This window comes from Anabrus simplex, chromosome 4 (assembly GCF_040414725.1).
Source record: "Anabrus simplex isolate iqAnaSimp1 chromosome 4, ASM4041472v1, whole genome shotgun sequence".
Lineage (NCBI taxonomy): Eukaryota > Metazoa > Arthropoda > Insecta > Orthoptera > Tettigoniidae > Anabrus > Anabrus simplex.
In genome coordinates this window covers 376192002-376264090 of record NC_090268.1, presented here as the reverse complement: position 1 = coordinate 376264090, position 72089 = coordinate 376192002, and the positions used below count along the sequence as shown (strand labels likewise).

General features: G+C 39.3%; 1 protein-coding gene across 1 annotated transcript; it reads left to right on the top strand.

The window, feature by feature from the left end:
* The first annotated feature begins 25051 nt into the window (after positions 1-25051).
* LOC136872019 (tax1-binding protein 3 homolog) lies at positions 25052-66661 on the top strand. Its single transcript, XM_067145834.2, has 4 exons — positions 25052-25316; positions 25508-25639; positions 44154-44231; positions 63988-66661. Exons 1-4 carry the CDS (start codon positions 25260-25262, stop codon positions 64096-64098), a joined length of 378 nt encoding a protein of 125 aa, XP_067001935.1. The 5' UTR covers positions 25052-25259; the 3' UTR covers positions 64099-66661.
* Positions 66662-72089: the final 5428 nt, after the last annotated feature.

The window sequence follows — 72089 nt, the reverse complement described above, 5'->3', positions numbered from 1 at the left end:
CCTAACCTCATTTGTTTATTTCCGTACAAGTAGCACAAAAAGTACACGTAAGTATTTGTTTAGCATAGGCCTAAATCAAATCATAAATCTTCCAGGATACGGTAGTATTGAGCATTTAATAAACACGATGGAAATTATACAACCGTAATTGCGAAGCTGCTATCAGTTCACAAATACCAAAAGCAGACACAACCGCAAGCAAAAAAAAAAATAACTCTCTACCGACAAAGGAACGAGACACTACCTACAGTATTTTGTACAGTTCCAATACAGCTCCTTCAAGATGACAACGAGAAGCTGTCTATCTTATCCCTGATATCCAATGCCAATCGTGGCAATGAGACAGCAATTTCATAACTTCCGTATGATTAGTTATAGTTCCATCCAAGGAGAATCGAACTTACAAAAATTTACCAGCCAACGTTGTTCCACGTCATACGACATGTAAGCACCGTTGACTAGTGGTAGCAGAGCGCGGTTTAGACTGCCAATTTATGAAACCAAATTTAAAATAAACAGTGTGTCGTACTACTACGAGTATAGTAGTTGTATGGGTCAATGTATAAAACATAAGAGTGAAATCCAACGTGAACATTTTTTGACTCAGTAGTAAGATTAGTAAGTATAGTTCAATATATATGATCATAGCCTATTACAGCCGTATAAGGCCCCATTCACAATGCAAACGTAACTGTAAACTTAACGACGTAACGTAACCGTAAAATTAACGTAAAATTTGTGGTATTCACAATGGAGGAACGTAACATTAACGTAAAGAGTACACAGCAGCCAATCAAAACACTGCCATGTTATTTAGCACGGAAGTCGGGTTTTGGACTGTCTCGCAGCTTTATATTTCAATACCTCGATGGAATCAAATAACATGGTAGCGGAATTCATATTACTTCAAACATCTATTGCTTTGCTCCTGGGAAAAGGCGATCTGAACAACGGTGCAGAAAATGGGTTCATCCCTTGAATCAAAGGAGGTAACCTCAGTGCGATTTCGGTAATCTAATGTAAGAAATGATCCTCATAAGTTCGTTTTGGACATGTGGATGAAACCTGAACTGTTTGCCTTTCTTACGATTTACTTCCTCTTTTCTAATAAAAAAAAATGTAAGGTCACCTTTACCGACATCTATACCCCTATCTATCACACCCCGATGAGATGTTTGGATCTATTTGTTTGGATGATATCGTTTTCGTAAACTAGTAGTCCGTATAATGTTAAGAAATATACAGGGACACTGTTTTATTTATGACAGGGATTGTCTCTCGTCCGTTCTCCAGCGCTGCGAGCTTGTCTCCCGCCATTTACCGTCAGATTTCTTTGCTACAGGATATTTATTTCCATCTATAATTTTTCGGTACAGCGTCTTTGTAATTCTTTCTCCAAAGATTGTTTTGAAAGAGAATTACAAGTGTTTCGTCGAAAGAAGTAATTATAACGTGCACAAAATACAATGTTTACCTCTGCTCTGATTGGCTGGTTCTTAAAGTTAACGTAAAATTAACCTCAAGAGCTTGGAGTTTGCAATCCTTTAATTTTACGGACTCGCAGTTAAGTTTACGTCGGCGCATTGTGAATGGTTCCATTAGATAAGATGGCCGCTAACTTCTGAGTTAACGTTAATTTTAAGTTTACGTTACGTTACGTTTGCATTGTGAATGAGGCTTAACACTCTCATAGACACTTCGCTTCCACCGGACCCGCGGCTCGGACTGACCGCCACACGCACTGGGGCACTGCTGTTGGCACCCCGGGGAAAGTTTAATGGGGCTTCAGGTAGTTTCCGTCTCCGATTTTAGATGGCGTTGGAGGTCATTCATGATTCATAACATGTACTGTAGATAGTTGTATGACCTAACCTGTCACATAACCTAGCAATACATCCTAACATCAGGCTGCTCAAATTAGAATGCTGTAGTATTTAACATACACTATTGCTGAAAATACGTCCTTTACTGATGCGTTTTCATACAGTTATAACTTTTAAACACAACAAACACTCCTAATAACGTTGAAATAACAACAACGTGCTACGAAACCACCATGTAAACAAGACTCATGCCTTCGTATCGCTGCACTAAAAGACTGACGTCATCACTATGGAACTGTCATGTGTAGCAGGCCGGAACTTCGAGTTGGCCGTGGTACGACCTGTGTATCACCCGTTGCCTACGTTATAATACAAGGCCTGGAAATAGAGCCCGTAAAACGCTATCGAAGTGGTCACACTGAAATTCAATGCAGGACCGCTAGGATCGCTTTCTTGCCCCCTGTCTACCAGGTTCGCGCCTTTAAACGTGTTTATTAACTGGGTTGGTTGTGAATGTATTATGTATTCGTCTGATGTTGAGCATTCGCAGTTTCAGTCATGGTTTATTCACGAGAAATTAAAGGTAGTGGAATTTCGTTTCACAAGTTTCCAGTGAATGTTCAATGTTCGAAACTTTATACAGAGGACGTATTACGCATGAGATACGACTTCAAGCTGATGAAATTAGGCCTCTGTTCCTAAGTTTTGATCCGAGTTACGTCATAAGAATCGGGCGATCCCAAAATTTGTCACTGGACTTATTTGTAAACAATGCTACCGTGACCGGCGAACATTTGAGAGCCTCTTCAAACTCAGAAATCTTAAATTAGGAAACCCACCAGAAAAATAAATTGCCCGACAAATTTGGAGAAAATGAATGTAGCAAGTGCTATAAATATTGTATTTTCCCCTGTAACAATCTCTGGTTTGAAAACAATGGAGGTGGTTTGTCTCGAGAGCATTAAATACAGTTTAAAATAAACCATTTGTTTTATGGAGCATTTTATGACATTGTTCGATGCGCAAGACGTCTGCAAACACCAAACCAAACCCCACAGCACTTAACGCCCTTAAAAGGGCTTTGGCTTGCCTAGCGACCGCTGCTCAGCCCGAAGGGCTGCAGATTACGAGGGGCCGTGTGGTCAGCACGACGTATCCTCTCGGCCGTTATTCTGGACTTTCGAGACCGGGGCCGCCATCTCACCGTCAGATAGCTCCTCAATTCTAATCACGTAGGCTGAGTGGACCTCGAACCAGCCCTCAGGTCGACCTGACCTGACCGGGAATCGAACCCGGGGCCTCTAGGCGAGAAGGAAGAACGCTACCCCTATACCACGGGGCCGGCCTGCAAAACCTCACATGGGACATATTCCAGAAATTAGAATAAAAGAGGATCTTTTAGTACTGAAGATGAACGCCTCAGTTGGTTAATTAATGATTTCCTGTCATATATTAAGAAACTTAAAATGCATTCAGAGAAAATAAAAAGGATTCATGAGAGAAATGTATCAGGCATAGATCTTGACTACCCAATCCAGTGTGGCTTGCGTATAATACCTCATAAGTATACATTTGCATTATGCATTGACGAAGAACCTAACAAGCAATGAAATCGAGCTCTTCTTCAACTATCTAAGACGCCAAGCGGAATAAAATGACATGATTCGTGTGGCAAAAGAACAGACAGACAGTAAAGGCTGTTTAGAACATCTCTTCTCCAGCTACTCAAAGTCTAACATTGCGTCTTATTCGTTTTCAAGATCGAGGAGCCCTCAGGTACCAAAAATCATCGTCTGTGGCACATCTGCGGTGAACGACGGAATTTGTCACCTCTGCTACGCAGCACTTGCCTCGAAGAGAGTTACTAAAAGGTGTACATTTTTTTGAAAGACGTGTTCAACAGTGAAATTAAGTGTAGAAAGTGTAAAGACGACAAATCACCTCTTTTTCTATGAACATGTCTGAGACCTCTATTAGGCAACATTGCTTCGAGCCACTCAAGTAGAATAGAGAAAGTTTTAAACTTGATAAGAAGCCCCTCAAAAGGAAAGGTTTGAAACTTCGATGACATATCCAAGCCAATGAAGCACCGCTCTATAAATAAAGTACTGTCAATACTCGCAAAAACATTCAGTTCTTTTTATTTAGGATATAATTTTCTTATTGACATATACGTCCATGCGAATACAAGGGGCAAGAACGCGATCCTAGCGGCTGAATGGTGAACTAGGATGCTACCCGTTTTCATGAGTGCATTTCAATGCCTTGTATTAAAGCGTAGCGTATACAAGGCCGAGAAATGGACCGATAGAAATGCAGGTTGCAAGAAGCTTTACGAACGTTTGCTAGAGGTCTCGACATCGTGCTATGCTGCTCGCGCGAAATACATTCACTAAATAGTACATGTTGATTTTTAAAAACGTAAAAATCTACAAATAATGAAGTTAGGACCACCTCAATGTTATTTCGAGTGATTGGATGTAAAGTAAAGCACATTTAAGTGGTATTTGGGATTATTTAAGGTGAAGTCAAGTGCAATAAATAATAAAAGTAATACATTAAAAATGACTTACAATTATCACTGCTCCTATCACTCACATTTTTAAGATCTTCCAACTTAAAGGCTTTGTGCTGAAGTTCTTTTCCAAGTCATGAGCACCAGCAATTGTATGAGCTTCATTGTCGAGTACTGGTTTTACAAGTTTTGTAATGAGAGTTGCAGTCAGTGCTTTCTGATCACACTCGTCACATTTAAATGCCTCAATGAACTTTGGAACAACAAAACCGTTAAGTTTTAAAACTATATTCGTACTTCCCAGATAACGCAATGAGTGACACGTAAAATTCAACATATTTTGCAGGAAGTAAACACATTTTCTTGAGGGGTAGCGTAATGCTCCACGATCTTTCACCCTAATGAAGCACATCAATGGACTGTCAGTAGTGGCCGAGGATATCTGTCCCAAGCATGATTCACAGTTGGAGTTTTCTTCCGCAACTCGAACAAGATAACCACATATCATGACCAAGGAATACAACTCCAGAGTGACAGGTTTTTCTGAAAAGGCACGGTGTCATTCTTAATATCAATAGCATCTAAGATAATATAAAACTACCGCGCGAGTTGGCGGTGCGGTTAGGAACGCGCAGCTGTGGCCTTGCATCCGGGAGATAGTGGGTTCGAATCCCACTGTCGTCAGCCCTGAAGATGGTTTTCCGTGGTTTCCCATTTTCACACCAGGCAAATGCGGGGCTGAACCTTAATTAAGGCCACAGCCGCTTCCTTCCCACCTAGGCCTTTCCTATCCCATCTGTGTCGGTGCGACGTAAAGCCATTATAAAAAACTTTCAGATATTTTAGACCTATTAAAAAAAGTACATATGAAAGAAAATGCAATAATCGTGAATTGATTAGCTAGCTTACCTTCGAGCGTCTCATCAAGTAGGTAGGCCTATTTACAGAACTGTTGCTGATCAGGATTACGATTATAGTGTACTCTGGGCTTGATAGCCATTTCATCTATGATAAGGGATCCTAACGTTTCCTCCACGCATGTCAAATGCATGGCTTCGTAATGGAGGTTTTCTTTAATGAGGTCGTGGTGGTGGTGGTGATGGTGGTGGTGATTATTATTTTAAGAGGAAGTACAACTAAGCAACCATCCTCTGAAAAATGAAAACCTACAACCTGTTTTCCAGTCATTGACCGGGTCTGGGGTGTAATGAATGAATCATATATAGGCTATTAGTACGATGGGGTCGCCACTCCCAAAGTGATTTATTAACGATTGATATATGCTATGAAATGAGAATGGAGAGCGTTGCTGGAATGAATGATGACAGGGAAAACCGGAGTACCCGGAGAAAAACCTGTCCCGCCTCCGCTTTGTCCAGCACCAATTTCACATGGAGTGACCGGGATTTGAACCACGGTATCCAGCGGTGAGAGCCCGACGCGTTGCCTTCTGAGCCTTTATATAATACTAATCTGAGGGGAAAAAATGAACGGATCCGATACTTCGAAAAATGAAGATATCGGCGAAAGGAAGACAAGGGCCACGTGAAAATGAGACTCCCTAGGCCTGGGGAACCTAATACCGTCGAGGTCGGAAAAAACAAGAGTTGACCAAGAGAAGTCGGATAGGATAGATGAAAGTGAGGAGCCTAACACAAGTAAGTGGAAGCAATGCCAGGACTTAGCTAATGGCCCCGTGATCGCTAACCCACACTCCAAAGTTCAGAGCCCCTGAGGCCCCTTTTAGTCGCCTCTTAAAACAGGCTGGCGATACCGTGGGTGTTATTCTACCGCCCCCACCCACAGGTGGATCTTTAATGGAAATGTTATTCTAGTTTTCTTCCATTCGAAAAGCCAACATAGGCCTAATTCTAAAGTGTCTTTTGATGCGGTAGTCGGAGGCAGTGAAGTGTTCTAATGAATCTGTAACCCATAAACTGAAGTCTCAATATTTAAAATGTAAATTACAGACTCTGGATGACGTCCCAGGCGACCAAAGCGAACCTAATCCCCCCACCCTCCTGTCTGGATGTAGCAATTATCCACTTCTCCTTTAAAACTGGATCGGCTGGAAATGAATGAAATTTCAAATTGTTCTCCCTTTTTTGATGAATTTAACTTACAGTACGATATACTATATTTTATAGTGTATATGAAATTTACTTGGAGTTCACTTGAACACGAACAGTAAGTGAAATATATAAGTAAACGTATTAAAAACACTTTTCTCCATATGTTAATACACTACAGCAAATGCAATAGCAAGATGTCGAGACATCTGGCGGCGCTACTCCGAACCTGGTTGGGGACGGTTTTTATGCTCAGAACTAGCGCACACTTCCCGACCTTGTATATCTCGTAGGCAACGGTATCACAAAGGCAGTTGTATCAAGACCGTTGCCTACGCTATAATACAAGGCCTTGAAATGCACTCGTGGAAACGGGTTGCTTCCTAGTTCATCATTCAGCCGCTAGGATCGCGGTCTTGCCCCCTTGTATTCGCATGGCCGTATATGTCAATAAGTAAAGTATATCCAAAATAAAAAGAACTGAATGTTTTTGCGAGTATTGACAGTACTTTATTTATAGAGCGGTGCTGCATTGGCTTGGATATGTCATTGAAGTTTCAAAACTTTCCTTCTGAGGGGCTTCTTATCAAGTTTCAAAACTTTCTCTCTTCTCCTTGAGTGGCTCAAAGCAATGTTGTCTAACAGAGGTCTCAGAAATTTTCATAGAAAAAGAGGTGGTTTGTCGCCTTTACACTTTCCACACTTAATTTCACTGTTGAACATGTCTTTCGAAAAAATAAACGTACACCTTTTAGCAACTCTCTTCGGGACAAGTACTGCGTAGCGGAAGTGACAAATTCCGTCGTTCACTGCAGAAGTGCCACAGACTATTTTCGGTATCTGAGGGCTCCTCGATCTTGAAAACGAATAAGACACAATGTTGGACTTTGAGTAACTGGAGAAACAGATATGTTCTAAACAGCCTTTACAGTCTGTTTTTTTTTTTGCCACACGAACCATAATGTCATTGTATTCCGCTTGGCGTCGTAGGTAGCTGAAGAAGAGCTCGATGTCATATTTCGTTAGGTTCCTCATCAATGCATAATGCAAATGTATACTTATGAGGTATTTTACAGTGGACTGGGTAGTCAAGATCTATGCCTGATACATTTCTCTCATGATTCTTTTGTTACTTTCTCTGAATGCATTTTAAGTTTCTTAATATATGACAGGAAATCATTAATTAACCAACTGAGGAGTTCATCTTCAGTACTAAAAGATGCTTGTTTTTTTGGTAGTGACTTTGCATCGTACCGACACAGATAGGTATTATGGCGACGGTGGAATAGGAAAGGCCTAGGAGTTGGAAGGAAGGGGCCGTGGCCTTAATTAAGGTACAGCCCCAGCATTTGCCTGGTGTCAAAATGGGAAACCGCGGAAAACCACCTTCAGGGCTGCCAACAGTGGGATTCGAACCCACTATTTCCCGGATGCAAGGTCACAGCCGTGCGCCCCTAACCGTACGACCAACTCGCCCGGTTAAAAGATGCTCGTTTGTTCTCGTTCCTGAATATGTCCCATGTGAGGTGTTGCAGACGTTATGCGCATTGAACAATTTAATAAAATGCTCCATAAACAAATGGCTTATTTTAAACAGTATTTTATGCTCTCGGGACAAAACCACCTCCATACTTTACAAACCAGAGATTGTTTGCTACATTCATTTTCGTGAAATTTGGTGAGCAAATTATTTTCCTCGTTGGTTTCCTAATTTAAGATTTCTGAGTTTGAAGATGCCTCTCAAATGATTGCCGGTCACGGTAGCATAGTTTTAAAAAAGTCCAGTGACAAATTTTGGGATCGCCCGATTCTTATGACGTAACTCGGATCAAAACTTAGGAACAGAGGCCTACTTCGATCAGCTTGAAGTCGTGTCTCATGCGTAATACTTCCTCTGTATAATGTTTCGAACATTGAACATTCACTGGAAACTTGTGAAACGAAATTCCACTACCTTTAATTTCTCGTGAATAAACCATGACTGGAACTGCGAATGCTCAGCATCAAACGAATACATAATACATTCACAACCATCTCAGTTAATGCACACGTTTAAAGGCGCGAGCCTGGTAGACAGGGGGCAAGATAGCGATCCTAGCGGCCCGGCATTGAACTTCAGTGTAACCACTTCCATAGCGTTTTACGGGCTCTATTTCCAGGCCTTGTATTATAACGTAGGCAACGATCAAGACCAACTACAATTACATCAGACCACGGCCGACTGGATCCCTCGCTGCGCTCCTTATACCGGCCTTGACAATCGCTTGTGAAGCCCAGCATAAAGCTGTAATTGGAAAGTTTCACCATAATGCCGCTGGAGCGCTGGCCTACTACCCACTGACAGGAAGCTGTATATAGCAAATTGTCGCATTTCCAGTTTTATTTTCTGGTTTTTCTGTCGTAAATGTTGGCAATGTGTTCGCAATGAGGTACTTGTTGGCTTGATAATGAGATCTGATAGTTATGCGCTAGTGAGTTGATTTTGTATTGTGTAGTGTGGTGATTATATTTTTTAAATTGTGTTTACAAATCTCGGAATTTAAGACATTCTTGTGCACCTTTTCGTACTTCGAGCACAAATTTTATGGAAACAAGAACAAAGTGATTTCTCGCTGTAACCTCGTCCTGAACAAGGATTTTAATTTATGTGCTAATTCGTTTTTTAATGGTGTGTTGATTTGCTTTTCTTTAACTGTGTTAAGAAATATTCCAATACATATTGCTGTGTGCCTTTTTTTTGTATTCCGAACGGGAAAAAAAGCAAAGGGACACTATCATTTCACGAATTCTCTGTAGACCACGACAAGAGTACGGAGTGGCTAAAAGCAGGTAACACTCTCGTCTTATTTTTCCGTTTATATGTCGGGCATTTACCTTCGTACTTTCTTTTTTCTTACTCTGCTTACCCCTCCAGCGTTGGCTTTTCTCTTGGACTCAGTGAGGGATCCCACCTCTACCACCTCAAGGGTAGTATCCTGGAGCGTGAGACTGCGGGTCGGGGGATACAAGTGGGAAGGATGACCAGTACCACGCCCAGGCGGCCGCAACTTCTATGCTGAACAGGGGCCTTGTGTTGGGGATGGGAAGATTGGAAGGCATAGCCAAGGAAGAGGGAAGGATGCAGCCTTGGCCTTAAGTTAGTTACCATCCAGGCATTTGCTTGGAGGAGAAGTGGGAAGCTATGGAAAACCACTTCGAGGATGTCTGAGGTGGAAATCGATACCCCCTCTACACAATTGACCTCCCAAGGCTGAGTGGACCCCGTTCCAGCCTTCGTACCACTTTTGAAATTTCGTGGCAGGGCCAGGAATCGAACCCGGGCCTCCGTGAGTGGCCGCTAATCACGCTAATCAGGTATTTTTACCCATGAATTTTCTTTCATAGAATAATCCTTTAGGCGGTGTTGCATTTGCCATATGACAGCAACACAACACATTTTTTTTTTTCAATATAATCTGAACTTTAACATTTAAACATTGACAAGTAAGAATCACTACTTCTATGACGGTAAGGCCAACGTATGAAGTGTTGTTACCTGAGCAATGGGGCCGATGACCTAGATGTTAGACCCCTTTAGACAACAAGCATCATCATCATCATCATCGAGCAGAGAAGAGTTTACAATTTATTTACTCAAAATACTTTTCTCTCACTGAATTTTTATTTAAAAATCTTCTTCTTCTTTCGCTATTTGTTTTACGTCGCACCGACACAGATAGGTCTTATGGCGCCGGTGGAATAGGAAAGGGCTAGCAGGGGGAAGGAATCGGCCGTGGCCTTAATTGAGGTACAGCCTGATGTGAAAATGGGAAACCACGGAAAACCATCTCCAGAGCTGCCGACAGTGGGGTTCGAACCCACTATCTCCATGATGCAAACCCACAGCTGCACGCCGCGCGGCCAACTTGTTCCACCCTACTGTATGTCAAGTAAAATTTATTTTCTGAATTTAGCATGGCTAGCTTGCCCGGTATTTAATATGAATGAAATGTAATCTGAAACTATATACACTGACTGACAGAGCAAATGCAACACCAAGAAGGAGTGGTCAGAACTTTATGCCAATTGCAGGGTAGACTGACGTCACTGAGGTATGCTCATGATGTGAAATGCGCCGCTGTGCTGCGCACGGAGCGAACGATAAATGGGACACGGCGTTGGCGAATGGCCCACTTCGTACCGTGATTTCTCAGTCGACAGTCATTGTAGAACGTGTTGTCGTGTGCCACAGGACACGTGTATAGCTAAGAATGCCAGGCCGCCGTCAACGGAGGCATTTCCAGCAGACAGACGACTTTACGAGGGGTATGGTGATCGGGCTGAGAAGGGCAGGTCGGTCGCTTCATCAAATCGCAGCCGATACCCATAGGGTTGTGTCCACGGTGCAGCGCCTGTGGCGAAGATGGTTGGCGCAGGGACAAGTGGCACGTGCGAGGGGTCCAGGCGCAGCCCGAGTGACGTCAGCACGCGAGGATCGGCGCATCCGCCGCCAAGCGGTGGCAGCCCCGCACGCCACGTCAACCGCCATTCTTCAGCATGTGCAAGACACCCTGGCTGTTCCAATATCGACCAGAACAATTTCCCGTCGATTGGTTGAAGGAGGCCTGCACTCCCGGCGTCCGCTCAGAAGACTACCATTGACTCCACAGCATAGACGTGCACGCCTGGCATGGTGCCGGGCTAGAGCGACTTGGATGAGGGAATGGCGGAACGTCGTGTTCTCCGATGAGTCACGCTTCTGTTCTGTCAGTGATAGTCACCGCAGACGAGTGTGGCGTCGGCGTGGAGAAAGGTCAAATCCGGCAGTAAATGTGGAGCGCCCTACCGCTAGACAACGTGGCATCATGGTTTGGGGCGCTATTGCGTATGATTCCACGTCACCTCTAGTGCGTATTCAAGGCACGTTAAATGCCCACCGCTACGTGCAGCATGTGCTGCGGCCGGTAGCACTCCCGTACCTTCAGGGGCTGCCCAATGCTCTGTTTCAGCAGGATAATGCCCGCCCACACACTGCTCGCATCTCCCAACAGGCTCTACGAGGTGTACAGATGCTTCCGTGGCCAGCGTACTCTCCGGATCTCTCACCAATCGAACACGTGTGAGATCTCATTGGACGCCGTTTGCAAACTCTGCCCCAGCCTCGTACGGACGACCAACTGTGGCAAATGGTTGACAGAGAATGGAGAACCATCCCTCAGGACACCATCCGCACTCTTATTGACTCTGTACCTCGACGTGTTTCTGCGTGCATCGCCGCTCGCGGTGGTCCTACATCCTACTGAGTTGATGCCGTGCGCATTGTGTAACCTGCATATCGGTTTGAAATAAACATCAATTATTCGTCCGTGCCGTCTCTGTTTTTTTCCCAACTTTCATCCCTTTCGAACCACTCCTTCTTGGTGTTGCATTTGCTCTGTCAGTCAGTGTATATTGAAATTATCATTTAAACATGTTTGAGTCAAAATATGTATGTTCTGCATACAAGGAATACGGAAAAAGTAAGACTCTAATGTTTTGTCCAGTCCCCTTCCTGAGAGCAGCGCTTGAAGAATTTTAAAACTCTAATTGAACAGTGACTCCTAATCTCAATATTAACATCAGAAGACAAAAGTATTGTGGTAAGTTCTGCTATGTATCTAAATGCCATGATAATTAAAACGATTACTATTATTCCTCACAATTAAGGAACGTCAGTTGGACTACTCCATCCTCCGCAGTTTCATTTCACGACGTTGTTTTGGCACATATAAATGAAAGTAGCCTTTAGGATTAATAATTTTAACAATAGTAGTCAATGTAGCATACTATTCTATTCCCTAAATTAAGATACATCGGCAATCAGAGTCAATATCAGAACGTCAGCTGGACTAAGTCATCTCCCCGCAGTTTCATTTCAGGACATCATTTTGGCAAATATCAACGAAAATAACCTTTAGGATTAATCATTTTAACAGTATTAACCCATGTAACATTCTCCATAGCTCTAAATTACGATAAATCGGCAACCAAAGTCAATATATTTTCCATAAAATTGTATGCGTTTCTACCCCAAATAGGTCGGCCGCCAGCGCCATGTGTCGAGCTGTGCAACTACTCCGATTACAGTGCGTGGACCCGATTGTCAAGGCCGGTAAGGAGCTAGCTAGAGCGACGCATCAAGTCGGCCGTGATCAGACCCTAATGCAGAAAAAACATGGCGGACATCGGCGTGCGATTTGAGAGGTTGAGGGAAAGGTTATGCATGTTTATTCCGAGTCACCTAAAGAAAATATCACAAGTCGAACCTCATGAAATGCAACTCACTAACTCAAAATATGAATAATTAAACACCATAAGTAGCGTTATCACGTATTGTAAGTCTAAATGAAATTTCAGAGGGAAAAAACGAAGGGAGAATTATTGTATCAACGTCAGGTTGAAACACAGAGTATAAAAATATTTCACATATGAATCTCCGGTCAGCAAATACGATATATAGATGTCAACAAAGTACATTATTAACCTTACATGAAATACTATGTAACACCACCATTAACCACAGCCCATTATGTAAAACACGCAAACAAATTTCCCCAACAAAATTTCAACCCTCCCAAATCCACCTGTATTGTTGAGTAGGTACAAGCGATATTTGTATGATAAACTTGACCGTCTAAAGCACTCGTCACCTTAAAACTCAGCAGAATTGATGGCATAATTGTATTCTATATAAAAAAAGAACATAATCCTCACGTTAACTCACGGGAAATGGGGTTAGGTTTAGTTTACGCATGTTCACTGTAAAACGTTGAAAATTAATTGAGTTACATTATTCTTGCACCACCGTTTAAGATTAATTTAGTCTCTAAATCATAAATCTTGGTCATGATTTTCCGGATTTTTCTGGGACTGATTTAATTTTCTTTGTAGTAAGGTACGTTGGCTGATAGGGTAAATGCTAGGATAGGCATCATTAGTTTTAACTTCGGAAGTTTGCGCGGCACTGAAATTAGATCACCACCTTCTATAGGTATATGTCTTCCCTCAGAATACATTTGATTTCAAAAATGATAAAATCATTAATGCACACAACATTATTAGTCCTATGATTCGTTTCGAAGTTTTCCTTACGAATGCTCTTAACCCAATTTTGCCTTAATACTAGGTCTATTGGAAACGGGAACGCTGAGCTCTTACTTACATCCAGGCACACGCCATATTGAACTATAAACGTATTGCATAGGTAACTAAAAATAAAGTATCGGCACTTTCGGATAAGAGCGCGAGAATCAAAATTAACCTAATCACCACCGACATTGTTGGAATAAACAAGCTCTTTGAGAACAAACAGCTTCTTACGGCACTGAAAGAGGATCTATAATCTTCTTAAGACCATAAATAAATAACATGTATGATTAATAATATTTATAGTCTTAAGAAGGTTATAGATTCTCTTTCAGTGCCGTAAGAATCTATTTGTTCTCAAAGAGCTTATTTATTTCAACAATATCGGTGGTGATTAGGTTAATGTTGATTCTCGTGTTCTTCGCTGAAAGTATTTTCTTCATTTTTAGTTACCTATGCAATATGTTTATAGTTTAATGTGCTGTGTGCCTGGATGTAAGTAAGAGCTTCAGTGTTCCCGTTTCCAAAAGACCTAGTATTAAGTCAAAATTGGGTTAAGAGCATTCGTAAGGAAAACTTCGAACCGAATCATAGGCCTAATAATGTTGTGTGCATTAATCATTTTTGAAATAATATGTATTGTGAGGGAAGACATTATATACCCATAGAAGGTGGTGATCTAATTCGAGTGCCGCTCAAATTTCCGAAGTTAAAACTAATGATGCATATCCTAGCATTTGCCCTATCAGCCAAAGTAGGTACCTAACTACAAACAAAATTAAACCAGTCCCAGAGAGATCCGGAAATTCATGACTAAGATTTATGACTTAGAGACTAAATTAATCTTGAACGGTGGTGCAAGAATGTAATTAATTTTCAACGTTTTACAATGAACATGCGTAAATTAAACCTAACCCCATTTCCCGTGAGTGAACATGAGGATTATGTTCTTTTTATATAAAATACTATTATGGCATCAATTCTGAGTACTTTAGTTGGTCAAGTGTATCATACAAATATAGCTTGTAGGCTACTTACTCAACAATACAGGTGGATTTGGGAGGGTTGAAATTTTGTTGTAGAAATTTTACATGATTGGCTGTGGTTAATGGTTAATGGTGGTGTTACATAGTATTTCATGTAAGGTTAATAATGTTCTTTGTTGACATCTATATATCGTATTTGCTGACCGGAGATTTATATGTGAAATATTTTTATACTCTGTGTCTGTTTCAACCGGACATTGATACGGTACAATAATTCCCCCTTCGTTATTTTACCCTCTGAAATTTCATTTAGACTAACAATACGCGATAAAGCTACTTTTGGTGTTTAATTATTCATATTTTGAGTTAGTGAGTTGTATTTCATGACGTTCGACTTGTGATATTTTCTTTAGGTGACTCGGAATAAGCATGCATAACTTAACCTTTCCCACAATCTCTCATATCGCACAACGATGTCCGCCATGTTTTTTCTGGATTACGGTCTGGTGTAATTGTAGTTGGTCTTGAGTAGAGACAAATACAGTAGAGACAATACGCGACACTGAGCGAGATATCGAGGGGACAGCTATTGGAGCTCACTCTAGCGGATAGACCTGAACGGTACTGATTCTGTCATAAGGGCACGTGCATTTTTGTGTGAAGTTTTTGGTGTTATTTATGCGTTTTCAGTGAGTTGGCATAATTAAATAGTAGCGTGTGTCATTCCTTGATATCTCCTCTCAACATGAGGGGAAAGGTATGTGCTGTGTTTGGCTGCAGTAATTACGAAGTAGAGAAAAATGCGCGGTCGTTCTTCAGGTTCCCTCGTGACAAGAACATGTAAGTAATATTGGGTTTGCATATATATTCTTCCAGTGACAGAGATTTTTATAGTACTTCATAATTTTCTGACCTGCTCGACCCATGTTTTAACGGACTTAAAATATAATACGCATATTTTATTGTATAGTGCAGCAGTTGACCTTCAATACCGATGTGTTGTTGTAGGTGTGATCTGTGGGTTTTTCAAATCAAATCAAAATCTCTTTATTTGCAAATGAGGTGTCTACCTCGGTGGCAAATGGTACACTAAAATACATTATTGTCAAGCACTAAATTTTAAATTAACAGGAGACGAAGAAAATTTTCCTAGAATACAATATTATACAATTTACGCTAATAATTTTTTCTATTAAACACGCACATCATCCTTAATAAATTTATATTGTTTACAAAATTCTACTTATAATATCTTACAAACATAGTCAACTCATATACAGTACGGTATGTGAAATTACTTCTAATAATACTATACAACTGGTATAAGATTAAAATTAACATTGAATTTATTTACATATTTATATTTTACCCATTTTGGAACCTAAGTAGCATAACGACCTGCTGCGTCTTAACCAGAGCCCCTTTTGCCACCACTTTTCAGAGTTCCTGAAGGGCCTTCACAGCTACCGTAGCGGTCCCAGGGCCCTCGAAGTCCCCACTGTACTTCACCCCTACAGGCAGTCCCCTACTTGGGCTGTCCAAACTCCTTAGACCAGGGGATGGAATTAATTTAATCACACACATTTATTATTTACAATATCCTGCACTGGTCGAATGCCCTCTAACATTTAATTTATTATCTCTGTTGTTGTTTCTTTTCTTGAATATCTGTACAGATTTTGGAAAAGGATCAAACACTACCCCTGGTAAACTGTTCCACTCCTTCACGCCCTTCCCAATGAAAGAAAATTTACCCCAATCGCTTCTGCTAAAATTCCTTCTAATTTTGTACTTGTGGTCAGTTCTACCAATATAATTATTTTCCAACCGAAGCCTCTCACGGATATCTCCCCATGCTTCTTCTCCTGTATAGGCTCTATGTAATCCTATAAGTCTAGTTTTCTCCCTTCTCTTACTTAAAGTTTCCCACCCAAGTTCCTTTAACATTTCTGATACACTACTCTTTCTCCTGAAATCCCCTGTTACAAACCTTGCTGCTTTCCTCTGCACACCATCTAGTTCTTTTATTAGGTATTCTTGGTGAGGATCCCAAACACTGTTTGCATATTCCAATAATGGACGAACCATACTTAAGTAACATTTTTCTTTTAATTCTTTGTTGCATCCTTTAAGTAGCCTCATTATGACATGTAACGATCTGTATGCTTTCCCAACAACGTCATCAACATGACCCTTCCAGTGCAAATTACTTTCAAATCTCACACCTAAGTATTTGCACTTGCCATCTTTTGGCACAGAAGCGATTTGGATAAAGTGTACAAGAAAGAAGGGACGTTACGCTTGTATAAGAATTATAAGATCTGTTCAGATCATTTCCAGGCCAGCGACTTTAAAAATCCTCGACTATACAGCCAAGGGTATGTTACATTTTTACTCTAATTGTACGTAAATATTCCTCAAAGCATCACTATCGACAACGTTTTCAAACTTTTCTTTCTTTTATCCCTCTTCTCAGTTTGTAACATATTTGAAATTAAATGTAATATGATGGGGTTGGCAGTAGAGAGAGATGTCTGGGTTGGAGAGTGTGTGTGGGTGTTGAAAAAAAAATGTGAATGGCTGACATAGAGAAGTGCTTGTTTTTTCTTCTGAATAAAAAGTAAAAATATATGACTTCGGCGGGGTGTTTTCTGATTTTTAATTGGTGAACCTAACATTTATTGGCGACCGTGACAGGACATCATTAATAAAGGAAGACCCCCGTGAAAATAAAAAAGATGGAAAACCTCACGAAAGCAAGGACCGTAAAGCGGCGGTTATTTACACGAGTATACAACGAGGTTATGTCGTCGTTACAAGACGGTGAACCAGACACAGAAGAAATTCAGGTACAACTAGAAATCCTTCAAGAAAGGTATGATACTATCGCTAATTTAGATGGATTGGTATTTCAACAGATGATAGATGATAATTGTGAGGTTGATCAAATAGCAGATGAGGAAGAATCAGCTGATGAATATAGACGTAAATTCTTGAGCTGTAGGGCTAAAGCAACAAGATTTTTGAATACCACTGTGCCGGCTTCCTCTACCCAAAGTGTAGTAAATGAAAATATAGCTGAAAGAAAGAAATACAGACTTCCAAAAATAGAATTGAAGAAGTTTTCTGGGGAAATAATTGACTGGTTATATTTTTGGAGTCAGTTCCGTAAAATACACGAAGATGAGGACATGGGGGAGGAAGATAAATTCCAGTATCTCATTCAAGCTATGATAGAAGGTTCTAGAGCGTACGAGTTAGTCACAAGTTTCCCTCCGACTGCCGACAATTATCATAAAGCGATAGACAGTCTTCAAGCTCGATTTGGTAGGGAGGACTTACAGGTAGAAGTTTACGTTCGTGAACTACTGAAGCTAGTTTTAAACAATGCAGTAAATTCTACAGAAAAACCAACACTTAGTAGTTTATATGATAAATTAGAATCACATCTCAGGTCTCTGGAAAGTTTAGGAGTTACTACAGAAAAGTGCACTGCAATGCTATACCCCTTAATTGAATCATCCTTGCCAGAAGACTTACTAAGGGCCTGGCAAAGGAATACTTCTTTCAGATGTGATTCTGTCTCCAAAGATCGTTTGAAACAGCTCATGGCTTTTCTCCAAAGTGAAGTTGTTAGTGAGGAAAGAATTTCATTAGCAATGAAAGGGTTCAACATTAATACATCCCAAGGGCTCAAGATTAAGGGAGGCAAAAAACCAAGGGAAGCTGCTGAACCAAATATCCCCACTGCTTCTGCCTTGTTATCTACTGATATTTCTAAAAGACAGGAGTGTGTATTTTGTCTTAAACTTCATTCAAGTTCAGAATGCATTAAAGCTCAACAAATGACTGTGGAGGAAAGAAGGAAAATCTTGAGTAACAAGCACTGTTGTTTTAATTGTTTAAAGAGAGGTCATCAAAGTAAAGCTTGTAAATCCATTATTAGATGTATTGTTTGTGGTGGGAAGCATGTGGTACTAATGTGTTATAAACTTGGTAACAAAGACAAAGAAAGTGTTTCAAAAAATAATTTTGAGGGAGAAAGAAAGTCGATTAGTGAGGATGCCACTCATGTAGATAAGTCTATGGCTAACGTCTCTTGTTCTCCTGAGGTATATTTACAAACTCTGGCGGTTGTTGTTATGGGTAAGAGTAAACAAAAAACAGTGCGAGCGATCATTGATACCGGGTCTACTAAATCTTACATTGTGCGTGGCTTAGCTGAACAAATGGGGTACCAGTCAGTCGGAAAGGAAACTCTAATACACTCTTTGTTTGGGGGAGTACGTTCCCAAGAGGTAAAGCATGATTGTTACAACATAAGTTTAAGAAGATTAGAGGGAAACTATTCCAAGGAACTGCAAGTTTTGAGCCAAGAAATAATTTGTGAAGATGTCCCATATGTTAGGAATGGTACTTGGAGTAATGAGATAAAGGATCTGAAGATTTGTTTAACAGACGTACAAGACCGAGGACCCATACAGATTCTACTGGGGGCAGATGTCGCAGGTGAATTGCTTACTGGAAAGACACATCAACTAAAGTGTGGTCTAGTTCTAGTTGAGACTGTTCTAGGGTGGACACTAATGGGAAAAATTATAAGTAATAAACCTAGAAGGGATGCAGCGTCACTGTTGGTGACATCATTGTTTTCAAAACAAACAAAAATTTGTGATCTCTGGGACTTAGAAATTCTTGGAATTACTGATCCTGCAGAAAAGGAATCTACCGTCGAGAAGAATGAACGAGTTAGGAAGAATTTCCTTGAGACTGTGAGGCTGAATGAAGACAACAGATATGAAGTGTGTCTACCTTGGAGCGAGCAACATCCACCTCTTCCGGACAATAGCGAAATAGCTCAGCGCAGATTGGAGACAGTCACAATGAAACTACAAACTGAGCAACATTATGGAGGATACGATGGTGTCTTACGAGATTGGATGGGGCAAGGAATTATTGCAATGGTATCCGAAGAAGAGCTGGCGAATGGCGGACACTATTTACCACATCGACCTGTCTTGAAAGAGAACAGCACCACCAAGATAAGACCTGTATTTGACGCCTCTGCGAAACAGAGGAACGCTCCTTCTCTAAATGATTGTATTGAAAAAGGACCTAACCTTATAGAGTTGATTCCTAGTTCATTACTCAAGTTCAGAGAAAATGATATTGGAGTCATCGCAGACATAGAAAAGGCATTTCTCCAAATAAGCGTCCATCCTAGAGACCGTGACTTTCTAAGATTTTTTTGGTGGGATAAGGAAAGTACAGAAAAGATGAAAGTGTTTCGTCATAATAGAGTTGTTTTCGGTCTTGCATGTTCTCCTTTCTTGCTGTCGGCAACAATAGAATTCCATTTGAACAAGATGAAGAGAGAAGCAGTTGATAACAATCCCTACTTGGTTCCGACAATAGAAAGACTGAAAGAATGTTTCTACGTAGATAATTGTACTACAAGTGTTAACAATGAAGCTGAGCTCAATTCATTCATGAAAGAGGCAAAAATAATTATGGAGAAGGCATCTTTCAACCTGCGAGGGTGGGAGTATTCTCACGACAAAACAACTGAAAACCTATCACAAGTGTTGGGACTCGTTTGGAATAAAGAAAACGATACTATGGAGTTGAATCTGGCACATGTCATTGATATCATACCTGATGTAATAACAAAGAGGACAATACTAAGAGCTGCTCATAGATTATTTGATCCTATTGGTTTTTCATGTCCTGTATCTCTCTGCCCTAAATTAATTCTGCAGGAACTTTGGGCTTCTGAGCTGGACTGGGACACTGAGGTAAATGAATCGACAAAGAAAAGGTTTCTGAAATGGTTGGCAGAACTACCTCTCCTGGCTGAGATTAAGATTCACAGATGTCTGATTGGAAGGCTGCAATCGGTTGAAGATATCTCTATACATATATTCTGCGATGCTAGTCAAACCGCATATGCAGCAGTTATATTCTTGCGAGTACAGAGGATTGATAACGTGGATCTACGGCTTGTACAAGCAAAGGCACGAGTGGCACCCAAGAAGAAGATCACCATACCACGTCTGGAATTATTAGCAGCTACCATAGGTGTTAGACTTGCCACATCAGTGTTACCATCATTAAGGTCAAAGGAAATTATTGTTCATTATTGGAGTGACTCATCGACAGTGTTATCCTGGATAAAATTAGACGAACCTTGGGGAACATTCGTATGGAATAGAGTTCAAGAAATCCGAAGATTATCCAGAACTGAACAGTGGCGACATGTTCCTGGAACCATGAATCCAGCTGACCTGGCATCAAGAGGATGTGATCCAAAGCATTTACTGGAACAGAGATGGTGGGAGGGTCCGAAATGGCTGAAACAATCCCCTACTCAATGGCCCTGCTCCGAAGTTACAAGAAACGATGAAGAAGTGTTCGAAGAAAAAAGAAGAAAAGTCAACACTATGACCGCAATAGAAAATAAGTCAAATACGCAAGAGTGGCACCTCGACTATTTCTCGAGTTTTCGGAAAACAGTTCGCATGATGGGGTGGATCTTGAGATTTCTGCACAATTGTCGACAACAAAAATTAACTAGGATATACGCAGAACTATCAGTTGAGGAGACGACCAGAGCGGAGAAAATTGTGATGAAGTTCATACAAAAGGAGTGTTTTGTAGATGTAAAGGACGAGAGATTTAGCACACTCTGTGTTTTCACTGATGACGAGGGAGTGATGAGACTGAAAACAAAGATAATAGCACGTCGGGATGATTACGCTTTCCGCTGTCCTATTATCCTTCCTGCAAAACATGCTTTAGTTCGTGCTCTCATTAGGGAAAAACACAAAGAGTTATGTCATGCTGGTACACAGATTCTGCTCAGCGGGCTCCGACAGAAATACTGGATCCTCGGTGGAAGAAGAACTGTGAAGAGTGCAATTGCATCATGTGTTGTCTGCCGAAGATACCATGGAAAACATCTTGAAGCGGAACAGGCTCATCTACCCGTTGACAGAGTGAGAGAGGCTTCGGTTTTTGAGATATCAGGGGTAGACTTTGCAGGACCTTTGATTTTGAGAGGAGGAGAGAAAGCCTGGGTCTGTTTGTTCACGTGTGCTGTTTTTCGTGCGGTCCATCTGGAGCTTGTGACATCTTTGGCTACCTCAACATTCCTAGAAGCCTTTCGACGCTTTGTATCCAGACGTGGAAGGCCAGCGATAGTCTACAGTGATAATGGGACGAATTTTCATGGCGTCTGTAATGCCTTGGAGACGATTCAGTGGGATAAAATTATTGAATATAGTTCTGCAAATGAAATTGAATGGAAATTTAATCCACCCGCTGCACCATGGTGGGGAGGTTGGTGGGAGAGATTGATTGGTGTTCTCAAACAAATGCTCAGGAAAGTTCTGGGAAATTCGTGCTTGTCGTACCAAGAAATGATGACAGTCTTGTGTGACATCGAAGCTGTGATGAATTCTCGGCCGCTTACCTACCTGTCCAATGATGGAAGTGACCTGATGGCAATAACCCCTGCAATGTTTCTGCAAGAGGTCAAGGAGGTTGGAATGCCCGATATCGACATGATAGAAAATGTAAGATTCGACAAAAGATACAGATATAGACAGAAAATAAAAGAAACTTTAAGGTTGAGGTTTAGGAATGAGTATCTTGGACAACTAATTCAGAAGAACCACCATACAAAAAGTCAGTACAAACCCTTCGTGGATGAAGTAGTACTAGTAGACAATGACAACCCCAAGAGACTGAATTGGCCGTTGGCAAGAGTGATGGAAGTTATCCCTGGCAAAGGTGGTGTTGTGAGACTTGTTCGTCTGAAGACTGAAAGAGGGGTACTCGTGAGACCGGTGCAGAAGGTATACCCACTCGAAGTGACATCTGCAGAAGACCATGTCTTCAGACAATTTAAGCTGTGTGAAAAGAAAGAAAGTGACCGAAGGACAATTAAATCATCGACCGATAGCTCCAAACTGAAAACTAGTAGTGGGAGACTGGTGATTAAACCCAAAAGATTTGAGGATTGAGTGATATTTTTTCACAAGTGTTCATTTATTCTATGTGATATTTATCTCAAGTGTTTTTATTTATTTTGAGTTCCAAAAGAGACAAGAAAAGGGGAGAGGTGATCTTGCTGTTTTGTATTGTGTATAGTAAATTCAGTTTTGTATTGTTATGTGGATAAATGATGTGTTGAGTTGTTCCCACAACTCAAGGTGGGAGGATGTTGAGTTTGTAACATATTTGAAATTAAATGTAATATGATGGGGTTGGCAGTAGAGAGAGATGTCTGGGTTGGAGAGTGTGTGTGGGTGTTGAAAAAAAAATGTGAATGGCTGACATAGAGAAGTGCTTGTTTTTTCTTCTGAATAAAAAGTAAAAATATATGACTTCGGCGGGGTGTTTTCTGATTTTTAATTGGTGAACCTAACAACATTATTGTCAAGCACTAAATTTTAAATTAACAGGAGACGAAGAAAATTTTCCTAGAATACAATATTATACAATTTACGCTAATAATTTTTTCTATTAAACACGCACATCATCCTTAATAAATTTATATTGTTTACAAAATTCTACTTATAATATCTTACAAACATAGTCAACTCATATACAGTACGGTATGTGAAATTACTTCTAATAATACTATACAACTGGTATAAGATTAAAATTAACATTGAATTTATTTACATATTTATATTTTACCCATTTTGGAACCTAAGTAGCATAACGACCTGCTGCGTCTTAACCAGAGCCCCTTTTGCCACCACTTTTCAGAGTTCCTGAAGGGCCTTCACAGCTACCGTAGCGGTCCCAGGGCCCTCGAAGTCCCCACTGTACTTCACCCCTACAGGCAGTCCCCTACTTGGGCTGTCCAAACTCCTTAGACCAGGGGATGGAATTAATTTAATCACACACATTTATTATTTACAATATCCTGCACTGGTCGAATGCCCTCTAACATTTAATTTATTATCTCTGTTGTTGTTTCTTTTCTTGAATATCTGTACAGATTTTGGAAAAGGATCAAACACTACCCCTGGTAAACTGTTCCACTCCTTCACGCCCTTCCCAATGAAAGAAAATTTACCCCAATCGCTTCTGCTAAAATTCCTTCTAATTTTGTACTTGTGGTCAGTTCTACCAATATAATTATTTTCCAACCGAAGCCTCTCACGGATATCTCCCCATGCTTCTTCTCCTGTATAGGCTCTATGTAATCCTATAAGTCTAGTTTTCTCCCTTCTCTTACTTAAAGTTTCCCACCCAAGTTCCTTTAACATTTCTGATACACTACTCTTTCTCCTGAAATCCCCTGTTACAAACCTTGCTGCTTTCCTCTGCACACCATCTAGTTCTTTTATTAGGTATTCTTGGTGAGGATCCCAAACACTGTTTGCATATTCCAATAATGGACGAACCATACTTAAGTAACATTTTTCTTTTAATTCTTTGTTGCATCCTTTAAGTAGCCTCATTATGACATGTAACGATCTGTATGCTTTCCCAACAACGTCATCAACATGACCCTTCCAGTGCAAATTACTTTCAAATCTCACACCTAAGTATTTGCACTTGCCATCTTTTGGCACAGAAGCGATTTGGATAAAGTGTACAAGAAAGAAGGGACGTTACGCTTGTATAAGAATTATAAGATCTGTTCAGATCATTTCCAGGCCAGCGACTTTAAAAATCCTCGACTATACAGCCAAGGGTATGTTACATTTTTACTCTAATTGTACGTAAATATTCCTCAAAGCATCACTATCGACAACGTTTTCAAACTTTTCTTTCTTTTATCCCTCTTCTCAGATTAAAGCCGGGATTTTATAGATTTTCTTTCTGTTAGTAGGCTTCATGTTAAGAGGAAAATTGTCCAGCTATTAAATGTTAATTCATTGCATCATATGTGTAAGGAATGTGCCGATATTTTTATTGACAAATGTCTTAATGTGATGATACAATGTTTTTAAATGAGGAAAAAAGACAAATCCAACCGTAAGATTTCAGGCAGGTATGCCAAAGCTAAAAAAGTAATGCATAAATGAAAGATCAAGCCATTTCACAGCAGTCCATTTCACACCTTGTTTATGTGTCTAATTTCAGTCTTTGAATGATAACCTTTTAAATTATTCTTCATTCATTTATCCAGAATTGCTTTAGCAACTTCGAAGTTAATATCTCAATACCACTTTCTTTCTAGACGTAATTTATTTATCCATTTCCGTATATATATTTCCATTGATATTTGAATTTAGCGCGATTTGTTCAGGTCAAGTCACTAGGAGCGCCACCGTCGAATTGTCTCCCATTTTTAGCAAGGCGAAATCCGTAAGTGTCGTGTATTGTCTCTACTGTATTTGGTAGAGACTAGTTGGTCTTGGTTGTATAGATGTCCATTGCAAGGAGTATATATAAAGGTACGAGGGATGGACCAAAGCCTACTAGCGTAGGCAACGGATGGACATTTCGGCCTACTCTTTGTTCATCTCGTAATGACATACATGCAGTGCAATATCTTTGTGTAAATTGTGTTGTTGTGCTTTGGCTGAACTGTTTGACATCTTTGCAGTAGAACGAGAGGCGTGTTGATTATATAGTGTTTCTGCGTGAAACTGGTCTTTTGGAGAGCTGAAACTTTCGTTGGTCTGTTAGTTGGTGTGGAAAAGCTCTTTACTGTGTTAGATTTCTGAAATACGAATTTTGTGAGGTGAAATTATTGTTATCATCGTTCTGAGAGTGGGATATTTGAATAAGGATAAAAATGTGTGCTAAAATGGCATTTCAACACCAGGCGGGGACGGCGATGGAATGCTTGAGTGTAAGTGCAGTTCCTATTATTAACGAATGGTATAGACCTTTATGGTATAAAAAGATTCATAGGTGGACTATTTACTTTGGCTGCTTTGCTGTTGTATCTGTTATCTTTGAATGACTGCTGATGACTCATCACACTTCATGCCCCTCCCTAAAAATTATTGTAATGTTAATGGATCATTCTTTTTATTACAGATTCCTATAACACTTCACAAGGAACCTGGTGGTGTAGACCAAGAAGGAAGGGAAGTTTTGAAATGTGGCTTTAAAATTGGAGGAGGTATAGACCAAGATTTTAGGAAGAGCCCTCAAGGATATACAGATAATGTATGATGTAATAACATTGTGCATTTTTAAGTTCTTTTGATATATGTATGGCACCTGCTAGTCTTAACAATTGGTGACCATTTGTGGAAGAAATCTGTGATTATAGGAACTTAACAAGTGGAGGTAGAATGATGTCTTGTGTTGCATATTAAGGTTTGTGTGACTGTGCCAGGAAAAGAAACGAGTTTTTCTTACTCATCCTTCTCAGAGGTTCATCATTTATAATACCTTCCTGGTTTAATCAGGTTATTTTCCCATGTTCATCTTGCTGTCAGTAGGCCTAGTATCAATTTGGCTACGATATTAAGCAGTTTGTAGTGAAGTGTGACCAATCTTGTAGTATCAAAAACTATATGATGGTGCTTCCGTACTGGGTGGGCATTCTTAGGAAAGAGAAAAATCATATAAAAAGTGATGTGCCGCAATACCTTAAATAGTAGAAAGGAGAGACCTTTCCTTTATGCTTGCCAGGGACACACCCTCCTGCTCCTATAAGTATCTTTCTTATCTGGAAGAATTAAAACTGAGACTGTGTTAATCAGCTGAATGTTATTATTTGCCGAGTTCCTGTTGTCCGACCAAATTTCATGCTGTGTTCCTATTCGCCAGCCAAGTTTTGTATTGTCTCTGATAGAGCTTGCATCGTGTACAAGTACAGGGCTGCCATATATGGATGCAGTAAAAGTAAGAGAACTGGCAATTTGGAAATCTCCATGGCTTGTGGATGTGAGAGCTCTATCCAATGGTTTTTTCATTAGCTGGACCTAACCAATCCAGACCAACGGTTTTGTCAATGGAGGTGTCACGCGGGATACTAGAGGAGTGTGGGCTGCTTTGCGGTTCTAACCTGGAGGTCTTTAGCCCCCAGACCCACTTTGCTTACCCTCAGCCCAATGGTCTTATCACTAGATCCAGACCAGTGGTTTTGTCACTAGGTGGACCTTACCAATCCATACTGTGGATCCTCTATGGATCAGTGGTAGAGTGTCGGCCTCCGGATTCCAAGATAGCGGGTTCAAAGTGGCAGAGGTAGTTGAATTTTTTAAGGGCGGAAAAAGTCCATTCGACACTCCATGTTGTACAATGTCTGCATGTAAAGGATCTCTGGTGACACATTTGGTGTTTATCCGACAAAATTAATGAAATCTCAGCCATAGATGCCCAAGAGAATTTCAGTTTACTCAGTCTGCCATCTAGTAGGCCTAGAGTAAAACGGAGCGTTGAAATTGACGAGCAGATAGCCAGATGGCGTCAAATTGAAATGTCTGCACATGGTAGCTGAGGCGCCATATGATTATTATTACCACCAATCCACACCAATGATTTTGCCAGTGGCTGGATCTGACTGATGCAGCCCAATGATCTTGTCATTCCCCAGACCTAACCAGTCTAGCCCTGTGGTCTTGTCAGTTCCCAGACATGACAGTCCAGACATTGGCGAGCCTGCTGAATGTTATGCGACATCGTCCGAGTCGCGCCATATTGGATCTCTGACATAACTTTCGCCCACCAGTTATGAAAGTTTTACTGGTTATATCCAATCTTGATTTGTTGATTGAGAATTCTAGATAATGATGTTGTATATAAGTCATAAATGCAGCAATAAATGGAAAAATGTTCTTCAGTTTATCCCAGGTATTTTTGGGCTCGCTGGAGCCACCCAGGCTTATATTAGTTTAGGCTGGGAGTTTAAGGCCGGATGCCCTTTCTGATGTCACCCACCTGGGATAGACGGGGATTCTAACTTCAGCCATCTGGTTAGAAATCCAGCTGCCAAGCCATTATGCTAAACATGCCTGCCACAGAATGCAACAATAGATGAATGACTTTAATAGTCATGCTTGTTTTTTAAAGGGGCCTAACATCTAGGTTATCGGCCCTTTAATATTCATATAAGAATGAGAAAAGAGAGGTGTTTCTTTTAAAAGCTTGCAATTTGAAAATGTCTGATTGCATTGATTCAAATTAGCAAACATACAATCTCTATTGTCCAATGAAAAATGGTGTGATTTTTGATAGTTTTTTTTACGGGGTTACCCGTGGACGCAGAGGTGAAAGAAGGTGCTGGGGTGAACGGTTCTAACTACAAAGTCAAGAATGGAATTTAAAACTTTAACCAAGGTTATATTTTCTTTCCTTTCTTAGAATTTCAAACTTAACAATCTTTCACTAAGTGAACACAATAATATATCAGGTACAGTTACAAACTAGAAACAAGACAAGAAAGATCCCAATTTTAGTGATTTTTACACTCTTGGGCTACAAGCCCCTATCCTGCTAATAATAAAAGTTGGCGTCTGACAGGTAAGGTTGGAGGGAGGAACGCTGCACTTGCCATTTCACGATGTTGCCACATTCCAGCATTCCTTTCTACATACTCTTACCCCTCGCTTCCGGCTCACTTGTTCCCTCCTTCATTCTGACCGCTGTGATCTGTTGTAGACTACCTGGCCAGGCGGTGTCGTCCCATTTGCGATCACTCTTTTACAAACAATCAGGTTCTTATCAGTGACAGTAACAGGTTTGGCAACTCCCAGTAAGACGAGCTGCCCTGAAGTGTTATCTCCATGGCAACCGCAGTCGCCCCACCCTCGTTTCCATGGCATCCACACAGCCACTCCCTTTATCCCGCCTCGGCAGGCAGTAAACGGACCTCCCTCTAAGAAATGTCAGACGCCATCTCTTATTATTAGCAGTATAGTTTTACAATTCTGAGCTCTTAGCTCAATTTTACCAAAGCACAAATTTTAATGCAAGGGCAGAAAATCCCCAATACATGGAGCATTAGCTCCAACAATGACAATTTCAGGCCTCCCAGAGGCACTATTACAACACTTGAAAAAGAGCTAACGTGCTCTCAGTTCACAAGCCTACTCAAGGCAATTCCAACAGTATCTTCTATGGCCAAACTTACAATTGAAACAGGGGTATCTTGTACCCAACCTACTGGGCCTTCATGGAACACGAATAATGGTTAAGTAAATGGCCCGAAACACCAAATAGAATGGAGGCGTGAATTTGCACTTCTAAACAGACATTCTTAAAACCTAAAAGGCACTAGGCGGATAAAACAGGGGCTGTTCCCAAACTATGGAGGTGATCCGTATAAGAAAGAAATTTAAAACATTAAGGAAGAGAAGAAAATCGGTTACCAGACCGTAGTCACCTCAAACCAAAATGAAGGGGAACTCGAGAGGGTGCATCACTCTCTATCCCCGAATTACGGTTACAGATTTTATGAAGTTTTTACATAGGCCGGCAGAAAATTACATTTTTAGAAGAGTAGGTTACATGGTAAAAGTTTCGGACCTTTCCCGCGGGTTAAACTGCTGAGCTAGCAAGAAATAAAAATGTTAAACAGCCATTACCTTGCTGAAAACCTGTTGCCTGATGAAAGAGGCACCTCCTGCCTCCTGCTTCACATACACACACTTAGTTAGATGTTGATCAAGTGGCCAAGAGCCTTGAAAATCCGTAGTTTATAAACCCTCGGGGAAAGTTTGAGGCCTTTCTTGAATAATCAAGACACACCCACAGAATTTTATTGGCGGATACAAAGTTTACACTCAAAATCGAAGAAGAAAGACGTGATTGGTTGGAAATTAATTACAGAAATTCTTGATTGGTTAAATTCAAAACAGGCGGAAAGAAAGGATAAATATTGCCAACCCAAAAAAATTGAATGAACAAAATTTAGTAAAGGAAAAACTTATGAATAAAAAATTTCTTTCAAAAAGTTCCTTCACTTCGCACCAGGGTGCATGATCATAGTTTGTTGTAGTGACCTCTCTGAGAGAATGTCCAAACTTCTTGATGAACGGAAAACAAAAACAAGTTTAAATTCACACAGTACTGGCAACTTCATAATCACAAAATTACTGTAGTGACATCTTCAGAGGAAACGTTTAAATAGGTCTAGTTTCAAGTTCAGTGTTTCTCCTGGAGAGGAGTTTTAATTGGCGCAATATTTAAATGTGCGGCGTAGAGGTGTACCTCCCGGTACAGTTTTAATAGAGGTTTTTAAAATGAATATTGGCGTTACTCTGTAAATATTTTATCCTTCAGAATAACATTAACCTTACTTCCATGTTAGTCTTACAAATGTATCTCCGTTCAGGGTTAAATTAATTTTATTTATCCTGCTGACTTGCCCCTGTTCAGCAAGTAGACGAGGTAAAACTCGGGGATGGTGGGTCCCTAGATACAGTGTCGCAATGAATTCTGGTCGAGATAATCATGAAAACTATCACTGTGAATTAATGTAAAACATCAAATAATTGGTCTCCTTTTACTAAGGAGTTAGATTTTGTTTCAGTGGTCTGTTTATAGCATATATGCTGAATGAAGGGAAATAAAAAGGATTAGATTTCATTTAAATGTGTGCATACAATGCATATTAATCATTTAAATATAACTGTTAGTCGAGATGGGTAGCCATTGTTTGAAATGTCAGTAGCACCTGCCATTGCAGATGCCATTGGTTAGTTGGTATGAGCTATGTAGCTGTAACCTTGCATTTGGATTCAAACCCACTGTTATGGTTTCCTTCAGTTCTCCATTTTCACGGCAGGCAAATGTGGAGCTATACGTTAACTAAGACTATCTCTCCGTTCTAGCCTTTCATCTCCCATTGCCATTGTTTTATTACAACAATATGGTGATGATTAACAAGTGGTGCTCCATACCTGGTGTTCATATTTAGGAAACAGAAAAAGCATATAAAAATGATGTGGAGCGATACCTTAAATAGCAGAAAGGAGAGATCTTTCATTTGTGCATGCTAGGGACTGACCATCCTATGCCTAGAAGTATTTTTATATCAGCGAATCAGCGAAATGCAACTATTTGCTATGTTTCTATTGGCCTGCCATGTTTTGTGTTTTCTCCAATAGAGCTCCCACATGTCCACACACAGGGCTGCCACATTTGGTTAAAATAAGAAAAACAGCGAGTTTGGAAATTGTCGTGGAATGTGCAGGATACGAGTGCTCTATTCACAATGTATTGACATTGTCTGTCCAGACCCATGACCTAACCAATCCAGACCAATGGTGTTGCCACAGGATATTTGAGGTCTGTGGATCGTTTTGTGGCTCTAACTTTGTGATGTCGTCCAAGTTGCACTATGTTGGTTCTCTAACTTAACTTTCGCCCGCTATGTATGGAACTTTACCGGTTAGTGAACTAAGAGGAAATACAACTTGATTTGTCCTTTTAAATTCTTAATTAGGAGATGAAAAAGGAACAGTGCTGACCCTTGTAAGATTCATGAATATATTGGCAGAGGAAAGGGAAGGGTCAAGAATTGCACCATTTAGATGCATTGTATAAGAGGCAGGAGCTAGTGTGGGTGTATTTTGTGCACTACCAAGGCACTTGTTGAAATGATGTGGCAGATAACGCGTGCCTCTCCTCCCCCCCTCTCCCTGACCCACCTTTAGTTGCCGGGAAGCTCTTTACTAGCCATGAATTTTGCTTCTAGCCAGGTCAGTCTAGACCAATTGAGTGTCGCCAGGAGACATTTTGTCAACAGTTGGTATCACGACTGATGATCTTATCACCGCCGTCTCGTTCCTCTTATACTGCCTGCTCTATGCCACTAGTTTAACACAGGAAGGCGCGAATACCAATATTTCTTAGTCGCTGTAAGAGTGCAGTCATAGACCCACAATCTTCGCAGTCAATGTGGGTGTTCCAGTGCGTTATTGATGCATGGGTGTGAAAAGCTGAGTTATTTCGTACAATGAGTAAACTTGCATGTTCACTTCCATTTGTACAAGTGATATTTTGTATAGAACTATGAAATGAATTAATCATGTTATGCTTATAGGTATTTTAAAAGTGTTTTCTATGGTTCATATTTGTGGGTTACTGTAGTCACGTCCTAGTTCGTGAACCATCGGCAACTGCCGAGTGGCCTAGTAAGTGGTCCTGAGAGTCGGGATACCAGTTGCTATGGAATGGGAGTGGGCATCTCGTACATATTCTGAGTCATGGCCCTCCTTGTGCTCAGGCAGCGAGGACTATACAATTCACCGGTGGTCCATAACCCGTTAGAGGAGAGATCCTCACTTGGACTATGTGCAAGTAGGGTAGCATCCTGCTTCATGAATTTACCAAGCTCAGAACATTTTAAGCAAGCCTTGGGCCTATGGGAGTAATGAAGTCCCACTCCCATTTGACAGGCGAGGGACCTCTTGGAACAACTTGGCGAACGAAATGGAATTCTATGGGGAGCTATCAATATTAATGGGACTTATGGAAGAAAGAAGGTAGAACTGGCTGAGTCAGCAAAGAGGATGCATCTGGATGTGCTAGGAGTAAGTGATATTCGGGTAAGGGGAGATAACGAGGAAGAGATAGGAGATTATAAAGTGTACTTGACGGGTGTTAGAAAGGGAAGAGCAGAGTCTGGGGTAGGGCTCTTTATCAGGAATACCATTGCACGCAACATAATTTCTGTTAGGCACGTAAATGAGCAAAAGATGTGGGTAGATTTGTCAGTTGGAGGAATTAGAACTAGAATTGTGTCCGTGTATTCACCATTTGAGGGTGCAGATGAGGATGAACTTGACAAGTTTTATGAAGCATGGAGTGACATCGTGGTCAGGGTCAACAGCAGGGATAGAATAATGCTAATGGGCGATTTCAATGCGAGAGTTGGGAATAGAACTGAAGGATACGAATGGGTGATTGGTAAATATGGTGAAGATATGGTGGCTAATGAGAATGGGAAGCGTTTGCTGGACTTCTGTGCTAGTATGGGTTTAGCTGTCATGAATACATTCTTCAAGCATAAGGCTATTCACTGCTACACATGGGAGGCTAGGGGTAGCAGATCCATAATAGACTATATCTTAACAGACTTTGAATTCAGGAAATCTGTTAGGAATGTACGAGTTTTTTTGCGGATTTTTCGATGATACAGACCACTATCTGATCTGTAGTGAACTAAGTATCTCTAGGCCTAGGGCAGAGAAAGTGAAATCTGTCTGCTAACGAATAAGGGTAGACAATCTCCAGGACGAGGAAATTAGACAGAAGTACATGGATATGATTAGTGAGAAGTTTCGAACAGCAGACAGTAAGCAGGTTCAAGATATAGAAAGTGAATGGGTGGCATACAGGGATGCTGTAGTAGAAACAGCAAGGGAATGCCTAGAAACAACTGTGTGTAAAGATGGGAAAAGGCGAACATCTTGGTGGAATGATGAAGTGAGAGCAGCCTATAAACGTAAAAAGAAGGCTTATCAGAAATGGCTCCAAACAAGGGCCGAGGCAGACAGGGATTTATATGTAGATGAAAGAAACAGAGCGAAACAAATAGTTGTTGAATCCAAAAAGAAATCATGGGAAGATTTTGGTAATAACCTGGAAAGGCTAGGTCAAACAGCAAGGAAACCTTTCTGGACAGTAATAAAGAATCTTAGGAAGGGAGGGAAAAAGGAAATGAACAGTGTTTTGAGTAATTCAGGTGAACTCATAATAGATCCCAGGGAATCACTGGAGAGGTGGAGGGAATATTTTGAACATCTTCTCAATGTAAAAGGAAATCATCATGGTGGTGTTGCAAACAGCCAAGCTCGTGGGGAGGAGGAAAATGATGTTGGTGAAATTACGCTTGAGGAAGTGGAAAGGATGGTAAATAAACTCCATTGTCATAAGGCAGCAGGAATAGATGAAATTAGACCTGAAATGGTGAAGTATAGTGGGAAGGCAGGGATGAAATGGCTTCATAGAGTAGTAAAATTAGTGTGGAGTGTTGGTAAGGTAGGGGCTGCCTGGCCGAGGCGGTAAAGGCGTGCTCGACTCGCCCGGAAGGACGTGGGTTCGAATCCCCGTCAGGAAGTCGTAAAATTTAAGAAATGAGATTTCCACTTCCGGAGGTGCATATGGCCCTGAGGTTCACTCAGCCTACACCAAAAATGAGTACCAGGGTAATTCCTGGGGGCAAAGGCGGCCGGGCGTAGAGCTAACCACTCTACCCCATCAAGTGCCGAGGTTACGGATAGTGGAAGCCTTTACCTTCCACCCCTCCAAGGGCCTTCATGGCCTGTAGGGAGATGACTTTCTTTGTTGGTAAGGTACCTTCAGATTGGAGAAAAGCAGTAATTGCACCTATCTATAAGCAAGGGAACAGGAAGGATTGCAACAACTATCGAGGTATCTCATTGATTAGTATACCAGGCAAAGTATTCACTGGCAACTTGGAAGGGAGGGTGCGATCAGTCGTTGAGAGACAGTTGGATGAAAACCAGTGTGGTTTCAGACCACAGAGAGGCTGTCAGGATCAGATTTTCTGTATGCGCCAGGTAATTGAAAAATGCTACGAGAGGAATAGGCAGTTGTGTTTATGTTTCGTAGATCTGGATAAAGCATATGACAGGGTACCGAGGGAAAAGATGTTCACTATACTGGGGGACTATGGAATTAAAAGTAGATTAATAAAATCAATCAAAGGCATTTATGTTGACAATTGGGCTTCAGTGAGAATTGATGGTAGAATGAGTTCTTGGTTCAGGGTACTTACAGGGGTTAGACAAGGCTGTAATCTTTCACCTTTGTTGTTCGTAGTTTACATGGATCATCTGCTAAATGGTATAAAATGGCAGGGAGGGATTCAGTTAGGTGGAAATGTAGTAAGCAGTCTGGCCTATGCTGACGACTTGGTCTTAATGGCAGACTGTGCCGAAAGCCTGCAGTCTAATATCTTGGAACTTGAAGATAGGTTCAATGAGTATGGTATGAAAATTAGCCTCTCGAAGACTAAATTGATGTCAGTAGGTAAGAAATTCAACAGAATTGAATGTCAGATTGGTGATACAATGCTAGAACAGGTCGATAATTTCAAGTATTTAGGTTGTGTGTTCTCCCAGGATGGTAATATAAGAAGCGAGATTGAATCTAGGTGTAGTAAAGCTAATGCAGTGAGCTCGCCGTTGCGATCAGCCGTATTCTGTAAGAAGGAAGTCAGCTCCCAGATGAAACTATCTTCACATCGGTCTGTTTTCAGACCAGCTTTTGCTTTACGGGAGCGAAAGCTGGGTGGACTGAGGATATCTTATTCATAAGTTAGAAGTAACCGACATGAAAGTAGCAAGAATGATTGCTGGTACAAACAGGTGGGAACAATGGCAGGAGGATACTCAGAATGAGGAGATAAAGGCTAATTTAGGAATGAACTCTGTGGATGAAGCCGTACGCATAAACTGGCTTCGGTGGTGGGGTCATGTGAGGCGAATGGAGGAGGATAGGTTACCTAGGAGAATAATGGACTCTGCTATGGAGGGTAAGAGAAGTAAAGGGAGACCAAGACGACGATGGTTAGACTCGGTTTCTAACGATTTAAAGATAAGGGGTATAGAACTAAATGAGGCCACAACACTAGTTGCAAATCAAGGATTGTGGCGACGTTTAGTATATTCACAGAGGCTTGCAGGCTGAACCCTGAAAGGCATAACAGTCTATAATGATAATGTATGTATGTACTTGTTTTCTTCCGTTTGTGCAAGTTATATTTTTTTCTTTGTAGAACTGAAACCAGATTTTCCCCTGAAATATTCAAGTGTTGTGTACCATTTTGCAAATCTCGGCAAGGTGGTTCGCAGACAGAAGAGATACGTTTCCATGAAATACCGTCTAGAAAGGAATGAAGAGAAAAGTGGCTCTCAGCTATATGCAGAGAAGGTCCTAATAAAGGATATTCTCAGATTATTCTCGTATCTGTAGACTTTACACCCTTACACCTTATTTCCGAAGGTGATTAAAGCCATGGAGGATAGTTGATTCCTTATGAATAGAATTGTGACGGACAATCACAAAACACACAGTTCTTCACGTTTATACATATTGGACAACCTCAAGTATCCAAGTGATAATGCCCCAAACAATCTAGAAACAGAAAATCAAATCCTAATTTGCAGATACTTGGTTCATGTTGTTGAAGACAGGATGGAGTGTGACATTTGCATCAGCAACATCTCACTGCCTGAAACTTCGACACTACTAAATGGAACTGATTATGCATCAGGACAAAGGAGGACTTTGATACCCAAAACCTTGTTTTGTTGCTCTGATGACTACTACTACTACTACTACTACTACTACTACTACTACTACTACTACTACTGCTAAAATGTTTTCATTCCTCCCCTGAAGGTGGAGACGGACCTCTTTGTTTACTTCTCGCAGAGGACATGGTCAACAATGCTGCCAACCTGTTCCCTTAAGATCATTTTGTAGCTGAATTAACTTATCATTGCGGCTAGTGACAAAACCATTGGACTATGAAAAGTAAAGGAGATCTGGGGGCATAACCCCTGGGGTTAGGGCCACAAAGCAGCTTTTAGGTCTCTAGCATTCTGTAGGGCGATAACAGCACATTCTATTTCGCCTAGGGCGGTAGCAGAGTGTTTTATGTGGGCGAGTGCAGTGCATTCGATTTGATACGTCCCCACGAATATTTGCAGTTCTTTATTCCACATCGTTTCTTTTAAATGTTCTATTTATTTCCACATTTTTTCTGCCAAGGTTGGTAATGCAATCTAATTATCATCATTGATGGGAATAACGTCACAGCCCTTATCATGGTGGCCAACAGGAATGCAAGTAACTACTTCAGCAATGGACAATGGCGTGTGCTCTTTACTAGATTATAAAAGTAAACGTACATCTGGGGATGGGCTGGTGGGTTCCTAGGTATTGCAATGAACACATTTCTCCACTGTAAGGAATTTCAAGTACGATTTGCATAATTTATACTTCCTTATAATGTTACAAACCTTGACTGGCAAGGTGTCAACTTTTGCCCCAGCAGGATATTCTGAGAACACGCATCTATCTCTGACCCAACATAGATGTAATAAATTCATAATGCACAAAACTCCTACTCTTAAGTGCAACAGTAAATATTCTTTGAAAATAACTGTGTTTCAAGCAGAACAGCAATTATGTGTTTATTTTCACCCCTCTGTCGATGGAGCATTCTTTGTACCATGTAGTGGAGTAAATCATTTAATAAAACTTGTGACTGGTAACAGCTTTTATCGTTTCATAAATAATTCATTCACAAGGCCTTCCTTAAAGACCATGGTTATGTTGTCACACAGGGGTGAAACCAGCCTTCAGGACTGGACCATAACCACGTAAAAAGGTACGATCTAGACCAGTCATTCTCAGACTGTACCGTGTATGGACTGTGGCCAGAACTTTTAGGCAGGATGGACTGTCCAAGGAAACTGCAAGCAGGATTCAGAGAACATCTACCACACGGTCCAGTCTGCCATTTAACTCAGCTCAGAAAATTTCAGCTTGTTTTCTATCCGTGCAAAATGAAATATAAACGGAGGTAGAAAGTAAAAGGACCCCGGTGGAGGAAGGGGAAAATAATAACCGTAAAAATAAAATAATTTCTATAGACTGTGAATAGACTGTTTTTTTTTTTAAATTTTCTATTTGACGTTTGCAATAACACACTAAGGTGCAAGGAAAATGATGTTTACGTAGTGTGGCAGTAAATGTCTTAAAGACAAAGTAACAGTTCATGACTGTACTGTTTAAAGTGATAGAATTTGTCCATAACTGGTCTGTTTCATTGGTTTTGGAATGCACGTATTTGAGGAGGTTTCAGCAAATGTCTATGTCATCAAACAGCGAAGGTCTCAGCCTAGGTTTTAGACTGAGAAGAATTAAACGCAGCCCAGGACTAAGATGTTCAACACTCACTTGCGTTGCCAGAAGTGCATGCACTATGGATGCTAACTGAAAGAGTTCTGGTATTACAGGTCTGTCTCCTTTGCACAGCTGTAGTACTGTCCGTTTTCAAGTGGAGGATCTCTAGATCTATCTTGATAGCTGTCAATTAAATGTCCTATCTGTGCAGATTATAAGATTACTTTCATCAGTATTTGATGATCTCTTCGAGGCTTCCAGGCTGCGTGTCACAAATATTTGAAGTAGTAGTTGTAAAATATTCACTAAGGTGACATCCCGTTGTTTGAGCTTGTTCTGCAACTGTATTAGATATGTTTTTCCCTGCTTTCTGTCCTGAGGTGCAAGAAGTAAGCAATATCCTCCATCAAGACACAGAGAAGCAACGCACGCATCACATGCCAGGATCTTATGCTCACATTAATTTGTACAGTGAGCAAAGTGCTTTGACATTTCACCGGACTGTTCACCTTTTTACAATTTGCATGTCATCAAAATTCTGTAACTATCGTCTCGGCATAACCACTCTCCTGGTAACTCAAAGTTGCATTCTTTGCAGGTCTCAGTGCCTGCAGTTTTTCAGTGATAGGCCTACTTTTACATGTATCGTGCATAAGCTTGTGCATAAGCCGCAGGGTTAGGGCTGCAAAGCAGATGTTAGGCCTCTAGCATTCTGTATGGTGATAGCAGCACATTCTATATTGCACAGTAGCAAAAAGCTCAATTCACCATGCCAGCTAGTGATAAAGCCGTTTGGTCAGCTCCAGTTAGTGACAGAACCATTCGACTGTGATGAAGCAAAGGGGGTCTAGGGGAGTAAGCCCCTAGATTAGGACCATGAAACGGCTGTTAGGCCTCTAGCATTCCATACAGTAATAGCAGTGCATTCTCTGTTGGACAAGGGCAAAAAGCTGACACTGTCATAGCTGTTCGTTATGCGCAGCTAATGACAAAATAATAATTTGTTCTGTATTGTACATTGTTTTGTTGCAGATTGCATTTAGTTGTGTTTTTATTGTGCGTGGGTTGGTAACGAAATGCATTTCATTTGACTAGTGGAAATGTCATATCCGACTGTATCTCAGCTAAGTGGAAATGCTATAGTGTGCTTGAGCAATGAATAATGGCGTGTGCTAAATTATATTAGGTTATAAAAGATGTAATTCTGGGGTATGGTGGATGGCTCCCCAGCTGTCGCAGTGAACACATCTATTCTCTAAAAGGTATTCTACAGAAGATTTGTACTACAGTATTTCAAATCTATTACAATGCTATGAAACTTATGTTGCACATAGGCCTACTGAATTTCTACCAAAATTACCTTCACCTCGCAATCTGTGCAAACATTTACTCAGTTCCTACAAATTAAGTAGTCCCAAGGAACAAATATGCTTCGTACAGCAGTATGTGTGAGAGCAGTGTGAACCTGTGCAATAAGGCACAAGTATTAAGTTTTACCCAACAGTGCAACATTAAAAGGTTACTCAGGACAAGAAATGAGTAGACTGTTCATTTTATGAAGAGATATAGACTTAGACTGTGAAGGTAAACAAAATGATCCTAGTGTGTACTATATAATTACACAAAGTAACAGAATTTGATTGAATACTATGTACAAATCAATCCACTTTTGTTATTTTGATTTTATATGTAGTACGGTAGTGGATAGTGAAGAAAAATGATCGAAAGGATTCGTATGTATCAAATGAGATGTAGCACTCAGTGGATACACAAATTTAGCATGTACTAGGGTAAAACTCGAGTATGCACATGCCATGTTAGACTACCAGAGCAAACTCCCGCAGCTTGATGCTTTTTTTTGTTAGCGACTTAAGATGTTTATAAGATCCACCGCTGCTTCGATCCTCCTATGCTGCCTGCTCTATGCAAGGCTTTTTGCGAATAAGCTGCGACAAAGATTCTTTACTAGATGGCAGCTATAGACGCACAAAGTTCTTAACGCGTTATTATAATGACAGCCTACAAGAAACTATGCAGTATAGTAATATGTTCACTGAAGCTCGTAAATTACATCTGCATTACCTATATGAACTCATAGTTGACGTCTTCATGCCACAAGTTAAAGATTTTCCTGGACAAAGGCTTGGAGCGATAAACCGGGCAGCTAAAATTTTGTGCTCTTGCCAACGCGATATCAGTTAATAATAATAATGTCATTTGTTTTACATCCCACTAACTACTCTTTTACGGTTTTCGGAGACGCCGAGGTGCCGGAATTTAGTCCCGCAGGAGTTCTTTTACATGCCAGTAAATCTACCGACACGAGGCTGACATATTTGAGCACCTTCAAATACCACCGGACTGAGCCAGGATCGAACCTGCTAAGTTGGGGTCAGAAGGCCAGCGCCTTAACCGTCTGAGCCACTCAGCCCAGCACGCGATATCAGTTAAGAGGGGTCTTAAGAACTTGGTTGGGATAATATCACGAACAGTTTGCTGATATTATTTGACCTCATACTGTAACAGAACACATTCTGAAAGGGAAGAAGTAGCAAGTCCTCGTATTACGCTCATAAGTTTGAAGGACTTCCAACGATAGGGTATGGCAGCTTCAACAAACTCCTGCAGATGCTTCATCAGAGCCGCCGGTAGATGCAGAGTGGGTCTCGGCTCATAAATGGCCACGGCTGGTCCGTGGTCCAACAGCTCTGCACTCTGACCGGCCAACCGAGCAAAGGAGGGGTGGCCACAGCTCTATGCCTCTGCATTTGGGAGACGAGACAAGGCTGGACCTCACAGCTGCCCCCAACCGTCGGCTGTCCTGAGAATGGTTTTCAATCTCCTGCACTAAGATGAATGCCGGGACAGTCCCTAATATAGGCCACGGCTGCCAACCCCCTCACATTCTCTGAGCATCTCCTTCCCCGTAACAGATCTCCCGGCCTGAGAAACTGTGTCACCGTCTAAGAGGCCCGTCTCCACCTTCAGGGGAGGAATGAAAACATTTTAGTAGTAGTAGTAGTAGTAGTGGTGGTGGTGGTGGTGGTGGTGGTGGTGGTGGTGGTAATCAGAGCAACAAAACAAGGTTTTGGGTATCAAAGTCCTCCTTTGTCCTGATGCATAATCAGTTCCATTTAGTAGTGTCGAAGTTTCAGGCAGTGAGATGTTGCTGATGCAAATGTCACACTCCATCCTGTCTTCAACAACATGAACCAAGTATCTGCAAATTAGGATTTGATTTTCTGTTTCTAGATTGTTTGGGGCATTATCACTTGGGTACTTGAGGTTGTCCAATATGTATAAACGTGAAGAACTGTGTGTTTTGTGATTGTCCGTCACAATTCTATTCATAAGGAATCAACTATCCTCCATGGCTTTAATCACCTTCGGAAATAAGGTGTAAGGGTGTAAAGTCTACAGATACGAGAATAATCTGAGAATATCCTTTATTAGGACCTTCTCTGCATATAGCTGAGAGCCACTTTTCTCTTCATTCCTTTCTAGACGGTATTTCATGGAATCGTATCTCTTCTGTCTGCGAACCACCTTGCCGAGATTTGCAAAATGGTACACAACACTTGAATATTTCAGGGGAAAATCTGGTTTCAGTTCTACAAAGAAAAAAATATAACTTGCACAAACGGAAGAAAACAAGTACATACATACATTACATACATTATCATTATAGACTGTTATGCCTTTCAGGGTTCAGCCTGCAAGCCTCTGTGAATATACTAAACGTCGCCACAATCCTTGATTTGCAACTAGTGTTTTGGCCTCATTTAGTTCTATACCCCTTATCTTTAAATCGTTAGAAACCGAGTCTAACCATCGTCGTCTTGGTCTCCCTTTACTTCTCTTACCCTCCATAGCAGAGTCCATTATTCTCGTAGGTAACCTATCCTCCTCCATTCGCCTCACATGACCCCACCACCGAAGCCAGTTTATGCGTACGGCTTCATCCACAGAGTTCATTCCTAAATTAGCCTTTATCTCCTCATTCTGAGTACCCTCCTGCCATTGTTCCCACCTGTTTGTACCAGCAATCATTCTTGCTACTTTCATGTCGGTTACTTCTAACTTATGAATAAGATATCCTCAGTCCACCCAGCTTTCGCTCCCGTAAAGCAAAGTTGGTCTGAAAACAGACCGATGTGAAGATAGTTTCATCTGGGAGCTGACTTCCTTCTTACAGAATACTGCTGATCGCAACGGCGAGCTCACTGCATTAGCTTTACTACACCTAGATTCAATCTCGCTTCTTATATTACCATCCTGGGAGAACACACAACCTAAATACTTGAAATTATCGACCTGTTCTAGCATTGTATCACCAATCTGACATTCAATTCTGTTGAATTTCTTACCTACTGACATCAATTTAGTCTTCGAGAGGCTAATTTTCATACCATACTCATTGAACCTATCTTCAAGTTCCAAGATATTAGACTGCAGGCTTTCGGCACAGTCTGCCATTAAGACCAAGTCGTCAGCATAGGCCAAACTGCTTACTACATTTCCACCTAACTGAATCCCTCCCTGCCATTTTATACCTTTCAGCAGATGATCCATGTAAACTACGAACAGCAAAGGTGAAAGGTTACAGCCTTGTCTAACCCCTGTAAGTACCCTGAACCAAGAACTCATTCTACCATCAATTCTCACTGAAGCCCAATTGTCAACATAAATGCCTTTGATTGATTTTATTAATCTACCTTTAATTCCATAGTCCCCCAGTATAGTGAACATCTTTTCCCTCGGTACCCTGTCATATCCTTTCTCTAGATCTACGAAACATAAACACAACTGCCTCTTCCTCTCGTATCATTTTTCAATTACCTGGCGCATACAGAAAATCTGATCCTGACAGCCTCTCTGTGGTCTGAAACCACACTGGTTTTCATCCAACTTCCTTTCAACGACTGATCGCACCCTCCCTTCCAAGATGCCAGTGAATACTTTGCCTGGTATACTAATCAATGGGATACCTCGATAGTTGTTGCAATCCTTCCTGTTCCCTTGCTTATAGATAGGTGCAATTACTGCTTTTCTCCAATCTGAACGTACCTTACCAACACTCCACACTAATTTTACTACTCTATGAAGCCATTTCATCCCTGCCTTCCCACTATACTTCACCATTTCAGGTCTAATTTCATCTATTCCTGCTGCCTTATGACAATGGAGTTTATTTACCATCCTTTCCACTTCCTCAAGCATAATTTCACCAACATCATTTTCCTCCTCTCCATGAGCTTGGCTGTTTGCACCACCACAAGGATGATTTCCTTTTACATTGAGAAGATGTTCAAAATATTCCCTCCACCTCTCCAGTGATTCCCTGGGATCTATTATGAGTTCACCTGAATTACTCAAAACACTGTTCATTTCCTTTTTCCCTCCCTTCCTAAGATTCTTTATTACTGTCCAGAAAGGTTTCCTTGCTGCTTGACCTAGCCTTTCCAGGTTATTACCAAAATCTTCCCATGATTTCTTTTTGGATTCAACAACTATTTGTTTCGCTCTGTTTCTTTCATCTACATATAAATCCCTGTCTGCCTCGGCCCTTGTTTGGAGCCATTTCTGATAAGCCTTCTTTTTACGTTTATAGGCTGCTCTCACTTCATCATTCCACCAAGATGTTCGCCTTTTCCCATCTTTACACACAGTTGTTTCTAGGCATTCCCTTGCTGTTTCTACTACAGCAACCCTGTATGCCACCCATTCAATTTCTATATCCTGAACCTGCTTACTCTCTACTGTTCGAAACTTCTCACTAATCATATCCATGTACTTCTGTCTAATTTCCTCGTCCTGGAGATTGTCTACCCTTATTCGTTTGCAGACAGATTTCACTTTCTCTACCCTAGGCCTAGAGATACTTAGTTCACTACAGATCAGATAGTGGTCTGTATCATCGAAAAATCCGCAAAAAACCTTTACATTCCTAACAGATTTCCTGAATTCAAAGTCTGTTAAGATGTAGTCTTTTATGGATCTAGTACCCCTAGCCTCCGATGTGTAGCGGTGAATAGCCTTATGCTTGAAGAATTTATTCGTAACAGCTAAACCCATACTAGCACAGAAGTCCAGCAAACGCTTCCCATTCTCATTAAAGTAACAGAAAATTCTACATATTCTGCTTCTACTTCATTATGGTCAAGTCTCCTTCGCTGAATCGAATCTTCAAGTCTTGTCAACCCCAAGGACACTTAAACCACTTGTAGCAGTTGTTGGCAAGTGTAATTTTGAACATTTGTAAACATTTTAAACTATGTTTCTTAAATCATAAGGAAATGTTCAATCCTGTAAAAGATGGCTTTAGATTAGTGTTACTGTTAGATTTGAGGTGAAAAAAAAAAAAAAAACAGAAAACGTGTCCTCAACCTCCTCCTCCTCCTCCTCTACTTAGTTAGGTATATGGCATGTGTCTGATATGTTGCAATGCATTTGTTTATGTCTGTACACAACTGAAGGAATCAATCTCTTTAAGACATGCAACATTTTTGTCAGAGTCTTGCTTTAGCTCCTGCCACTTCGTTTTTGATGGTTATAAAATTATTTTTAAGAAGGGAAGTGAATGATAAATAAACTGCTGTTTTAAGCAATAGCAAGGGTAGGTTATTACAAACAATCAAAGGCATTTACGTTGACAAACAGACTGGTGGCAGTAAAATGCAGTATGATGGTAGCAGTATTTAAGTTCCCTTAGATTTAAATACCATACCATGTTAAATCTAGAATTCTGTTGTTTTCGCTATTTTTGGCATACTTTTTATAAAATGGACAAGTTAATGTACAGTTAAAGTAGAAACTCTTTCAGTGATAAAATATTCTTTTTCAGGGCATCTATGTTACAGAAGTCCACGATGGTAGTCCAGCTGCAAAATCAGGTCTTCGGATGCATGATAAAATCTTACAGGTATTGTAGTGAGAGTTACATTTAATTGTGTAGATGTTTAAAACTTTACTTGAAATATAGTAGAATCTCTCAAGTTGACCTCATTCGTATAGAATCAGCACCCTCTGTATATAAATTGACTATACTGTCCATTTTTACTTGAAGACCACTCTGTGTCATGTATTGTGACTTAAGTTTTTCTGTTTCCTGTCATGAATTGTCACCTTTTATACATACCATTGTTTACATGGTGACCAGTGAAGCGCTCGAATAATGCGTCATGTTGAATCCTATCATATCTGTGTCAAATGGAACTATGTACAGTCTACTATCATGAAGTCAGCCCCCTGATTAACCTCTAATAACTGTCCTTAAGTTTCTTGAGCCGAAATGACATTCAGCATGGTAACATGAAAGTTATAAAGAAAGGACATAGAAAGGGCAATTTTGAGTCTCTATTATCTTCTTCTGCCAACCTCCCATGATATAAACTTGTTGGCCAGTAACCATTGGGCGTTCAAGAGCACTGATATAGAGCAGCTGAAATTCGTAACTATTCAACTGGAGATGCTACAGCTTGAGAACGAGAAGATCCAGGAGCAGCAAACGGAGGCCGAGTAATACAGTCATTAAAACTGTCTGCTGATCCACGTCCTTCCTTTGGAAACTCAAGTTGAAGATCTGTACATAGCTGTCATGGATGTTATTAACAAATTGTTGAAGGTTGAAATTAATAAGCATGATCTTGATCAAGCACACGGAATTGGACAAACAAAATTTTCAGTGACAACTGCTCTAAATGGCCTTTAATGGTGAAATTCCTGTGATACCAGGAATATGAACTGTTTTTCAAAAGTAAGCACCAATTAAAGGAAATGGGAATAGTTATCCCTGAATTCCTTTCTAACTTCTGACTCAGTTTACTTCAGTTTGCTAAGTACAGTAGAAGTTGAAGCATAGTATAATCTGGAAGTACAATGAATCAGTTGTTGTTCTTCATAACAGCTCTGAGTATTACCTGAAGACATGAAAGATTTATAGAAATTGAGATAGAGTCCCAAAGTTATATGAAGTTACTTGTAACGTGTGCAACAGTTGTGCAGTGTAAATGTATGGTTGTGTGTGTGTGTGAACATATCTCTGTTTACTAGAATTCTAGAGTGGCCCCAGGCGAGTACAAATATTGCATGTGGGCAGTTTTGTTTACAGTAGAACCTCTGTTAACTGAAACAAAGAGAGGGAGGGGTTTTGGATAATCAGAATTTCAGGTAAGAATCAAAATGTCATTTTTTGAAGGTTTAGATGAAAGCAAATGAAGACAATAGGCTACGTACAGTATATAAGATAGTACATTGTTGACAAAGTATTTTAATACTGGAAACTTGAACTACTCAGCTGTATTTACAAAACAAAACAATGTTCGATAGTGCATGTACTGTAAATATACAGTAGGCTCTACTATTTTTTCTGAAAGTCTCTTCTATTTCTTTTGGTTTTTCCTAGCTAGCCGCTTTGTCACATGACCATTTCATTAGTAGAACGTCACAATAACAAATTATGTTTCTTTAATTCGTTTAATTCGTTTTTGTAATTTAATCAAATTGTTTTTCTGATTGTTTTGGTTAAACGGTATTTCAGTTAAAAGCGTTTTGGATAACGGAGGTTATACTTACTGATAATGACTAGTTATAGTGTAAACAACAGTTGGCGACAATTCCTGCTGGCCATTGACTGTGACTTACTACAGAGAGAATGTCCTGATTGCCCATCCCCTGCCGTAGTACTGTCCCCAGTAACCACAGCTACCCTCCTTCGGTATGCTTTCTTCCATTTCCTTCACCTGTTCCAGTCCTTTCATGTCAGCATGCAGTCTCTTCTTAGCCATTTTACTGAATTTAGTGCTATCCTCAGTCAAAATAAATGCTTAAGAGTGTGCACTTCTAAAAATTGGTTAAAGGAGAGCCTTTCTAACTCACTAGTTTACATCCCAGCATATACTTTGTTCAGAAATGATCAGTGTGGTAAATATGCTGGTGTAATTACAGCCTATTGTCATAGTGACCTTAAATGTGAAATAATTGCAAGCTCCCGTAACAAATACTCAGCTCGGCCAAAATATCTTGGTTGAAGCTAGTGCAGTAAAATATGTAATGACAGTAAAATCTTGTGAATAAAAATTATTAGCTCCATCCCATGAAATCTTTGTTTCATATTATAAATTATAATCTTGCAGTAATATTGTGGTTGTCTTGTATATAGAACAGTGAAATACATGTGACTAGTGATTCTTAATCAGTTGTCAAAATGGAAATACAGTACAACATTTGACCAGGCCGTCTCACCTTGAGCTGTTATCCAGTCAGGAGATAGAGATTTGTCATGCTTAACCCTAGAACCGGCAGTGTTAAATTCTGTACCGGCAGCATTTTGTGTGATATTTACCTGCCCGTGGATTCTTATTTTCATCCTTTTGTATACAGTGTGCCATAGCACTGTTGCATATCATTAAAAAGCTAATAAACCACAGATTCAGATGGTAACATTAACCCTCCAAGTGGCAAGCGCCTGATATCAGGCGTTTTATGCGTTTGCCCAGTGGCAACGCCTGATATCAGGCGTTTTGACATGCTCTTTATTTTATTTCAATAACCTTATTATTATTCATCAAAATGTGCTAATTACGAATCAATTGAAGGAGAAATGTTCGGCCATAATCATGAAATAGTTTGTATAACAACATCTTACACTAATCTAGTGTAAATCGTTGCCAAAGTAGCGTCATAATTCCGCTATCGTTTGCTAGCTGCTACATACTCGGCGGCCGGCCACACGAATGTCTCAGCTGAGCCAGCTATATTTAGTTGCCAGTTTTCCTTCTGATATCAATCTGAAGTGTTGATATGCACTCATCCCAGCAATACTGAATCATTTCCTCACAGGAACAGTGAATAAATCTTCAAAGGGACTGTCTCAGATTGTTTTAGGTACAAAACTTGAACCTAGGCAAATCGTTTACTTTAGGCAAGGTGACGTTCTACTGGTTGCTTATAAAGAAACGAAAACAAGGAAACCAGTCTATTGTCTCACAACGGGATGTTACACTGAGGGAAATGAGGGGTTGAAACCACTACTGATTCATAAGTACAATAACTTCATGGGAGGTGTAGATAATAAAGGTAAGTGCATTTTCCATGCCACTTGTTCCAGACCCACTAGAAGGTACTGGAAGCAGTTTTTTTCAAATCTTCTAGATATAACATTATTTGACACATACGTCCTGTACATAAAGAACACTGATAAGCCTTTAGCAAGATGAGACTTCATGATCACTATAGTTAGGAGATTGCTAAATGAACAGTTCCCAGTTCCAGTTGTGAGGCCAACAGGTCATGCAGGAGGCCCCTCTCATGCTCTCGAAATATTGCCACAGAATAACAATCGCCTATGTGTTGTGTGGTTGAAAGTAAAGAAGAAGAAGAAGTCTACATTCTGGTGTCGAGGATGTAATGGTGGTATTCACCAGGGGTGTTATAAACTAGTGCACTTCTGGAGGCCTCACAATCATGGAGTAAAAAGAAAGACCCACCCAAGTGACTGTGAGTGAAATGTAGGCCTACAAGTGGTAGCATACAATCGTTGTATACATTGTTGTATAATTTTTCCAGCTAAGAACAGTATTATGAACTATATACTGGTACGCACCTATTTACTATGAACTGGTGCTTCTTTTGTATATGTCATTTTTTTAAATTTACCTAAATATAAACATTTTATATATAGCAAAACTTTTACAAAAATAAATAATATAAACAAATTCAACATATTTTTGGTTTTACACTTTGTGGATAATAAATAACAGCTTTAGTATCATCATCATCTTATTCCTTGTACTTTTGAGGATAAAAGGGTGTGCTCTTTATGTATGTATAACAAGTCAACGATTTTTAACACAATTTATACTAAGAGTCTGCAACACCGGTAAAATATCGCTGCCATTACAGGATAAATGACCGCCACTTCAAGGGTTAACTTTTCTGTGAGGCTTCATAAAAAAATTTCTTTTAAAAAATTGAGACTTGGAAATGGTGGATTTCTTATTTCATGACAAATATCAAAATTCTAACAATCTAAAATACAAGGTAAAACATAAAACACAGAATCCAAGATGTACAAAATGATGTACATAATGTGTGTGAAAGTTTCAAGTCTGTTCAATAATATTTGATTGATAACAAAAAATATATTTTCCCATATATGCTGGCCTGTCTACACCTTGCTCCTCTTTATCGTAAGGTTGCTCCTGTAGTAATGTTCTAGATGAGGCCGTCATGGTCTTCTTTGTATGGCCGCACATGATACATGACCTTTCTTGTCGACCTGGTAGGTGAACAAACTTGTGCTTAGGTCCATCACCATTACCACTTGGAACTGGAGCCTGAGGTGCTGGCTCATCAGATACAAGATCTTCAATAATTGACACAGCAAAACTGTACTTGTCCATTATTAGGGGAGCAATGTTTTGTTGATAGATTATGCAAGCATATTGTCCAAAAAGTCGGGGAAAAATTATTCTAGTGACGCATTGGTTGGCCTGTTGAATCTTATATGATAAATGTTTTTTAATCATACAGATCATTCCCTTCTTGTAGACCATAATCATGAGAAGTTTCACAGTTTCTTTCCCACTTCTACTCCTAACTGGCAGGTCCTTGACATGTGTACAAGTTGACAGCAGGAAAACTGTCTTATGACCTTTCTTTTCTTTGAAACAAAATTTTTCCTGTAATACATGGTTTCAGGTGGTTTCTACCTAGAATTTATCAGATTATGGGGCATTTCTTTAGAATTAGCCTACTTCTTGTTGTTCCAGTCAACATAACGTCCTTTTGATACAGAGCCTCTACCAAGGGAATTTTTGTGTAGAAATTGTTGGTAATCAAGTGATATCCCTTCCCACATACATTGCTTTTGTCTACTAATTCCATAACCACCTGATGAGCAAGTTGTTCTGGGTTCCTTCTTTCAGGAAGAGCTTTCCCACTGTAAAGTTCCATACACATTATGTAACCAGTACGACTTTCACACAACTGAAACTACTTCAAACCAAATTTAGAAAAATGTGTATTTGGCATGTACTGTATATAAACACAATGATTCTTCATCCCTGTCATCTATAATGTAAGTTGTTCTGGCACAAAATGATGTTTGAACTTCGTATTCATGTGATCCATGAAAGGGCCAAACTTTGTGCTTAGGGTCAAATCCAACCTGGCCACGTGGAATGGGCTCATTAGAATTTGGATGAAGAAATCTGCTTATAAGTTCAGACGCAGTCAAAGAAGTAATCTATTTTTGTGATGGTACTTGGTTCCAGTAATGTTCATGATTGCTTCTGTTAGTCCCATATTCAAACACATTGAAATCAACTTTTTCAAGATTGTAATAGTCACATCCTTCCACTTTATATACCTGTTGTGATGGTGGTTGGCTAAATAATCTGTGTGTTCAGAGAGGAATTTTGAGGCATACTTGTTGGTTTTCCTCACCAACATTGACCAAACTTGTGTTGTGAAGAACAATTATACTCAATAGGCATTGCATTCTTACCTAGAGTATTTTGTGGGCCAGGATTTCTCACTAGAAAGTTGTGGTGTGAGAGGCGACTCCGGGGAGGGGTGTAACTCTGGACTGTGTGCTGGTGGCAGGTAGTTAAGCACTGTCATCATCACTTTCACTATCTGTATCAGAAGATATTTCTCTAATATTTCCTTATTCACCATCTTTATCGATCACAAAATCACTTAAGTCTTTAAAATCAGAACTGTCACTTTCGCCCAGTCAAACCTGCAGTTTTTCAGCCGACGGACTTCCATGAGCTATAACCCATGTGGGTGCACAAACTTATATTACTACAGCAGCTATGCTACATACAAGCTGTCTAAAACAAAAATATTGAAGACTGAAATTACAAAAGCAAAGGTGCACTTTTAACTCTCTAATACATATAATTACAGTCGCAAAATAAGAGCACTAGCAATAAGTACAGCACCATTACACGATATGTTTTGGTTCGTATATAGCAAGTCACTCATTTTTTCCCCCAAGGTGACTTATACAAGAAGATTGTTTGTATATAAAGAAGCAACTCTAAACTTGTAGGATCACAAGGCAAGACATGCCACGCCATCTGTTAGCAGAATAATGCTACTAAATGAAAAAATAAACATGCCAATATAATGGTCCGTTATTGGACATTACATGCATCGAAGAATCGACTCTGCCGCTACTGGCATGGGCAAACAGCCGATTCATTGACGCTTGCTGGTTTTAGGGTTATTCTCCAATGTAGTTATCCCACGAAGCACATCTTGAAATATAACTGTTGGGTCCTTAGCTTCCATACTGATATCATCCTTCTGCCTGTGTTGTTGCAGATGTGACAAGTTATTACCAGCTCTGTATTTCCCAACTACTGTACAAAATAAATTATGTACAGGACCCAATATTGATACCTTCCAGCTTCTCATACAACTAAAGTAATGCACAATTAAACTAAAATTAAACATAATGTGTTGTAAGAAATACAGTGCATAGATGTTATATACTGTATGTACTATCACAGTGTTTACCAGTTCAGGAGATGATGAAATACTAAAAAATGTACAAAGAGATGCAGGCTTTTATACAACAAGGAAACATAGATGAAAACCTGATTGTGATGGGAGACTGGAATACAGTAGTAGACCTAGAAGGAGAAGGTAATGTTATGAAAGAATAGAATTAGGATAAAGTCATGAAAGAAGAAGCTAGGTGGTAGAATTTTTCATGGATCATGAATTAGAGCTTACAATTTGGTTGGTCATAAACCACAATATATAATCATTATATGTTCTCGTCTATCAAGTGCAGGTATTTTGATTCAATGCCATTTCAAAAATCCGATTGCCTCTGCCGGGTTTGAACCTATTATCTTGGGCTGGAGGACACACACTACCACTGATCCACAGATGGTTGTATACGTGTACAAACCTGGAGACAAAATTTTCCCATTCACAGTTTTATGGCAATGTAATGCTGAATGAAGCTGAAAGAATAAAAGAAAGGAAGGAAAGCAAAGAGAAGACATGCTCAAGAAAATCAGAGTAAGGGAAAGGAATGTGTTGCACAAGGCTTAATTAAAGTTCAGCAAGAAATGAAGTATAGTTTGCCGTATGGAATGAGATCAGAAAGACTACTGATGGAGAGATAGGAAGGAAGGCAAGGTCGAGTAGAAATCATTACATAACTTGTGTTAAATTAGATCTGTTCCACAGAAGTAGTACAAGAATGTGAAAAATGAGGGGGGTAAAAAGGACTTCAGTAAACAAAAGAATGGGGCATGCAGGAAAGTGCTAGGCAGCTAAGAAGGAATGACTGAAAGAGAAATACATAAATTTTAGAGAAGCTTTAGGAACAGCAGATACTGCTGTTAGAAACTCAAATCAATTTTTGGAGAAGGGAAAGGTACTTTAAATAAATTTACAGGCTTTTAGATTAGCAATATGACGAGTCGTATACTTCGTCAACTCGAGTTACTCGTATTCGGAAACACTACCAACTCAAGTTGACGAGTCGACCGGGTAGGACAGGGAGAGCGAGACAGTCGCAATGTCTCGTGAAAGGAGCGACTAAGGGAACTAGAGTTGACGAGTCGGGCAGCGAGAATGAGACTAGACGCCGAGGCCATTGCTCTGTCTCGTGAAAGAGGCAAGTGATGGAACTAGAGTGCTTTCTGTGTGTGCTGAGTTTACTCGAATCTATGTTATAACTGTGAATATACAGATTGCACATGTCAGGCATGAAAACGAAGACAATTGTATTCGTAGTAGTACAGTAATGCATTTTCTACCAGAAATCGCATACTTGTTAAATTAACACTGTCTAGCAGCTGAAGAAAACAATGTTTAATAAAATAGGAAATAGAAATACCAAGTTCTTCTCAAATGTTAACCAAATAATAGTCTCAACCCTTTGTGAAGAAAACTAATTCTACAACACATTATACCAAAGCTAAAGGAAAAAAAGGCTTAATAATTTGTAAGAATAAAGTTAATACTCTTAACTGGTTTCTTGCTTAGGTTAGGAATCGATCAAAGAACAGAAAGCACTTGGCCTAACTCGGGGCTATTCGGGACGTACAACCTCATGTAGCAAATGACGAGTTGAATATAATACTGCCAACTCGAGTCGGCAACAGTCACTATTGTAACAATAGCTACAATTTTACTGTATATTTACCACTCACCTGCAGTTGTTCGTATAGTGTCGGCTGTGTTAAGAGACTTGTGTTGTGAAGGCAATGTCTTGTGAATGAGATGGGGTGCGCTATAGATATTCCAACTAGGCAAGGCATGTAAGGGAATACTAATACTCTTTGTATTCACAGAGTTTACTCGAGTCCATGTTATGACCGAATATATAGGATGCTCAATTGAGGTACGAAAAATCAAAGTAATCATACTACAGTAACTTATTCAAATAGTAATAACGTATTTTGCACCAGAGATCACATACATGTTAGACTAACACTGGTTAGTAGTTGAATAAAAATCATTTGATAATTAAGGAGAAAAGCTCTGAATTCTTCTTATGTAGATAAAATACAGTCTCAACCCTTTAAAAACTAATCGATAACATAAACACTAAAACTAAGGAAAACATCTAAATAATTAAGCAAAAAAAAAAAAAAATGGAGAAATTGAATATCATTATGCACACTTCCTTAAAAAAAATGTCAAGTGTTGTATTTCTGTTGTAATCACAATATGTTCTACTTATGATTTGTAGGCTGCAGCACACCAACATTTGAGAAATAAAATTTTGTCCAACTTCTTTGGTGACAGTCTGTTTTGTTCTGTTTCGTTGCTCATTTGTTACCATACCAGCCTTGGAAAATAATCTTTTGAGTTTGTTGAGTTATTATTTCCTTAATCTTTTTGTCCAACATTTCCCAAAGGTCATCCGTGTTGTTTTCTGTTGGTGTAGATTATGTTGCAATAGATTGCACCTGCTGTATGTGCATGACTATGAGTTAATTATCTGCCACAAGTTCTTCGATCACCCACTTCTGAGCATTATCTGCATTCGACTCCAAACCAAAGCCTTTTTTCTTGAAGTGAGGATCAAGGAAGGTTGATTTCAATGTCGTTTTGTTGTTTTCGTAGACATTTAGCCGTTTACAAGTAACAACTCTCATTATTGTTCCGTATTGAAGATGACGTTAGGCATAGATATCAAGGATAATTAAATAAAAAACCACCTATTCAATACTTTCCACGTTTAATGTGGTTATTATCTACATGATTTTATGTAGACTTATTTGGTCAGGTACATGTTTCACCCATTATTTTGGGCATCTTCAGCCTGTAAACAACCTTTAGGTCAAGGTTTGGGACCTTTTTAACCAATACACAATATACAACATATACATTATATACAATATATACAAACATAAGTCAATACAGTAAATATCTAATATTAGATAGATTAGGACCAAAAAACTTTACTGTGTTGACTTATGTTTGTATATATTGTATATAATGTATATGTTGTATATTGTGTATATATTAGTATGTTTATATTGGTTAAAAAGGTCCCAAACCTTGACCTAAAGGTTGTTTACAGGCTGAAGATGCCCAAAATAATGGGTGAAACATGTACCTGACCAAATAAGTCTACATAAAATCATGTAGATAATAACCACATTAAACGTGGAAAGTATTGAATAGGTGGTTTTTTATTTAATTATCCTTGATATCTATGCCTAATTTAGCCGTTTGTCGAACACTTCAACTAATGATTTTTGTAAATGTCTTCCTGCATCTGTTTGAGTTTTCTTTTTGTTTACTGTGTTTTGTAGTCCCCTTATTAGTGGGATCACACAAGATAAAGTCGGATAAGATTCTCCACATAGGATTACAGTCATCTTTTCCACAGGACTTAAGGGACTAGTTATGTCTTAGAGTATAAGCCATTCAGAGAATTTAAGTTACCCGACATTGGTGACTCTGTGAGTGGTTATGTTGCTGACAAAGGTACCTTTACCTTTAGCAATCTTTCCAACATATATAAAGTTGCATTCCATCTTGTGGGCATGTCCTCTTTCAGTTTAAGTTCTTCAGCCTACAATTGTTCGTATAGTATCGGCTATTTTAAGAGACTTGTATTGTGAAGGCAATTCCTAGTGGACAAAACCGATGAGTTCAATTTACAGTTGTAGGTGAAATGAGCTGTTAGGGATATATAGCATTTGTTGCTATCAGACTTCCAAATACAGTTGCCATGCTGTTAGGGCCGTGCAGCTGTGAGCTCGCATCCGGGAGATAGTAGGTTCGAACCCCACTGTCGGCAGCCCTGAAGATGGTTTTCTGTGGTTTCCCATTTTCATACCAGGCAAATGCTGGGGCTGTACCTTAATTAAGGCCACAGCCGCTTCCTTCCCATTCCTAGGCCTTTTCTGTCCCATCGTCGCCATAAGACCTATCTGTGTCGGTACGATGTAAAGCAAAAAAAAAAAGCAAATATCTGTTGTTACTGCTACATTTTCCACCATTTGTAGTTTTTGCCTGAGAGCTTCTGAACATGTATGTCATCGAGCATTTTATCTGACTATACTTTTCAAGTGGGTAGCGTATAGTCAGGGTCGAATTTCTGAGTGTACATTTAAAACCCACATTTTCCACAATTTGTAGGGACTGATAATCTAAAATTATCATATCTAATAACACTTCGTCAATAACCTTTCGATTCACTTTTGCAGGAGGAATTAATTGCATTTGTCTGTGACACGATGTATTTTCCTCTTGCGATGTGGAAAAGAAGTCTTCATTTACTTGAATCCGAGTCATAGTTGAAGTACCAGTAGGTCTACTTACTATGATTCTGGATTGTTTGTCTAGTCTAGGCTGCACTGATTTATTTGTACTGTTAGTATTAGACACTACAGGATCTGAACCTTCTAAAAATTGAATTGGATGCTTCCTGTTCAAATGTGATATTAAATTAGTTGTGTTTCCGAAATGCTTATAGGAACACAAACACAAGTCATGCTTCACTCTGTTATTCCCAGTCTTTTTGTAAAATTCCACACAACAGATTTCTTATTTTCTCGAGGCATGACGTAAAAAGATTCAGTTATAAAAACACCAACACATCAACAAGTAAAAGTAAACAACCATTACTTTTATAATTGAATGAATCCTCAAAATTGAATTTGAGTTATCTTCCCGGCATATATTTAGAAAACGATCAGGAATTAACAGAAAGCAATTGATCTCACTCGAGATGATTCGGGCGAGTTCATGTCTCTGACTCGGAACGCGCCAGCAAGTGAGGTCTTATCGCAGTCGGTCATGGTCGATTTGTTTACTCAAGTTACAACAGGAAGTCACTCGAATTGACTCGAATACATGCTTGACTCGAGTTAAAATGTTCGACTCGTCACATTACTATTTTAGATATTGATGTGGAAAGTAGTTATGGTAAAATCCAGTTAGTTATTTTTTGCTCTGTACTAATGCCATCTGCAGTGGTGGGAAATAGACATTCTTCTTTTTCTGTTAATCTGTCTTGAGACAGGTATCAACTGAACATCCTCCATGATTCTCTGTTCTGAGCATCTTGTTTCAGCTGTTCATTCATTCATGGAAACATTAAACTCTTTCGCTGCACTATTTTTAAACAGAACACTTACAGTAAAGTCGCATTTTTTCCATCGTTTAAAAAAGAACTGAAATTTTAGTTTTTTTTTTTAAAGGTTAATGACATTCAACACCATTGCACGTATTTTTAACTGACCTTTGGGAGCTAGCAGTGACATTCGACTTTGAAACACACATTGCTGTGATACACCTCGAAACATGGAGCTGGACACATTGCAGGCTATCCTGGGCAATTCTTACAAAAGAATACTGTTTTCTCTTGCACAGTTCCTTTCCTTTCTTTGAATATTTTGCTGGAAAAATGGAACAAACAAAACAAACAACACAGTTCAGTCCATTGATTATAACTTGAAAGCAGAGGAAAATCAAATGTTTTATCTAAACACTGCTCAGCATATCTGTTTGTTTCCATTACTGTATGCTCAAACATTGAAAACTAAAGAAATGCCTTGTATGGGTCATCAAAATTTGAAGCGTAGCTTTTCACTGTTATATTAAAATTAGACCTGTCGCATAATTTCATTTTTTATATTCTTATGTCATCAGTGCTCATCACTAATATCCCGCCAGTCCAATACAAAATGACGATCTTCCTCTTTGCCACTTTCTTCCGAACAGTCTGTAACCATACAACAGGGTTACAGATTCCATTCAGTATTTATTATTATTATTATTATTATTATTATTATTATTATTAACCCGATTCATTAGATTTTATATTCTGTTTCTCATCATTTATACTGTAATAATTAGGTATCACGCATATTATTGTATTTAATCATAGGTTAAGTGAATATGTTTGTAATTATGCTGTATATTAGTAAGTGAGATTTGTTGGTTTGATATAGTCATTCTGTGGCTTGTAACTCTAGCCAGATGTGTTGGCAGAGTATTTTGCAATCGAGGCTATGTTTAACTGAGAATGTTATGTGCAAGTAGGTTTTCCGATGACTCATGCAGCATAGTCAACTGTAATCCGCTTGGGTACGCTTATACGACACATGACTGTTGACATCAGTGCGTGGGCACATGATTGCGACCAAGTGTCAGTATTCGCCAGCTACTGTATGTTGAGGTGGAAGGGATGAACAGAGAGTAGGGAGATGAGTCGTCATCGCGAGGTTATGAAAGTCGATGCAACGGTGGTGAGAGGTATCAGATCATATGTATCAGTCAGATGTATCAAATGGAAGAAGTGGTCTTAGAGTGATGGTCAGAGCTAAGAGTTGTGTTTGAAGAAGTCTTGTATTAATCGAGGTCTACAAGTGGTGGTTGTATCCAAGCAGAGACGGGTAATATGCTGATAAAGAAACATCATCTTCTTGTGAGGATGGACTTCACAAGATGTTTCAATAATATTTTCCAATTTCTTATAATATATTGAGTGGACGTAATTACATTGGAGCTCCCTACACGCGTACATGGTATGTAGGCCAACTCCTTGTTATATAAGAAGATAACAGCAGACGGCTCCCGACTTCAGCTCATAGGTTTTCCCAAGAATTTCAAGTTCAACAGCGGTGTATGCAGACATCAGGTAATTAAAGCATCAGACATGTTATGCATTCATAACATGAAAAAGAATGTAATCAGCGGCGATATCACATCTCACTTCAAGTTCATGCCAATAGCTTTTTTTGTTTAGATTAAATTTTCTTTTAATATTACCGCAAATCTCACTATATATATTTTTTTGTTAAATTAAAAAACGTCAATGCTTGTTCATTGTGACGTAAATTATAGTCATAAACTCAGTTTTATTTTAATTATAATAAGTGATTCCAGTTCCATGTACAATCCTCAATTGTGGAAATGCAGCAGTAATTTAATATTGTCCTGATCCATATCCCTGTATATTGCCAGATATGTGAGTTTATCACCTCAAATTGATATAAGAGGTATGCTCTACCAAATTTTGTTGTTTTTATTTAAAAAGCAACTGGCGCTCAAACAAATGTTATGTATATTGTGTGAAGGAAATGAAGGTATAAGAGTAGTGGTTTTGAGTAGCCACAAGTCACTATGTACATCATCACCTTGTACACTTGTTTCATAGTCCAAATTTATTGAACAATCTGAATCAGAATTGGCCACTAAAAGATTGAAGATTTCTTCACTGTCATTACTTTGTCCTGCGTGCCCATAGCTGCTGAATAAAGCCTGCTGCCTGCCAGACAGCTGACAGGAAAGTTGGCGGGCGGGCAGGTGAAAGATAACGAAAAACGTAGGCCCAGTATTGGTGGGAACGTTTTCAAACAATGCTTAGTACAGAGTCAATACTGTACCAGGAAAGCCTAGGTCGTGGCCCATATCAATCGAAAGAAACGTTATTCCAGCATAAAATATCCGTCCAACGTACGAACGTCTAAGAAAAGGAATGTTCCAGCATGTGCCAGACTTCACGAGTGCACTAGGCGAAGTCAAGTGACGTCACCTGTCGCTCGAAGCTCACCTCCCCTAGAGATATTTCTTGAAAAGAATTTTCTTTTCGCAAGCTTTTCAACGCCTTTACCAATTTCAACGGGACAAACGCTGAATTGTAGCAGACGTCATAAAAGTTAATCCCTGTGAATTTCGAATTAATCCATCCCATGGTTGTTGAGTTATAATAATCTAAAGTCCAAGAAAATTATGCACTCACGGTCACATGGCCAAGAGAACCACCCCTCCCAGCGCCGGTATATATGTCAAGGCTAACAAGCAGAGCAGCGCAGTACAAGGACGAGTACACAGATGTGTGTGAGTGAGACAGAGGAGAGACCGACCCCCGTACAGTATGTCTGCGCAGTCACGGTGAAAGTACTTGCCGTTGCGTTTCCGGAATACGAAGTTATATCGCCGACAAAATTATAAAAGACGTCGCACTGTATTTAGTATATCACGTCGCGACTACGGTCTAATTCTAAAGACATTTGAGAATATAATACGAGTGAACTTATTGAAGTGCAAATACCAAATATTTAACGTTCACAGAATATATCATTACGTGTAGACTTCGTTTACTTTACATGATATTGAACTTCTACAATGAACAGAAACTAATGTGTAGAATTACCAGAACTCATTTCTTTTCGAGTATTGAACTGTGTTTCTTTATTCATGTAGTGTTCATGCCATATTAGTATATGACTTACAGTAGTAATCTGGGTGAATACTAAGAACTTTTTTCTGAGGTAATATGACGTTATAATAACAAGATAATCAGAAAATAATCCTTAGTGACTTAATGACCGTGTTCAAAGACTGTGATTATAGACTATGATTTGCCTTTTTCAAGTGTGAACTGTGTAATTATGGACGTTTTCAGTAACGACTTTAAATAGTATTTCATACAGGAAAGACTGTGATTATTCATTTAACGTCTTAAAGTTCAATTACGCCATAAACTCTGTTCAACAGTAAATGACAGTGTCAGTGATAACTACTCGTATTAAGTGAATTTTTCGTGTGCGAAAAATCACCTTAACGAGCTGCAATTCTACACGATCCAGTTCCAGCTGTCATCACCTCATCGGGGGACGTCAACATGGTGTGTTAAGGGAACATCGCTGATCCTGATTCTCCACGGAATATTCCAGATGTCCATCCTTCAACATTTGTAGCAACATTTCTTTCATTAAGTGAGTAGTAACAAACTGACTAAAATTTTCTCATTAATTTTGAACAGTGGAAACTTCAGTGCCGCGTGTGAACAAATATTTCAGAGTTCTCATAATTTCTCAGAAGTTCATCTTTTGTGATTAATTTAATTTTCATATCTCATAGAAGAACTTTAGGCTTTTCAAGTGTGCTATACATCAAGGTTTACAAACTGAAAAACTGAAAAACTTTCAACAGAAATTTAAATTCTCATGTCATTTTGCAATTACAAGTGTGTGCTCATATTTAGAAAGTCTTTAGGTGGAAATCTAATACCTCGTATTCTCACATATGAAAGACTTTGGAATCAGTGATATTCATTTAATTTTCATGAACTGAATTCAGGAGGATTACGTTTAAACTTTTAATTTCAATGCCAGATTTGAGTCCAATAATCATATTGCAGGGTGAAGAATTAATAAATTGTTTAAAAAAATTTTTTAACCATCTATTATTCGCTCTGCGAGTCTATCCTACTCTGTATCGGCTCTGAAACCAAGTTCCACTCCCTGAGGTCCTACTCATGCCCTTTACCCAGGAACTTTTCCTGGTACAATACATCACTAAAGGTGTTTGTATTATTAAATGCCCCTTTATTAAAGAAGCACGTGGAAACTGTAGTGGGCAATACCAAGTCAGGAAAAGTAGATTACTGCAGCATATGCTATATAGAAGTAAATCAACAAAAGTCGACTTCCCCAGCAAAGGAGTTAAAGAAACTTTAAGAATTTCTCTCTTAATTGCTGTTTGTTGTATTGCTTTATCTTGAAAAATGAATCCATGCTCAATATTTGAATATGTTACCTTCTGTATGTATGACATATGAATAGTAACACAGTAAAGGTTTCCACCTGTTCAGTACTAATATGTATTTACAATGTTATAAATTACATGGAACTAGTTTCGACCCACCTAGGGGTCATCATCAGCCATATTAAAGCATACATAAGTTTTTGTCGAATCCTAAAACATGTTATTTTTAACTGTAATAATCGTATGGATTTATAATTTATAAAGTGAAGTGTGGTAATGAGATGAGAAATGTTAGTATGGTACAGGTGAGTAGTAAATAATAATATACATACAAACAAGTTTGGAACAAAGAAGTACAAGTGGAGTGCTTAGAGTTGTAAAAATATAACCTCGTGGATGTCAGTAGTCCTCGTACTAAAGAATCAATGTAAAATAACACATATAAACATATATACAAGTATGTACAAAGTCTGGAGAGTAAAGAGTGATACTCTTTTGATGTCGAGTCGGCTTGACACTGATCACTTAAGCGGAGAAATTAGGCATTTGGTGTATTAAAGCTGTGTTGATCGGTTGCGTTGTTGATTGTTGGACGTGAAGTTATTTCTGAATTTCTGGTTGAGAAGAAGGTGGAAACTGCGCGTGGATATATTGATTCTCAGTTCTTAGCGGAAACCAAATTGGACCTGTTTAAATGGAGAAAGTCAGTAAAAACAAAAAATGGAGATAGGAAAAGGTTAACATAAAGTGAAAGGACGCTTACCTCGCGCTGCGGTGTGTGTAGTATAGCTGATGGTGTGCGATTGGTGGCGGGGAGAGAGGTGTGGGCAGAGAGGAGGGCAGGCGCGTGCGGGTTAGGAGGGGGTTAGGAAGAGTGGGGGTGGCTTGGAGTGAGGTGGGGGTGGGGAGCTTTTAAGGCGGGGCTGAAGGGTGCGGGAGAAAGGGTAATTGTCTCGGAAAAGTACCTTTGATTAGACTTAGGATTGAGTTTTGCTTGGCTGCATTATTGTTTCTGAGGAAAGTGATGAATAGATCGAAGACTATGTTGGGTTTCTCTGAGATTTCATTGAGATTGTGGCTGGCGTATTGGTCTAGGTGTATGTAGTAATTTTCCATTATGTTGAGTAAAGGGCCTTTGTTTGCTAATTCGAGGATATCCATGTCCTGTTCGATATTGGTGAAATTATGGTTATAATCATGCATGTGTTGGCCGATGGCTGAAAACCTGTTGTATTTTATTGCATTAGTGTGTTCGTGGTATCTGGTATTGGAAGTTTCTACCGGTTTGTCCGATGTAGGATTTTTCACAGGTGTTGCATTTGATCCTGTAAACTCCTGATTTTAAAAAACTGCTGGTCTTGTTGATGTGTGAAGTATTGTGTAAGACGTTCGTGTTCTTATTGTTGGTTTTGAAGGCTATTTTAACGCCTTGTTTCTTGAAGATATTGGTTAACTTGTAGATATCATTGTTGAACGTGAAGGTGGAAAATGTTAGAGGTTTAGTCACTTCTTTTTTGAGGGTAGTTTTAGGGCGATGTTTGTGTTTATTGATTATCCTTTCTATAAAATGATTGCTGAAGCCGTTGTATTTTGCAATTCCGCGAATTGTGTTAAGTTCGTTCTTTAGATCTTTCTTGGACATAGGTATGCTGAAGGCTCAGTGAACTAGGTTGTTGTATGTGGCTCGTTTGTGGGACTGGGGGTGCACTGAATCTTGGCGAATGGTGGAGGCTGTTTGAGTGGGTTTTCTGAATATTTTATAACTGAAAGAATCTGAGTTTCTAGTGATAGTTAAATCTAGGAAGTTGATTTTTTGATTTGATTCGGATTCTAGTGTTAATTTGATATGAGAATCAATAGTGTTGAGTTTTAAGAGGGTGGTGGAGGCATTAATTGATTGCTCATTCATGATTATGAAGACATCGTCAACATATCTGGCCCAAAAGAGAATGTTTCCAAATTCATTGTCAATTTTGGTGTGTTCGAGGAAGTCCAGGTATATTTCTGCCAAGATGCCTGAGGCCAGTGAACCCATTGCCAAACCATCTTGTTGATATATAACATTGTCGAAAGTGAAGAAGTTGTTGTTGATGATTAGTTTTAATACTGTGATAAAGTCTTGTGTCTCTAGTTTGCTTAAGTGGCTGTTTTTGTTTAAATTTTTTTAATTATTGGAATTAATTTGATACTTGTATGCTTGGGTACATGTTCACAATATCGAAAGAGTGGATGGAGTAATCCGGTTGCAAATTGAAATTGTTAAGTTTTTCTATTAGCTCTGATGTGTTTTTAATGGACTTTTTGGATAAAAATTGATAATTTTTTCTGAAGAAACGTTGGATGAATTGTGATAATTTGTATAAGGGGCTTGGTCTATAGTTGATAATTGGGCGGATGGAAACTCCAGCTTTGTGTATCTTGGGGAGAGCTTTAGCAGTGGGGAGTCCTGGGTTCATATGTATGAGTTTGGATTTTTCCTGTTCAGAAAATAAAAATGAAGTGCTTTTAAGAGTTTGTTTAAGTAGTCTTTGAATTTTTTGGGTGGGGTCTTTTTTGATTATGGAAAATGAGCTGTCTGTGAAAAAGTTTTTTGTTTTTTCAATATATGCTTTTTTATCCATGATAACTGTTGCATTGCCTTTGTCAGCTTTGGTTACGATGAGTTCGTTGTCTTTAATTTTCTTTTTGAGGGCGTATATGTGCTTTTGTTCAGCTATTTTTTCTCTATTATTGAGCTTATTTGCGGGGTTGGTTAGGTTGGAGAGGATATTGTTCAGTTTCCTTTTAACATCGGTTCTAACCTCATTTTGCGTATCTTCCAGCATTTTGCTAATGGCTAACTCCGATTCTGTGATCATAGTAGCGGCTATGTTGAGGCAGTTCAAATTGGGCCAGTTGTGTTTCGGTCCTTTGGATAAAGTTGAGTGTTCAATATCACTTAAGGGCGTGTTTGATAGATTTACGACCGCTGGATGAAGCTGCGAACAATCGAACGTGTTTCTGTTGGAGTTTCTAGTTTGAACGTTATGTAGTTGGGAGTTTTTTAGCCTGTTGAGTTTATTCTCCAAGTTTGACTGTTTTCTGGCTAGTTCGTGGAATAATTTGTTCTCTACTTGTTGGTAGAAAAGTGTCCATTGTGAGTTTGAAAGTAGTTTAGTCGCTGCGAGGTGAGCGTCATATATATTTCTAGCCGAGTGCAGCCCTTGTAAGGCAGGCCCTCCGATGAGGGTGGGCGGCATCTGCCATGTGAAAGTAACCGTGTTATTGTGGTGGAGGGTAGTGTTATGTGTGGTGTGTGACTTGCAGGGATGTTGGGGACAGCACAAATAGCCAGCCCCCAAGCCATTGGAATTAACCAGTGAAGGTTAAAAATCCCTGACCCGGCTGGAAACCAAACCCGGGACCCTCTGAACCGAAGGCCAGTACGCTGTCTATTCGGCCATCGAGTCGGACCCTAGACTGGTGAATTTTATATTTTATGCTTATAGCTTGTGTGAGATGGATACAGGTCTCTCAAAATGTTTTAAGTATGGAGGAATACACTTTTGAAATAAATCATTTACTGAGTTGAAGACTGCTCAGGCTATGAAAATTAATAGGTCATTATATTACCTTGATAATTCCTGATTGGATGATTTTTATAATTGCTTACTCATGATTGTACATTAAAATGAACTTTGTTCCAGTGTAATGGTTACGATTTCACGATGGTGACACATAAAAAGGCTGTAGACTACATCAAGAAACACCCTGTCCTCAATCTACTGGTCGCAAGGAAGGGAGTTACGTCTACGTGATTCAGAAAAGTCAGATTATGTGTTAACCTCTTAAGATATAGTTATCGTTCGTGTACCTGCTTTCTTTGTGGATGTTCTTAATTGGTAATTTATTTTTACTATTGTACTTTATTCAGATGATATCAATATTGTATAGTTTTTATTTAATGCTGAGATAGCACACCAAACAGAATTTTTAATTGTGCCAAGTATTTGACTTAGCAGTTATACATTCCACTTTACTTATTAGGGGTGTAGATACCAGAAACAGTATTTGTGATAATGATGAAATGTATAGTAAATACATTCTCTTTTTCAATGTTTGTGATTACAAGAATTCAGGTAATTTATGCCAGTCATGTGTATTTTATGAAACTCTTTAAGGTTTTTGTTTTTACCTTCTGTTGCGTTCTTGTTACAGTGTAATTCATTGGCCAGCTGCTTTGAGTATCCCTGTATCAATTTCTTTGATGAGGCTTTGTTATATATGTTTTATATATTATAGGTTAGTGTTTTCCTCATAACAAACATTGCCATGCATTCTTTTCAAGCAGTTGGAGATTGTTTTCTGTAGTGGGTTTACTGTACAAGAAAATTTATTTTTGACTATCTTAATGTACATAGTTGCTTTGAAAAGTTCCCTCTTTTGTACCTGTTTGAAATAGAGCACTGCTGTGAGTCAGAGTGATTGATTGATTTGTATTTAGATGTAAGATCTTAACTTACATTAATGAAGACAGGAAATGGAATGTTTTGTGAATATATTTTTTAGTCTTAGTGTCATAACTGTTGAAAAATTGTTCAATTGGTCCATAGACTCTACTTATACAACTTGTTTAATGAGGGGGAAGATGAGAAAATAATTTCATTTGTAAGGAGAGTGGATCTAAGTGTAGAAGTTCTCATATAGTGAGTGAGTCCTCTAGTGAAACTTTTAAATACGCTGGTTGTGACATGCACCATAAAGTCCACGAAGGAGAGCTGCCCTAATACTAGGGAAACCACAAAGGGTCAGCCTACTGATTAATCTATAAGGACAATAAGAAATTAAAATATGTCTCGAAACTGAAAAGTATAATTGAATTAACATACCTACAACAAATTTAACAAAATATAGTAATGAAATGGGAAGAACCGAAGAAGGAACATTATGTGATTCATAAATAACTATTACAACACCAAAGAAAGGCTGGTTAGGCTAAAGGAAACAGTTCTATACAATTTCTGTGTTGACCTGTTTATCTCAAACTAATAAAAGTGTCAAATCTTTCAACTAGTTACTTGACATTGTGCTTCTCAAACAGAATTTTAGAAAGCAAGATATTTTGTCCATCATTTGACTTCATTCAGTTACGTTCCATTACATTTGTTTTACATATATTTTCATTTTTTTCTCTTGTTCTCTTCCAAGACTGTGTCAGTATCATTCAGCAACTTCTCCTAATGTGTGGATTGAGATAAAATGACAGTCATCGGCAAATGTTATAGTTTTAATTTCTTTTCCTTCATATTTTTCAATTATCATTACAGTTTTTCTTCTATGGATTATGGATGACATTTTTTTAATGTAAATATGACTTATGGCTTGAGGTGATCTGAAATTAATGATACATAGTATATGACGTGATGTTACCGTACCTACCAACCATGCAGGCTGTGATGGATGGCAATGACTGAGACTCATATAAAAGGCTCTTTTTATCAAAGAGGTCCTATCTCATCATACTCTAGAGAACTGATTATTTCATTTATGGTACTTTCATAGGCCCTGAGTCAGTTTCCACCTTTAGATGCACTGAATCCCATATTTAACTCCAAATTCCATACATGTCTCTCAAAAACTATTTGTTAGATGCAAATAAAGTAATTGTTATCGCTTTGAGTTTCTTTTGTCGAAAAACATATTTTTGATCATTTTATTTTCCCAGAGGGAAATGTTACTCCATTTTTCCTCTTTTGTTGATTCCATTTATTTTCAGAGTCTTCGAGTTTTGATGTTGCAGTATTATCAAGTGCCTTCTCATTCTTCAAGGAATTTTTCTATTCACCTTTTAGCTTGCTTCTCTAGACATAGATTGATACCTAGATTACAGGTATTTATTAATATTTTTAAATATTTCATATTTCATTACACTGAAGTCTAAAATTGCAATCTGAATTCTGAGAGATTTTGTTACACAGTTATTGAGTTGTTTGTGGTGGCATGAACAATACTTGCAATCATATAATAATTGCTCAATTACTGTATACAAGTGCACAGCTATTAATACTAAATTTTATTGCTAAAATATTCATGTGTAGAAAGATTTTAGTTCTGAGTTCTGAAACCAGTGGCATTCGGTGAACACGTTCATTATCCCAGCTCCAAAAAATTAAGAAATCACAGCTTCGCCACATTATAATTTCCAGATTGATATTCAGAGCATCATAACAGAAGTTAGAACTGATTTTAAATAATGTACTTACAATTTCACCCAGTGACGCTTCGTAATCGCACAGAAGAGGACTTACATTTATGTTTATAACTGAAAATTCTAACCTAAACTGATTGAGCAAAAGTTAGTCGTCGTCTTAGTCGTCTTGGTCTATCTCTACTTCTCTTACCCTCCATAGCAGAGCCCATTATTCTCCTAGGTAACCTATCCTCCTCCATTCGCCTCACATGACCCCACCACCGAAGCCGGTTTATGTGTACAGCTTCATCCATCGAGTTCATTCCTAAATTAGCCTTTATCTCCTCATTCCGAGTACCCTCCTGCCATTGTTGAATAAGATATACTGAGTCCACCCAGCTTTCGCTCCCGTAAAGCAAAGTTGGTCTGAAAACAGACCGATGTAAAGATAAGTTTCGTCTGGGAGCTGACTTCCTTCTTACAGAATACTGTTGATCGCAACTGCGAGCTCATTGCATTAGCTTTACGACACCTTGATTCAATCTCACCATATTAAAGGGGGAGAAAACCATGGTTCTTTTTTACCAGTGATTAGTACCATTATGAGGGTCCAGTGACCTGGATTTTGGACCTTTTGAGATAAGTACCATCCCAGTAATTAAGACATTGTGAATTGGATCCATTGATTGTTTTTGTTTCATGATCTTTTTTCATCATCATTCATTTTAGATTCTAGTCAGTGGATACATGTTGACGTTTTAATTTTCATTTCGTTCACCTTGTACCATTAGGGGCCGATGACAGCTGTTAGGCCCCTTTAAACAACAAACATAGTCATCATCCACAACTGTGGGAGAATTTAAAGAACTTGGTTAGTTGGTTAACCAATTGAAGATGAAAGATGGGCACTGCCCGTCCATGGCTCTTGGTGGGGTTGTAAGGACAGAAGATGGGCAGAACCTGTCTTGAACTAAAAGCTTGTATAACTTACTTTTCTTCATAGATGGGACTAGTTTTCTCTATTACAATCTATTCACTGAAGTTTATAGATGTTCCTTGCAAATAATTGATTGTAACCAATATTTTTATGGCAAGGAGTAATTCTTCAGGACATTGAAATCCCATGTTTACACTCATAAATATGGCAGCACCCAGATCAAATTATAATGAACCTTAAATGGAATCTGAGCAGTTTGCTGAGTGGTTAAATGAACTATGAGATAAAAGTGATTGGGAATTTAATGAAGGATAATCATACAGACATACATTATCATTATAGACTGTTATGCCTTTCAGCGTTCAGTCTGCAAGCCTCTGTGAACTTACTAAACGTCGCCACAATCCTCAATTTGCAACTAGTGTTGTGGCCTCATTTAGTTCTATACCTCTTTTCTTTAAATCTTTAGAAACCGAGTCTAGCTATCGTCGTCTTGGTCTATCTCTACTTCTCTTACCCTCCATAGCAGAGCCCATTATTCTCCTAGGTAACCTATCCTCCTCCATTCGCCTCACATGACCCCACCACCGAAGCCGGTTTATGTGTACAGCTTCATCCATCGAGTTCATTCCTAAATTAGCCTTTATCTCCTCATTCCGAGTACCCTCCTGCCATTGTTGAATAAGATATACTGAGTCCACCCAGCTTTCGCTCCCGTAAAGCAAAGTTGGTCTGAAAACAGACCGATGTAAAGATAAGTTTCGTCTGGGAGCTGACTTCCTTCTTACAGAATACTGTTGATCGCAACTGCGAGCTCATTGCATTAGCTTTACGACACCTTGATTCAATCTCACCATATTACCATCCTGGGAGAACACACAACCTAAATACTTGAAATTATCTACCTGTTCTAGCTTTGTATCACCAATCTGACATTCAATTCTATTGAATTTCTTACCTACTGACATCAATTTTGTCTTCGAGAGGCTGATTTTCATACCATACTCATTGCACCTATTTTCAAGTTCCAAGATATTAGACTGCAGGCTTTCGGCACAATCTGCCATTAAGACCAAGTCGTCAGCATAGGCCAGACTGCTTACTACATTTCCACCTAACTGAATCCCTCCCTGCCATTTTATACCTTTCAGCAGATGATCCATGTAAACTACGAACAGCAAAGGTGAAAGTAATCTATAGACTGTAATGATGATAGCAGTATGAGTGAAAGTAGTGACAAAGGTGAATTTATGAATGGAAATGAAACATGCAACTGGATTTGGGCTGACACAAACAATGTTATAAAAATCAATGGTAAAATTAGGCATCAATCCCTTCATTTTGTCTACAGAATTGGGCAGTATTTTGTATTAATTCTTGGAAAGTGATTTCTGGTCACACATAGTAAATGAAACAAACAAGAGTTCATGTGATTTGCTTCTCGCTGGTGGTGAAACTCTGAACAAATGGACAGAGGTTACTTTGGTTGAAAAAGAAAAATCAGTCTCTAATGGGTTAAAGAAAGTCTTTTAACTACAGTATTTACTACTCTTTTCACTTTTCAAGGGACCCAGTGTATACTGGTGTAAAATGGGGGAGGGGTAAATAATGGGAAACAACTTACATTTGTAAAACTGCTCTGGAAATGGAGGTACATATTACACAAATGCATATTGTTAATTTATAGAGTATTTCAGTTACCGTATATAGGTCCAGTGTAAATTAACTATTGATACTACACTGTCTTTGTAATTCTGCTCATTCACTGATCAGGAGAAAGGTAGTTAAAATATTGTGTAATGTATTTGAATCTGGTTATCTTTCTCTGGATGGAACCTTTTAATTACTACTACTATATCTATTTACAACTTTAACATACATTTTTTCCAGATGGAAAGTTACACAGTTGCTTCTTACCAAAATAATTATTCTTCTTATTCTTCGTTGTCATGGGTGGGAGACTCAGCTGCTGCTGCTCCTCCACACTTCTTTCCTCTACAGTTATCACAGCATCATCCTCTTGAAAAAAGTCTGCAGTAGTGCAGTTTGACTGCAACATTCTCCATACATCAGGAAGCAGGCCTTTTCTTCTACTAGCTGAGAGTCAGGATGATTCTTGGAGGATTCTGGGCCCTGTTTCATAAAACATCTTTCACTAATATTATTAGTAAGAAACCAATAATATTAGTATTACGTTTCATAGAGTTATTAGCTAATAATATTAGTAATTAGTTTGAGTCAAAATTATTAGTAGATATTCCTAATAATATTAGTAAATTGTTTCATAGACAACATGACTAATAAAAGTTACTCATATTATTAGGATTATTTCCATGAGTGTATTTTGACTCATAATTCATATTATTACTGAAACCAAAGAGAGTGGTATTTTAATATTTTGGCATAAAATCTTGAAGATCACTGAAATGGTCAACTCTGATTCAAATAGTGATAAGGAACGAGTGTAGGTATTCACCGTTCAATAAATGTTACGTCAAAAACAGCCTAAACTGGCATGTAACAAACATATGAATACAATGGGAGATTTGGGTTAGATTACAAAACTTTTGAGTATTTGCTTGATAGGATTGGTAATAGAACGTTCCACTGCAAGGAATGAAGCATAACCTTAACACAGCAGCTTCGCATTGCACTCCACCGGTTGGCAGTGATCATTGTGTTTCTCTAGTGCACTTCTGTTCGGACACTCCAGGTATCCTTTAAAATCTTGGCTTATATCAGCAGTGACCCAAGATGATGGTGGTGATGACTATTGTTTTAGGAGGAAGAAGGCTACAACTAGGCAACCATCATCATTCTATAAAAACACTAATCAGATAGAAAAATGGAAAGGATCCGACATTTTGAAAATGAAGGTATCGACCAAAGAAAGAGAAGGGCCACGAAGAACTCTCTCGGCCTTGCAACCTAATACTGTCAGGGTCGGAAAAGAACAAGAGTTGAACAAGGGAGGTAGGAAAGGTAGATGAAAATGAGCCTGGCACAAGTAAGTTGAAGCAGTGGCAGGATTCATCTCAGTGCCTCGTGTTCGCCAACCCACGCTCCCAAGTTGAGAGCCCTGGGACCCCTTTTAGTCGCCTCTTACGACAGGCAGGGGATACCGTGGCTGTTATTCTACTGCCCCCACCAACAGGCGGTAGTAAACAAAGATTTTGCTAGTCCATCTCAACAGAGATTTTTAAGAGCACATGAAATAAAAAAGTAAAAGGAACAAGGAGGGTTATGGTGTGCAAAAGGCTGCAAAGAGTTGATGCTTTAACTCAATCACTTTCCAAAAATAAATATTCTTCTCTCACATTATTTTCACTTGTTTTATCCATTTTCATATGAATCAAAGTAACAACGATGAAAATATCAACTGAGCCTCTCGAAATGTGGATTAATAGTCAATTGTAATCAAGCATTAGCCTACTGCTAGGAACAAACCCAAACCAAGAACATATGCAACAGACCGATTCTAACCTCCATTTTTACCTGGATCTGGAGGCTGGTTCGAGGTCCACTCAGCCTACATGATTACAATTGAGGAGCTATCTGATGGTGAGACAGCAGTCCCGGTCTAGGAAGCCAAGAATAACGGCCGAGAAGATATGTCATGCTGACCACAAAACACCTCATAATCTGCAAGCCTTTGGGCTGAGCAGCGGTCGCTTGGTCGGCCATGGCCCTTTGGGGCTGTTGCACCATGGGGTTCCAAAAGGAAAACATTTGCTTCACGAGGCTCTTCATATGAAGAGACTTAAAAGAATGCATAACCCGTACATCCATAGGCTGCAGCTTGCTTGTGCAGTGACCGGGCATTCCTCAAATAAACATCCATGGGATGTACAGGACAATGGCCAATAAAAAGAAGGATCTCCTATGTTTTACATCCAGAGCAGCTAACTGCTGTCAAGAAAGATCTGAGGTCATCCAAGCATAATGGTTGGCATTACTGGCAATTGGTAATGATCACACATGCTTGAAGCAACGAGGCTTTCTAGATTTCCCTATCACAAAGGGGTGGTGCTTCTCAGAGCCATCAGCGTTTGCTCCCAACATCACTGTAATTAGATAATATTAGTTGCTTGAAGCAACTGATGTTAACCATATTGTCAGTAAGCTATGTTTGAACATAACAATGCAAAAAGATCGCAGCAAATGACTTCGGCTGCTCAACTTGGATAACAAGAACTTAAAATTATAACAAATAACAAAAAGTAAATGCGACGTATTAGCAAAAATAACTTTAACAACTGTATGTGGTATCAGTTCACAGCACACTAGGGGCATAATAACGGTGACATTGAAGATGATGGAGGTAGTTATTGTTTCAAGGAGGTATGAATCTAGATTCCTCCTCTCGTTGAGGATGATGGTGAAGTAGGTAATTTGTCCAGGAGGCATTACTAGCAAATATGCAAATTAACCTTACTGACAGTATGGTAACATCAGTGATGAATGCCTTGATTCAACACACAATTATTCAAATCTACTGCATTACAAATTGAAAGAAAACTGGGAAAGTTGAAAAAAAAAAAAAAATATCAAGTACCAGAAGCTGCTTCTGCAACTTTGTGAGATATAGTTATGAGTTTGGCAAAGTATAGAAGAGAGACCATGGTATTTAAACTTGTATAGGTATAAGCAGGAACATTTATCAGAATAAACAACAAAAGCGA

Coding starts and splice junctions, on each gene's coding strand:
- LOC136872019 (XM_067145834.2), top strand. CDS start 25,260: ATGTGTGCTAAAATGGCATTTCAACACCAGGCGGGGACGGCGATGGAA. Junction 25,317..25,507: donor CGGCGATGGAATGCTTGAGT/GTAAGTGCAGTT, acceptor TTTTTATTACAG/ATTCCTATAACACTTCACAA. Junction 44,232..63,987: donor TGCATGATAAAATCTTACAG/GTATTGTAGTGA, acceptor ACTTTGTTCCAG/TGTAATGGTTACGATTTCAC.